The sequence below is a fragment of the Papaver somniferum genome, unplaced genomic scaffold (assembly GCF_003573695.1).
Source record: "Papaver somniferum cultivar HN1 unplaced genomic scaffold, ASM357369v1 unplaced-scaffold_125, whole genome shotgun sequence".
In the NCBI taxonomy this organism is placed as follows: domain Eukaryota; kingdom Viridiplantae; phylum Streptophyta; class Magnoliopsida; order Ranunculales; family Papaveraceae; genus Papaver; species Papaver somniferum.
In genome coordinates, this window is record NW_020621603.1 from 10,488,723 (window position 1) to 10,548,287 (window position 59,565).

The window sequence follows — 59,565 nt, forward strand, 5'->3', positions numbered from 1 at the left end:
CTTTCGTCTCAACATGAAAACCACTCCCCCTTACATAATGACCCGTAAAACACGTAAATCATATGTATTTGTAGTGTGAACTACATATTAATTCCCCCCTTTTTGTTAATAAAATTGGCAAAGGTACGAAAACGGGATCCTAATGAAATTTCCACGAAGACGCTTCAAGACCAAAGAAAAGTATACATCAACTTATTTAGATGCAATCATAAAGCCGAAGCTAAATGCATTCATCAAGGAGTTTATAAAGATACAAGATAACCCCTAAATAATTCCACAACCGCACTCCCCACAAAGATATGGAAATTAAGTACAAGTTCAAAAGAACTCTCTCCCATTTGAAGTCATTCCCGAGAGAACAACAAGAGCGACCTTACTTTTACAAGAAAAGAAGGATTTTATTGGAAAACTAAGATACTTAGAAGATACATCTACTAGAAACAAATGTGGAAAACAACTTTACACCTCAAGAAGTTCCAAACTAAATTGCCCAAAGGATCGAGATAAGCACAGGGGAAAGAGTTAAGGACGACAAATGAACCAGAACAACACCAATAGACTGCCGTAAGTTTTGAAACGTAACAGTATCTAATGGTTTAGTGAGAATATCAGCCAATTGTTGTCCCGAGGGCAGAAATTCCGTAGTAATGATACCATTCTCATAAAGATCTCGAATAAAATGATACCTTATGTCGATGTGCTTAGTTCTTGAGTGCTCAACTGGATTTTCTGTTATGCGAATTGCACTGGTATTGTTGCATAATATTCTCATTATTCCAGTGTTGATTCCATAATCATCAAGCATTTGTTTCATCCATAGAAGTTGAGTACAACATGAGCTTGCAGATATGTATTCTGCTTCACATGTTGAGAGGGATTGCGAATTTTGTTTCTTGCTATCCCAAGCTACAAGATTCATTCCTACATAGTAGAAACCCCCTGAAGTACTTTTTCTATCTTCCACACATCCTGCCCAATCTGCATCTGAATAGGCAGTAAGATCAGTGTTAGTATCAAAAGTATAATACAGACCATACCTTGCAGTGTGATTTATGTAGCGTATAATCCTTTTTGCAGCTGCAAGATGAAATTCCTTCGGATTTGCCTGAAACCTGGCACATCAACCAACACTGAAAGAAATATCAGGTCGAGTGGCTGTAAGATATAAAAGGATTCCAATGATAGATCGATAAAGTTTTTGATCCACACTTACACCTTTATCATCACGATGTAGTTTACCAGTGGTAGGCATAAGAGTTAGTTTAGGAGTGGACTTATCAAGGCCAAATCTTGAGACAAGATCTTTAGCATATATTTCTCTTGAGATAAGTAAATTTCATCCCTATGTTATTGAATTTGTAAACCCAAAAAGAATTTTAATTCACCAACATTGCTCATTTCAATCTCCTTTCCAAGAGATACTTGAAATTCTTGTGCAAGTTTCTCTAATGTTGATCCATAGATGATATACATAAACTTGAGCAATCACAACATCTTTCCCGCTCCACTTGGTAAACATTGTTTTATCAGCTCCCCCTCTCGAAAAACCTTTCCCAAGAAGATATGAGGTCAGTTTTTCGAACCAGGCACGAGGTGCTTGTTTCAACCCATATAGCGCCTTATTGAGTTTAAGGACGTGATCTGGGAAGTCAGGGTTTTCAAATCCCTTAGGTTGAGCTACATAGAGTTCTTCCTTTAAGGTTCCGTTTAAAAAAGCGGATTTGATGTCCATTTGAAATAGCTTTACCTTAATAAAACAAGCATGAGCTAATAACAATCTGATGGACTCAAGGCGTGCCACAGGAGCAAAGGTTTCTTCAAAGTAGATTCCTTCGGTTTGTGAGTATCCTTGAGCGACAAGTCTTGCTTTGTTTCTGACAATGGTGCAAAACTCATCAGACTTGTTTTTAAATATCCATTTGGTGCCCACAATATTGATATTTGGAGGACAAGGTACAAGTTTCCATACGTCCTGTCTTTGAACCTCATGCATTGCATTCACCCATAAGGGATCGCTAAGAGCTTCATAAATATTTCTTGGTTTTACTTGTGAGAGATAACAACTAAAATTTCACATATTTTGAAGTTGTCCTCTAGTCTTTGCAGTAGAATCTCTTCCTCCAATGATACTATTTGGATCATGGTTTCTTTGAACCCAGAGGTGTCGTGGAGGGACACGTTCTTGTTCAACAGGCACAACCTGATTAGTGTTTTTCTCCTCGTCACTCGAAGGATCCGGATCAGCAACAGTAGGTGTAACTTCAACTGAATCTGAAACTTCTTTGACTTTCTCATCTGTCTCGGTTGGAGGCAATTGTACAGTTCCATTGCTTATGCCTCTTGAACCACGCCGGATTCTAAGCACTTGATTCCCTTAGATGATCTCACCCACACCTAAGATTTTCTACGTCCCAAAGTCGAAGATAAACAAATTTGTATCAAACATAAAAGTCTATTGAATAGATAAATTTGTCTCCCACAGATATACCTACGAGTTTTGTTCCGTCTTTTGATAAATCAAGGTGAACATGAACCAATTGATAGACAGGATTTATATTCCCGAAGAACAGCCTAGAATTACCAATCACCTCACAATAATATTAATCGACTAGAAAAACAAGATATTGTGAAATCACAAACGATGAGACGAAGGTGTTTGTGACTACTTTTATATCTTTCCTATCGGAGAATAAATCTCGAGAAAATCTTAAAGAAGATAGTACTCAATCACAATAGAAAATAGTATGATCAGAACACGCAATTACAGAGAAATGATTGGGTCTGGCTTCACAATCCCAATGAAGTCTTTAAGTCGTTAACCTATTGGGTTTTGGAAAACCTAAGGTTAAAGGATAATCGACTCTAGTCACAACTAGTATCACACATAAGGTGTGGGGATTAGGTTTTGTAGTTGCTAGAGTTCTCCTTTATATAGTCTCCAAATCAGGATTTGCAATCAATGTTACCTTAGTAACAAAGCATTCAATATTCACCGTTATATGAAAAACTGATTAGATTCAAGCTAATATCTTTCAACTGTTAGATCGAACGTAGCTTGTTATACACAAAAGAAATGTACCAACATTTAGATAAAGGCAACCGTACCTAAACGTGTACACTTAGTTGGTTTAACAATAGTTAACCAATGGTTAGCCATATGAGCACTTTCATATCAACCTTATTCATCTTTATCACAACTAGTTCAAATGACTCAAATAAAATTAGTTAGAGAGTTGTTCAATTTTTTATATTCTGATAAAAGTATACAAGACACAATTGAAGCAAAATCGATTTTGATTCACTCGAATAATTTCACGAACATTATAGCCACGGTTTGCAAAAGATTGGATTCCTTATTATATAAATATATTAGTTCATGAACAAACCGATTTTAGAACATAACCTACTAAGTATGCAAACGGGTACACATACTAAGTAGTCGGACTGGGTTTGGTTTCGCCAGTACGCGTACGGGTACGCATACCATATTACACTTCCAAACTCCAGCAGAAATTCACGGAACTTGAACTTCCGCCAGTATGCGTACGGGTACGCATACTTAGTTCCCGGACTTCCAACAACCATCCAGTATGCGTACGAGTACGCTTACCATGGTTCCCGGTTGGACTTTACATAAATGTAAATACACACCATATTTATATCCAATCATGGTTACAATTTCTAAACCCTCACTTCAATCACTGAAACATTCTTGGAAGACGACAATAGCTGTCTCACACAAACTATTAGCTTCAAAGCAATTTTCAAGTGATCGAATGATTAATACGAAACATTCCCAGTCTACATCAAATGACTGTCTAACACAAATCATGTTAGATGTTACAAGGCGATTTTCACATGATCATCTTTTTACTTTCGTCAAGAATAAAAGATGAACTTGGTTAAAGCGAAAGCTTACCAACACATATTTCGAGAAATAGATAAGCGAGATAAACTCGGCTCGAAATATCAAATGTGTATAAATTGAAGTCTGTATAGCAATACGAATTTTGTCTCAAATAGAAGATAGAGTAGATAGAATTTTGAGTGATAGTTGAGTTCAAGTCTCCACATAACTTTTGTTGATGAAGTTCCACAAGTTCCCTTGAGTAGTTCTTCGTCTTCATTTGATGAACGCCGTGAAGTCTAAAGCTCAACTACACTTACTATCCTAATCCGAGACTTATCTATAAGTAGACTAGAAATCAAGACTTTTAGTTTTGGAAACTAAACTTGACAAACAACCTTGAGATAACAACGCTTGCGAGTTCGACCGATCAGTGCTCTAACAAACTTGTAGTAGGCTAGAGTCTGTAGCGGCTTAATATAGTGTGGTGTTCAAATATGGACTAGGTCCCGAGGTTTTTATGTATTTGCTTCCTCGTTAACAAAATTTCTGGTGTCTGTGTTATTTCTTTTCCGCATTATATTTTCTATATAATTGAAATATCACATGTTGTGCGTAGTTCAATCAATTGGTGAATCCAACCTTTGGTTGTTGATTGAAATTGATTGACGTTTGGATATTGGTCTTTGGTACCATCCAAGTTATTTCTCATATTAATCCGGCTCACAAATTTCTATCTGTTCGATTGCAGATTGATTTGAGAAATTGAGATATAACTCTTAGATGTATTTTCTTTGATTGACTCTGGCTGTCTAGTTGATTCTCTTGGAAATATATTGGAATTAGTCCATACAGATTGCCTAAACGAATATTGGGTGTGGTTGTTAGACCCTCGCATTTTCAATTGGTATCAGAGCAGGCAAACATGATAAACCTAATAAGTTTGTGTTTGATTGTTCCCAAAGACTGTCCCTATGGGAAATCTCCTTTAAAAAGTCGAGAGTACCCAAATATACCTCAATCTAAAACTTTTCCACCTATAAGTCCTTTCTCCGAAAGTGTTTGTCTATGGACCGAGTCGAGACAATACAACTAATCGGTTCACACTTCACGTGATCGTCTATGGATACGAGATCGAGACAATACGACAACAAGATAACTTGTGTGATTGACTATGGATACAAGATCGAGACAATACAACAATGAAGTATGATTACTTGATAATAGGTTCGGACTTAACCAAACATAATAGGATTGCTATCAAGTAATTATGAATTAACGTTTGTGTATTTTACTTCTAATTAAATTAAAATAGTTGAAGATTGCTATCATGTAATTAGGAATTAAGGTTAATAAAGTCAACTCTAAAATCAAGTAGGACACAAAGTGTCAGGGATTAATTTTTTCAGTTGATAAAGATGTTTTACTTATAGTTTTCAAAGACCAGGGTTAGCTTTGAATTCAGGCTAAAATAACTTGAGAATCAAGCAAAACACTTTAGGTCTTTGAAATACAATAGATGACTATACACATAGGTTCGGTTACGGAACCATGTATAATGACTGTTCGTTTTGGCAAGTTAGCTTAAGAACTGAAAGCTATTTGATGTTCATTTAAACACCAAAGAAATTAGTCGTGATACAAACGCATAAGTGTTTAAGTAATCAATGAAGTCTTAAAAGTGTTTAAGAGAGTTCTAGCAATGATAAACATATTAAAATAATAAAATCTTTAAGCGTCTGCTAAATATAATCGGGATAGTTGGTACAATAATTTTCTTACCGTAGTTCTTGTTCACATGTTGAATTACGTGAAAAACAGTAATTCAACATCTTAATGCGAAATCCATTTTATCTTTTTTTTTGTTTACATGTTGAATTACGTGAAAAATAGTTGAAGATTGTGTTTACTTGTTGCATAAAGTGGAAAGATGAGCTTTTTGATTTTAATCTATACAAACACTATGTGGATGATTTTTCTCTATATAGAGAAGATATTACAATTAACATAGAGATTAAAGTCCAAAAAATTTTAATTTAATTATAAAAATACCAATATGATATTGTACGAGGTGTCAAACTCGCAAAAGATATATTCCTTACTTCTCTTAACACTAGCTAGTAGTACATTGACAAGCAGGTTCATTCGAAAGAGAGTAGCAAGTTAAAGTTGTTAATATAAATTTATGAAAGAAAGTAATGTAAAGTTAAAAAATAAATACATGCAAAAAATCGAGATCAGAATTATCATGGACTCTTTATCGGCCACAGAAAGTGAATCTCATTGATATGTAACTATGTTCTCTAAAAAGAAAGTTTCCGAATAAAGATGGTAGGGTGATTTTAATAAAAAGATGTCTAGAAAGTATTTTTACGTACTTCTTATCTTTATACTACTTACCACTAGCTATCAAGAAGAAGCTTAATAGGATAATGAGAAGATTCTTATGGAGGGAGAATGAGAAGAATATGGAGATGAGTTGAGTTACGTGAAATACCATCAGTAAGCCAATTAGGAAGCGAGGATTCGGTAATCATAGTTTAAAGAAAATTAATAGATCGCTTTTGGCTAAGTGGCATGTACAATACTATAAAGAATCTACAGCTTGATGGAAAATGTTAACGTGTAAAAAAACTAAGTCAAATGACTTGTGTTTGGTCCCTATGCAGACAAAAAACACCATTGAAGAAATATGTGTTTTAAAATCTTGAAATCTAATGAATATTTTTTTGATACAGTATCTATACAAGTTAAGAATGAAAGATCGATACGGTTCTGGCATGATTGGTGGATCGAGAAGAAGTCTTTAAAGAAGAAATATCCGAGATTATACATGATTAGTAAACAAAAGCATGCAAATACATGGAATTTCTTGTTTACTAGGGTTTTAGATCCTTCTAAACCAATTGGCCTTTTGGAGATCAAACATGGCATTAGGAATGTGGGTTTAAATGATGCCCAAGAAGATGGGAAGGATTGAAGGTAACTATACTGTGAAGGATTTCTACCTTAAACTCACAGACTCGGAGCCGGATTAGGAGTACCGTATGATTTTATCAAACAAGCGTGTCCTTCCAAAGGTGGTGTTCCTGACGTGGGTTTTACTACACAACTCTGTTCTAACAAAAAGTATGTTACAACATAGGGAGTTCAAGTCCAGTCAAACCTTTGCCGGTTTTGCGTATTTTGTAATGCAGAAGTTGAAACTGTAGAGCACCTCTTTATACATTGCAGTTGGGCTGGTCACCTTTGGGACAAATTTATCTTTTCGTTACAGGTGTCGTGGGTTATGGTGAATAATATCATGGAGATCCTAGTGAGTTGGAGTGTTCACAATGTTCTAAGGCATAGGAAAATAGTGTGGCAGCTTCTTCCCTTCGCGATTTTCTGGACAATTTGTTTGGAGAGAAATAACAGGGTGCATGGAGGAAGACATAAATCCAATTATGAATTGGTGCATACAGTAATGTTGAACATTCGGTTGTGGAGGACGGACACGCTAATTTTTCGTGACTTCTCAATGGATCAAATCATTCATAACTGGGATGACGTTGTTGTTATGTAATTGGGTTTTTGTTTTCATTTCTTTTGGTTGATTTTTTATCAAGTTGTATATTTACCCGTAAATACTCATGTACTTCTTTTCTCTCTTTTCCAATTTATCCTTTTTTCTTAAAAAAACAACAACCCTAGAATAGTTAGTACGGTCAATTCTTCCAGAATCTTCTAAATTCTCTGAACACGAAAGTGTTCGATTACCGGATTCTATTCATTCGAGGTATCTAAAGTACGCTAGTAGATATAATTCAATCAAGTGATTTAAATTCCACGATATAGGTTAGTGACAAATACAAAAGTTCGATTCATCTACTAGCGCCAATATCTACGTATAAATGCCGTACTTGGATTTTTTAGACAATTATGGGTCAAAAAATTCTCAAATCTTATACTAATATAAAAAAAGGAGGTATTTTAGTTGATCACAAAAGCACAAAATAATTTGGTGTAACCCTGATATTACTAATATGACGTTTAATATCAATTATCACTTCACATATATCTAAGGGTAAAAACGTACATTAAATTAATACTTACATATTCAACCTTATATACTTCACAGAGATACCATTGTTTTAAAAATTCATCAATTTATTTAAAAACTTATAGTATCTTTCAAGATACACTACATATATTTGTTAAATTAATATATTTGGAAAGCTTTTTGAAGTATTACATAAAGAGTATAAATAAGAGTATTAAATTTTGCCGGTATCACTGTACCGTGATGATACCAGTGACCTGAGTTCGAAACTCTCCAACGTCAATTCTTTACGGATCAAAAGAATTTTTAATTTTATTTTACGATTAATTCATAGGCAAGAAATGAATAATACTAAAGAAATATTTTCGGAAAAGGTTCACCTATATAAAGTCTTCATTTTGAAATTAAAACATACTATATCAAGAGTCAAGAGAGATGTCTTCTTCTTTGAAAACTTTAACCAAACACCCAACAATATCTCTAGTGGATTCATGCACAAATCTTAAACTAATCAAACAAATTCACACCCAGCTCTTAGTTAATGGTATCCTTAGTGATTCTGTTTATCTAAGTCAATTTACTTCTTCCATAGCACTTAATCAGACTCAATCAGATGATACTCTTAACTATGCAAATGAAATCTTTAATCAAACCGAATATCCAACAATCTTCACTTTAAATTCCATGATTAGAGCTTATTCTAGAAGCCCTTTTCCTCGACGTAGTTTTCATTACTATAATCAAATTCTTCAATCTCAAACTCTTTCACCTGATAATTACACATTTAATTTCATGGTTAGAAGTTGTACCCAGATTTCTGAATCACCTGAGATTGGGTTTTCCATTCATAGTGCTATAGTCAAATATGGGTTTGAGTTAGACCCACATGTTCAAAGTGGATTAATTCATATGTATTCCGAATTTGGGATTCTGGGTTCTTGTTTAAGTATCTATTCAACGTTATTTGAACCGGATTTGGTTTCTCAAACTGCAATGGTGAGTGCTTGTGCAAAATCTGTTGAAGTGGATATTGCTCGAGAACTGTTTGATAAAATGCCCGTGAGGGATTCCATTGCTTGGACTGCAATGATTTCAGGGTACGCTCAATCGGGAAAGTCAAGAGAGGCGTTACGTTTGTTTCGTATAATGCTATCTGAAGATGTGAAAGTTAATGAAGGTACATTGGTGTCTGTTTTATCGGCTTGTTCTCACTTAGGAGCATTGGATCAAGGGAGATGGATTCATGTGTATATGGAAAGAAACAATGTCCGTATGTCAGTAACACTAGGGACTGCTCTAGTGGATATGTATTCAAAGTGCGGGAATATGTGTAAAGCAGTGGAAGTCTTTGAGAAGATGAGGGAGAAAAATGTGTATACTTGGAGTAGTTTCATGAATGGATTAGCCATAAATGGATTTGGAATTGAATGTATTGAAATGTTTGATCTCATGAAAAAAGAAGGGGTTCAACCTAATGATGTCACATTTGTATCGGTTTTACGTGGGTGTAGTGTAGCTGGTTTAGTTGAAGAAGGTATCAAGCATTTTGATTCGATGTCTAACTTTTATGGACTTGAGCCTCGGCAGGAGCATTATGGTTGTGTGGTTGATTTATATGGAAGAGCTGGATATTTAGAAGATGCCATAAATTTCATTCAGGGTATGCCGATAAAACCTCATGCGGCTGCTTGGGGTGCTCTGCTAAATGCCTGTAATATCCATGGGAACTCGAAGTTGAGTGAGTTAGCATCGAGAAAACTAGTTGAGTGTAAAAACGATGGTGCATATGTGAACTTATCAAATATATATGCAGAATCCAGTGAGTGGGTTAAAGTAAGTAATGTGAGGAAGTTAATGAAGAATGCTGGGGTGAAGAAAATTCCTGGTTGTAGTGTTATAGAAGTTAATGGTGAAGATCACGAGTTTTTGGTTGGGCATGAAACACACCCTAGATACGGTGAAATTAAAGTCATGATGGGTGAGATTGCAAGGCGATTAAGATTACCAGGTTATGTTGCTAATCCTAATCCTGTTTCATTTGACATGGAAGAATAGGAGAAGAATTATAATTTTTTGGTAAATGGACTTGATCAACCAAGAAACTACAAAGACTTCACATAAAGGGTAAAGCTTTCCCACTACTATGTTTTATGTAGAAGTTGAATGATTCTAGGGGGATCGGTTATCCATGTGGCTTATATAACTTTGTGGAGTTGACAGATATAGTTTTATGTAGAAGTTGAATGATGCTCAAAGTGGGTGGATTGACCGTTACACAGCTGGATACACGAATTAAAATCACTCCCAATGGAAGAACGAGTTGTGTTGCTGAGCGAGCAAAAGAGCTTCCTTGGCGTTCCAAAAAATTTACGTAATGATGTGACAGAATCCCATCCTCTTCATGAATGAGTGTTCCTACACCTGCAGATATTAGAGGACCCCATGAAATATGTTGGGTATGGTTAGCGTGAAAGGATTCAGCTGATTTGGCTACTGCTCTGTGAAGCACACAATTAAGTGGATCGTAAGGTTTATGGCGGTACAGCATGTCATCCAGAGATAACAAAATCTCCCACAAACAAAAAAAACCCTCTGCAATGCAATGTGAATTCGGGGTTTCAAGAGAAAATTATTGACATTTCATTCGAGAGGCAGTGTCACCATTGCGAGCGCAATTATTCTGTGTGGTAAGTTCCCCCATATGAGAAACAAACTCTTCGTGTAGTTGGCACAATAGACAATTTGGATCAATATCAAGACCCTGCTCCAGTTACGGTCTGATAAGGGACTTCCCATAAGCAACTGATGAAATTGTTACTATGTTGCAGAGCAGCGATGCCATAAATGTTTCAGTTAAAATTAGCACTGCCAACTTCTTGGTAGCATAGCATGTTGTAAGCAATTTTTTAAGTGGGTTGCCAGTTTTATTATACGAGAAATTATATCCGTCATTAATCAACTAATCCAACTATGTACTAGTGGAGATTCCATTGGAAAAAAATGATAACAAGTTGCTATAGGTTTTTTTTTTTTTTAGACTTCATTGAAACAAAACAGAGTTGCAAGTTTCCGTTCTGTTGGTGGCCCTTATTTCACTCAAAGTTGAAATCCCCCAACAGACACTGATCTTCCCCTGATAAGACCGGATACATTCAGAATTTAAAGACGTTCTAACAGAATTTAAAGACATTTTATCTACTAAAAGAATTGATAACATAAAGTTTGTTGTTGGAATTTTCAAGAACTAAATGGTCGGTAGAGATTGTCAACTTCGTTCATCATTTAGTGTATCTGTGAGAAAGTGCTATCAAACATGCTTGCTGCTGCATCCACCCAAGTTGCATTTTTCTTATGTTTCCATGGGCATAAACGTTGCTATAACCTCGGCCACCACATTTATACGGCAACAAGGAATCCAGCCTAATGCATATTTCTTTTGCACGTTTTACGTGGCATACCAAAAAAAAACGGCAAAACCTGAAATTTCAAAATTGGGCTTAGGTGAAACCCATACCATGGTGAAGTAGATTCTTCGGGATATAAGAGCCGCGTCATTATTAGGGTTTATAGTAAGTGTTGGGATACTAGCTCCTTGTGTCGAATCCTATCAGTAAGTGATGGACGGAGAAGTAGGAGCAGTAGTGAGGATACCTAAAGGTCACAATAATCAAATGGTAAATCAGGCTTCAAACAATCTCAAGGAAATTAACTGTGATACCAAATTCAAGAATGAATACCGTCCTGTCGAACGGGTGTCCATGTGTCAGTTGTCAAACATATTCTTTGTTCGTTTTTCTTTCTGCCTTTTAGCATTAACGCTTACAGTATTCTTGAAGAAGAATATGTTTCACCACTGACACATGGACATCCATCCAAAATCTGAATTACACGGGCACTTAAGAATGCGGGGATCTAACAACCACACCCCAACAATTCGTTTGGCAATCTGAGAGAACTTACTCCAATACATTTTCTAGAGAATCAACTAGACAGTCATACTCAATCTAGAATAAAGTGTATCAAAGAGTTTAATATCTCTAACTCTTAATTCAATCCGCAATCAACAAATAGAAATTTGCAAGCCCGATTGAATATAAGAGGAGTAACTTGAGCGGTACCAAAGACCAATGTTCAAGTGTCAATCAATGTAAATCAACAACCCAAGGTTGGATATTCTAATTGATTGATCTTAACGCACAACCTGTGATATTTCAATTATATAACAAAATATAATGCGGAAAAGAAATAACACAGATACCAGAATTTTGTTAACGAGGAAACCGCAAATGCAGAAAAACCTCGGGACCTAGTCCAGATTGAACACCACACTGTATTAAGTCGTTACAGACACTAGCCTACTACCAATTAACTTCGGACTGGACTGTAGTTGAACCTTAATCAATCTCACACTGATTCAAGGTACAGTTGCTCTCCTTACGTCTCTGATCCCAGCAGGATACTACACACTTGATTCCCTTAGTTGATCTCACCCACAACTAAGAGTTGTTACGACCCAAAGTCGAAGACTTGATATACAAATCTGTATCACACAGAAAAGTCTATGAGATTGAATAAATCTTTCTCCTATAGAAATACCCAAGAGTTTATGTTCTGTCTTTTGATAAATCAAGGTGAACATGAACCAATTGATAAACCAAAGTTATAGTCCCGAAGAACAGCCTATTATTATCAATCACCTCACAATAAACTTAATCGACTAGCGAAACAAGTTATTGTGGAATCACAAACAATGAGACGAAGGTGTTTGTGATTACTTTTCTATCTTGCCTATCAGAGATAAAAATCTCAACCCAATTTTACAATTGCACTCAATCACGATAGAAACAGCAAGATCAGATCATGCAACTACAAAGAGAATAGTTGGGTCTGGCTTCACAATCCCAATGAAGTCTTCAAGTCGTTAACCTACAGGGTATCGAGAAGAAACCTAAGGTTAAAGGAGAATCGACTCTAGTTATGCAACTAGTAGCACACATGAGGTGTGGGGATTAGGTTTCCCAGTTGCTAGAGTTCTCCTTTATATGGTTTTCAAATAAGGGTTTGCAATCCAAGTTACCTTGGTAACAAAGCACTCAATATTCACCGTTAGATGAAAAACCTGATTCAACCAAGCTAGTATCTTTCAACCGTTAGATCGAACTTAGCTTGTTACACACAAATTAAATGTACCCTCATTTAGTTTTATGTAACCGTACCCAAACGTGCACACTATGTTGGTTCACAAATAGTCAACCGAGGTTAGACATATGATTACTCTCATATCAACCTTATTCATCTTAACCATAACTAGTTCAAATGACTCAAATGAAACTAGTTAAAGAGTTGTTAAATTGCTATATTCTCATGGATTTATACAAAACATAATTGAGCAAAATCGGTTTGATTCACTCGAATCGATACATGAACATTATAGCCATTGTTTGCAAAGAATGCATTCCTTATTGATAAATGTTTTAGGTTCATGTACAACCGATCTTAGAAAGAAACCACTTAAGTATGCGTACGGGTATGCGTATTTAAGTAACCGGATTTGAGTTTGTTTTAGTTTTCAAACTCAGCAGAAATTCACGGACGTGAACTTCCCGCCAGTATGCGTACGGGTACGCGTACTTTAGGTAACCGGATGAGTTTGGTTTTGTTTTTCAAACTTAGAAGAAATTCACGGACGTGAAGCTCCGCCAGTATGGGTACGGGTACGCACACTTACCCAGTCTCCTAGAACCTTTTTGTATACACACAAGTATGCATACTTTAGGCTCCCGGTTTGGACTTATACACTAATGTGCGAACACACTATGCTTATATCCAAAGATTGTTACAAGATTCTAAACTCTATATTTCAACCATTGAAACATTCTTCTATAACGACAATATCCGTTTTCACACACAATTAGCATCAAAGCAATTTTCAAGATATTGAAATAATCATTACCGAAACATTCCAAGTCTTACACCAAATGATTGTATCACACAAACCATGTAAGATGTTACTGGGCAATTTTCTCATGATATAAGATGAACTTGGTCGAAGCGAAAGCTTTCCAACACATATTTCGAGAAATATGTAAGCGATATATAATCAGCTCGAAATCTCAAATGTGTATAGAGAAAGCTATATCGTAACACGACTTATGTATCAATATAGGATATATAGTAGAAATAGACTTTCCAAGTGATAGATGAGTTTAAGTCTCCACATACCTTTTGTCGATGAAGTTCCACAAGCTCTCCTTAGTAGTTCTTCGTCTTCAAGTGATAAGCGCCGTGAAGTCTAAGCTCAACTACACAAACTATGCCCTAGTCCGAAACATCTATAAATAGGCTAGAAATCTAGACTTATAGTTTTGATCACTAACATTGACAAACATGCTTGAGATAGCAACGCATGCGAGTTCGACCGAGCAGTGCTCTAGCAATCTCCCCCTTTTTCAATTTTAGCGACAAAACTATCAATACATATGGATTACAAAATAAATAAAAATTGTAGCTTCTCATCCAAATGCTTGATCTCCTTGACATCTTCAACGCGACTCGAAATCTTCGTCACTTCCAAGTACTCCATGATCCTAAAGGTTGTAAGTTCAGCATCATAGTTGTTGAAGATCCGTAGCGATAACAATGAGAAAACAAATGCTCTCAATCATTGTTATACAGTGTCATAGTATTATTACACATCATCAAAGTTCAATTGTATCAAAACTTTGACAACAATACTATGGTGATATGTAACACTCCCCCTTAGTCAATACTTCATCTCGAAATGAAAACCACTCCCCCTTACATAATGATCCGTAAACCATATGTATTTGTAGTATCACACTACACATTAATTCTCCCCCCTTTTTGTCAATATAAATTGGCAAAGGTATGAAACTAGTGGGATCCTCATGAAATTTTCATAGTGATACTTCATGACCAAAACAAAATACCATATCAACTTATTTAGATGCCATCATAAAGCCGAAGCTAAATGCATTCATCAAGGAGTTTATAAAGATACAAGATAACCCCTACAGTATTCCACAGCCGGATTCCCCACAAAGATTTGGCAATTAAGCACAAGTTCAAAAAGAACTCTCCCCCATAAAATGTCATTCCCGAAAGAACAACAAAGGCGACCTTACTTTCACAAGAAAAGAAAGGTTTCTTTGGACATAACCAAATCACATGAAAACATGAATTTGAATCCAAAGTATTCAATTGAATTATCCACAAAATAATTCATGATTAATTCAACCGAAATGCAGAACTAATTAACCACAAGAAAACCCATGATTAATTCAATTGGAATTACACAACTAAATTAACCACAAAAGTGATCAATTCAATTAGTCATGCTCGTCATAAGAGAACTTACGGAACAACAACTAAACTGACCACAAGAGAATGATCAATTCAATTAGTCATGCTCAAACATAAGAAAACTTATGGAACAACACATTATATGCATAAAAATGTGGATCGAGGATTGACCAATACTGCGGAATAGACAAGGATTCATTTTATTTTCCATCACTATTTGCACAATGACATAATAGATTTAATCCTTTCTTCCATCAAAACAATGACAGAAAAGGCTTTAACTTTTGTAATGTCAAAAGTTCATTATATCTTCTATCAATACTTTCATACCGACATAATAGAGATAACTTTTGAGCAAGTATGGGACAGTCACAGCTTAAAGGACGTAAACAACATATCCCATAACAATTTGCAATATATAAAATCATAAAGATTAAAAATTGCAAAAAAAATCATCTTCCAAATAACTTAGAATTTAAATAAATAAATCTAAAAACATTGAAGATGAAAATCGTTGGACATAGCTATGTGTACTCACAATAATGGCTATTCCAAAACCTAGTTATTCTTCTAAAAACATAAAAACGAAGATTTACTAGACATTGAGACCTCTGAAGAATTCTTTATCGATACCGAACTCCTTGTCGTCAACAACCATGGGAACATAAGGTTCATGTAGAAAGGAGTCAATTCCAATAAACCTTCTAGGCTGATGATGTCGAATCAGGGCATTCTGAATTTCGAGAGTTCTCATAACAAAAGCCTTTATTTGCTGATCTCCTTCCTTGCTTCCTTCAACTCTTCAAGAACATTAGAAAACTTCTGAGAATTTGAAGGAACAACTTTTGGCTTCCTCACATACCTTTTTTTCTCTTCAAAGTTGGAGGTAACGGAGATTTTTCTTTTTCCTTCATGGTTGATGGCTTAACAATCATATTAATATCTTTTTCATCAGAACACATGATGCTTGGAGTCTCCATACTTGTATGGGTTTGTGAGAGGAAATCACAATTTAAACTCCACAGTCAGTCTTAAGATGAAAAGAGTTTTAGAGAAGGAAAAAAGATGTACGGTCACGTAACCTTAAACAACACAGGTTCACACACGCACAATTCACAACCCTAGAGAGAGTAGAATTATCGAGAATAACCCTCTTTTATTGAATATACATGGAAGTATCTTCCAAAATCAATTGACAAGGACGAATTCCAAATTTTCAAACCAAAGCAAAAACAAACTAAAAAGAAAAACTACTTTTCTTTTCTTAAAGCCCGAGGTATGCACAATCTTGTCTCTTTTTGATCAGGCACATGATACGAGATGCACGAAACCAACACAATCAAGTTGTGCTGCAGTGAACAACAATTTGTCTACCATCCCCTTTTTGAAAGGAATTCATAGAACCCTGTCTATCAAATTGTTTATACCATACTCTTTTCTCTAGTGGTCTTGACCTATCTTTGGAAACCAACTTCTTTGAAGAGGATAAAACCTTACATACCTCAGCGGTTTTTTGAAAAAGTTTGAGCTTGTTTGCTAGGAGATTTGCTCTTCTTTGAAGTATCTTGACATGTCTCATCTTGTGTTTGTACTTGAAACACTTTGAAAGTTCATGACCCTTGAGTGAACAATAAAAACATGTCACTAGATAAGATGATTTAGACGCCCGATATGTGCAAGCTGTTAGACACATAGTGGAACCTGGAAAATCAAACATAGGGTTTCCAACAAAAAGGTTAATTTCATCTTCCAGATTGGTTGAGTCTTCTTCTGAAAGGATATCAAGATTGATGTATGTGTTGCTACAATTATCAAAATCAATATCTTCACAGAGGAGTGCAACACTTGATTTTTCATCTTCGTTGGAATCATAGTGATCAAACATTTCATCAAGTGTTGCAGCAAGACCTTTGTTTCCAGTGTATTTTCAATTGTTCGAATACTCATTCGCAAAATAACCAAAACCTTTACACTTAAAGCATTGTGGCATATCCTCGTCATCAGCCTTGTCAGTATCCCTGTTTTTAGGAGGAATGCGATTGTGAGGTTTAACTGACGACCTAGGTTTATCTCTGGAAAACCGTTTACTTATCTTCAATAGAAGATCCCTAAACTGTCTTGTGATCATGGAGACTGATTTGTCAAGATCTTCACCTTATGAATCAGTCTCAGAAAGATCATCCTCAGAGACATAAACACTTTTAATTCATGTGATGACTTTGTGAACTCAAAGAGAAAATAGAATTCAGAATTTTTACAGGTTCGAGAACTCAAACACAAATGAAGTTATAGGAAACATTCAAGCCTTTAAGTTCGCGAACTCAAATGCTCAAAAACTCGCAGGATTTTTTTTTCTTGTACTAGGTTAGCGAACTCACCCTTTTAGGTTCACAAACTCAAATCGCGTTAAGCCTCAGGAGAAATTTCTTAAACTTTTAGGTTCGAAAAATCAAATGTCGAAAAGGTCTCATAAGAAATTTCTACATTAGGTTCGTGAATTTACTTATTTAGGTTTGCGTATAGAATTGACTTATTGACTTTAGTTTTTGAGTTTTACAAGCTGTAGATTCAAAAACTTAAACTTTTGAGTTTGTGAACTCAAGTGAGTGAAAATTACTAGTAGTAAACTACCAAAAACAAAACTTTACAAACTCAATAATGAATTTGAAAGTCTTTAGATTTACATTAAAACACTTGTGCTTTTTCTCAAGCTAAATTTCGAGTTATCGACAAAAAAATAGCTTTGGAAGTTGAAACATACTAAACATAACAAAAGATAATATGTGGTATGATGTTATTTGAATATGATCACTTTTTAAAGTCCTCAACTTTTGTTATGGAAAACACACACACACATACACACACATATATATATATATATATATATATATATAACAGAAAAGAAAAGAGCCAGAAAGAAAAACCAGTCTTCGTTTCTTACCTCGATGAAGTTTCTTCGAGTCTGCATGCGATCTTCAAGATTTCATTCTTTTTGAGTAACTTGGAAAATCTTAAGACTTTATTACCAATTTTATTCCACTGAAGCATAATTTATTAGTATAAATCAAAAAAATAGTTTGGCATCCAAACTTGACAACATACTTGACGGTATGTGGGTTCAAACAAGCATGCACTCTAACACACCTCCTTAAAACGATATTGTAAATATATGTTAATATTTACGCTTGGGTCGATGAATTCGGGTATTGTTTGATTACTTATTCCCAGTTTTTTATTTTATTCGTATACAAAAAGAATTTGAGGTAATAGGTGTTTACCGATATTAAAAATTGTAAATTCTTATTTACATATTAAAATTCTTTTAATTAGCATTTCCATAAAATCTGAAGTGATTTTCAATTTAGGATCCGCAAAACCCAAAATTTAATATATACGAATTGCGCCACTTTCAAATTGTTGAAGAAAAATGTTATTTTTAAAACAAAAATAAATTAGTTTACACATGCGAAATTTATAGAAAGATTTACTCTATTGCATTTGATTATTTGCATATGGATAGTTTTTTGCATATAAAATTTCATTCAAGTATATAAATACATTTACAATTTGCAGTACAATTAATTTAATTGTCAAAATGTGTCTCACATGTGAAAAATACAATGTGCCATTATACAAACTTTCGTTTTATTGATGAATATCTTTTTACATAGTATATTTTTTTTCCAGTGCAGTATGATTTATTTTCTTTTCGTATAAATATTTTTTCGCATATAAGATCATTATGAATTTGGACATTTTGTAAACACTTTTAAGATATAAATTCCTTAATTCATATAAAAAATAAATATCGGTTTAGAATGCTAATTATTTTCTCTAAAACTAAAAAATGGAAATCTCAAAATATATATTTTTATATTAGATATAAGTTAATATTCATAACCTTCTATATGCAAATGGAACTCCAGATACGCCGGCTGCATCGTCATAAAGCAGATCTAATAGTTCTTCATCCAAACATTGTTGGGTTACATTGATCCACCCCTGATATTTTCCATGTCTTGCTAAATAACGGGCGGGCTTATTGCTGATTTTTTCACGGTAAGTGATATGGTATGTAAAGAAGTGCTCAAGAATCTCTTGAATTAAATTAAATATGCCTGGTTTTGTAACCACTTCACATAGATGAGAATTCACTCCATTTGCAACCCATTTTCTAGTGCAGGAAATCCTAATGTGTTTGATGCCAAGCTTTTTTCCCATATCGAAAGCTTTGTATACCGTCAATTTCTAGATCATATGTTGTTTTATCACCATTAGAAGAACTATGAAAAACATATATAGATATAACATTGCAGTGACGAGAAATGACAGCAAACCCAACAACTCCATTTTCACCAACATACACAACAACATGCATTAATAAGATTTTGTTCTTAGCTCTCTTGATTAGAGCTCTTGGTTTGGTTTTAGAATCTTTAGACTTCAAAGAATCAATCCATTTGGTTTTCTAGCTCTTCAAATAATAAATGCAACTGCTAGGTTCTTCTCAAACTTGGAAGAAAAATACTTGTCACATTGCTGATATTTGTTCCCAACTTTTAACCGGTAAATAACAGTTCTTTCTGCAACAAGTGTTGAACAAGGTGATTAAAAAAAATTGGAATTGATTCACAAAATAGTAAGATTATAAATCTAGTGATCTTATTAGGCTTCATATAAGGTGGAAGGAGAAGCAAAAAAAAAATCAATGGATTCCAATAAATTCATATCTCCCTCATCGTAATAATCAATCAGTCAATGATTCTGCAGAGAAATTGAAGATATGAAATAAATAAATATAATAATAAGAACAATATTAAAAAAAACACACAAAAAGGTTTACATATAACGTTTTTAACAGAATGAGATATTATTTGGCATAAAAACAAGGCCACTATCAGAACTCAAGTTGGTGAGATATTCATCCTCAGATTTAGTTGCAAAATTGTTGCCAGAATCCATCCCAGTTAAACACTAGATATAAATCTTTTTACAGAAAAAGCGAAACAAAATTGCTCACCAAAATTATCAGAATTCTATGATAACATTAAAAAATAAAATAATAACCTAGTCAAAACTAGGGCCAAAGGTACTCTTGCCGTATATCTAACATTTCCATTGTACGTCATTGAAATTTGCATCTATACCAACATATATTTTTTTATTTTTAGTTTACAGTGTAAATTGAAAATGAAAATGCTCAATATGCGATTCTATTTTTAAAAAATGGAAACGATTCATGTCGCGATTCACTTTTTCACAACCTTGTTAATAATTATCTAAATATAATCAAATATAAATCTAATATAATGAAAATAAAAAAAAAAATCAGAACCAAACTAGGTAACAACGGAAATTTTTGGTTTCAAATTTTTTTCTTCTTCTCTTTTCATAATTATTCCTCGTTGTTGATTAATCGTCAATTCATAAAATTTTCATCCTCGATCTTTTATAAACAATGCGTAGAAAGCAAATACCAAGGGATGCGGTGGTGAATAATACACCACAATCTTTTCGATATCAACCTATATGAAAGATACCTTGCGTGATCTAATATATACAAAGATTGTCAAGAAGATAGAAACCAAAAGGTATAAACTTGGTATATAAAATACATATTGAAACCGAACCTAAATATAGGGATCATCCCAAGTGTTTTTATTAACGTAAAACTTTAATTATAAAGACAAGGTAAATAATGGGGAAGTAAAGTAAATAACACAACACGAGATTTTGTTAACGAGGAAACCGCAAATGCAGAAAAACCCTGGGACCTAGTCCAGTTTTGAATACTTTAAGAATTAAGTACAAAGAATACTACCAACTTCGTATAGTTGAGACAAACTAAACTAACCCTAGTTACCTAGTTTCCTTAGTTCCCCTGCGCTTACAACCAATCTGTCCAACACACGTGAAACTAACATTGACAACAAGATTGAGATAACAAAACTTGCGAGTTTGAACGAGCAGTGCTGTAACAATCTCCCCGTTTGTCAATTTTAGTGAGAAAACTATTCAATACATATGGATTTAAAATAAAATAATCTTTCAGCTCAAAATCCATCTTGCTTGATTTCCTTGATTCTTCAATATTGTCTTGAATTCTTCGTACTTCAAGTTCTGTTATGGTTCTACATGAGTTTGTTCAGCACTTTTGTTACTGAATATCCCTAACGATAACAACTTACGAGAATAATCAAAAAGAGTTTTATTAGAATTAAAAATCAATATAATCAATGGTTCTTATACAAAATATTAATATTGTGACCTTCCTCAAAATTCAATTATACCACAATTTTGAAGTAATACTACGGTGATATGTTCTCCCCCTTAGTCAATACTTACTTCTTTTATAAAATAGGTAAAACCTATAGTTCATGATCCACTCCCTCTTAAATAATTCTCCAAAAAGCCATATGTTGTAGTAATATACTAATTAATAATTATCCCCTTTTTTTCAACAAAAATGGCATAAGGTTTTCTGAACTACTCTATGTGCTAACTTAAGTGCTACCTATCTTACGATAAACTCAATTTTCCATTGTTGCACAAAACACTTAGAAATTAATTATCATTTTGTTCTTGAGAGGGTTAAAAATGGTAAGCTTGATTTCCGCCTTGTCTCTTCCAAAGATCAGGTTGAAAATGCGTTTACAAAGTCTACTCTAGAGTTTCCTTTGTTATAAACTTGTGTTGTGCAAATAATATCTTTGTAATGTTACTGTATATCTTATATCCCTTGTATCCCAAGGAAATTATTGTAACTTGTATTCTATGAATACAACAAGTTTCTTTTGTGTTTTTCATCCATTAAGAACACGTCAATCCTAAGTTTCAATTCTCTCAAAGTATTTCTCCAATTCATGATATAAATTCGCATATATACTATTCAAAATTTAAGAATAAAATGATTAATTAAAGGTTACGAAAACAGCGGTTCCAATTCATGATGTAAATTCGCATATGTACTATTGAAAATTTTATAATAAGATGATTAACCAAGGGTTACGAAAACAACGGTAATAGAAAAGGATAAATGTGCATTCCCGGTTAAAAGGTGAACTAGATATATCACTTTCTTTCTCTAGCGAATCCATATTAAATTTCATTCAGAATAACAGACATGATTCAAACACACAAACACAAAACTAAACATTCAAAAATTTCTTGTAAACCAACCGAACATGATATTACTCGATTACATAACCGGTCTATTTTTACTATTCAAGTAAATACACAACTGAAAACTATAAAAACAATTATCATATCTAAATCGGGAACAACACATAAAGAGATGAAACCAAAATCTCACCTCCATGAAAGAGATCGATGAAATCTTCCTGCTCTTCTAATGGAGAAATTGAGAAAACAAATTTTAGTAGCTACGGAAGCGAACGAGAGGAGGTGATAGAAAAAAAAGTTTTTGAATCGGGGAAAAAAGTTAAAAATTTTAAATTTGTTTGAGAGTACAGTAGATATTTCCGGATTTAATAAAGGTTTGACCAAAGGATACCACGTAACTGGTGCTATTGCGATAAAAAATACCTTTTCCATCCTATTAATCTCGTGTCAAATTTTTCCAAAAGGAAATCATAAGTATCGACTATACTAATTTTGTTTAGAATCTTGATACCCAAGTTTTTTTTTTTTATTAAGCTTCATTCTTTTAATTCCCAGACGATTAACAATGTCTATTTGTCTCTCTTCCTATACCGCTTTGCTGAAGTAAATTGAAGACTTATTGATAGTAACTTGTTGACCAGACCATGAAGAGTAGTCAACAAGAATCCTGGAGATGGCAGCAATAGTTTTTTTTATTCATAATTTCAAACATTAGTACATCATCGACAAACATAAGATGTGTCACAGATGGATCACATTTATTTAGTCTGTAACCTGAATAAAGACCATCCAACTACATTCTCATCATGATGTTCGAGAGACTTTGAGAACAAAAAAAAAAATAGATATGGGGATAATGGGAACCCTTGTCTAATACCCTTATTTCCTCTGAAGATACCCTCCGATTGACCATTACGAAGAACCGAAAAGAAAAAGAAGTAGTTTGCATAAAATTCATGATAAGAGAATGAATAAAGGCTGATAAAAGATGTGACAAATCCGTACTAAAAAACTACCATTTAACTCTGTCGTAAGCTTTGCTCATGTCTAACTTGAGTGGAAAAGAGCCTAATTTAGAGGTGGATTGTCTCATGGTGTGGACAAGATCCTTAGCCGCCACAATATTATCAATTATCTGTCTTCCAGGGATGAATAAAGATTGGTTCTTGTCAACCAATTCATCAAGAAATGGGTTGAGTCAATTCATCAAAAAATGGATGAGTCTTTTGGTGATCACTTTGTAGATAACATACAAACCACGGTTGATCTATAATCAGAGAGAATATATGGTTTCTTTTACCTAGGGAACTAAATCCAAGTAGGTGTGATTCAAGCCTGGAGGAAGCATACAGTATCTGAAACAGTCTAGTATGAGACTGAAAACCTCCCCACCAACAATGTGCCAACACTTCTTGTAAAACAATGCCGGGAAACCGTCGGGGTCCGGAGCCTTGAGAGTTTGTGGATTTCACTGGAGAGGGTACCATTGCAAGAGACCTGCGTTCTTCCTCAGATAAAGTATTAGCATTATCCATAGAAAATAGATTGGGAGAGACACGATTGTCCACCACAAATGCCTGATGGAAATATGAAATTAACAACTCTTTGATCTGGACATGGTCAGAGATCCAATCTCAGTCTATATTCTTTAAGGTGATAATCCTATTTTTGGATCTTCTATGAAAAACGGATAAACGGAAAAAGTGTGTGTTCTTATCATTGCAAGGAACCCAATTGGATTTGTTTCTTTGTTCCCAGAACATTTTCTCTCTCTTTTCAAGAACACGAATGTTTTGAATAAGAACTTTATCTTCTTCTCAAATATCTGCCTAGTGAGCTCTAGACTGCAACTCAACCAGGTTTTGTCTTTCCTTTTCGAGTTCTATGTGATTATGGCTGAAGGTATCATGACTCCATTTTCAGAGATGTTTGCCTAACAGTTCAAACTTATTTATAGTACTGCCATCAGAATAACTCCAACTTTTTTCAATTTCCTCAAGGAACTGGGAGTGATCAGTCTAATGAAATTCAAGTTTGTATTATTTTTTCCTGTTGGGGCCTTTTCTTAGGGTGTTGAGGAGGATTGGGCATGGTCGCCGCCAATCCTATGCATGTGTAACACTGCAGCATTATCAAATATTATCCTCCAAGAAAAATTGGACAAGACTTTGTCGAGTCTTTCCATAGAAGGATCAACATTCTTTGCATATCTCCACCACGTAAAAGCAGGTCCGGAAAAGCCCAAGCCGATCACATCACGATCATGCAGAAGTTGTTTGAACTCTCCACAAACAGTCTTTCGTCTTGTACCGCCACCATATTTTTCAGACTGTTTAGCAATGACGTTGAGGTCACCAAGTAAACACCACGGAAAGATGATAGAAACCACCATTTTAGAAATTTCAGACCAAAATCCATTTCTATTATTCTGCTTGGACGGGCCATAGACACAAAGCATTACTGTTGAGGAGTTCTATTATTCTGCTCGGCGGGCCAGTAACACAAAGCATTTCCCATCGAGGAGAGGAGAGATGCTGATGAATGAGACATCTGATCAAGTTTGGAAATGAGGAGGAAATAACTAGGTCAATAATGTCGCCATTCCGCCACTTTTTTCAATTGAAGGGACAAAGAAAGAATGACGAAAGGGGTTGGAGCTCTGCGAGACTTCGAACCAATTTTTTGAAAGGACCCGATACTGATGATATGTAATTTATTAAATTGAAGTAGTAAAAAAGAAGAAGAAAAAAAAGAATTCTCCCTGTTGAGTGTAGTTTTAGAAAAAAAGAAAGAATAGTAGATTCACAAGCACGGAAGAATGAACTCATGCTATTCCACGTACCACGGCAGTTCCACTTACATGACCATTACGACTATCCGAGGATAGTCGCCACGAGTACGGTGTATTTATTTTCCAAAAAGGTTCACCTATATAAAGTCCTCATTTTGAAATTAAAAGTTTAAACATAGTATTATATCAACAGAGATGCGTTCTTGTTTGAAAACTTTTAACCAAACACCCGAGGATATCTCTAACTGATTCATGCAGAAATCTTAAACTAATCAAACAAATCCACACCCACCTCTTAATTAATGGTATTCCTGATGATTCTATTTATCTAAGTCAATTTACTTCTTCCTTAGCATTGAATCATACTCAATCAGATGTTAATCTTAATTATGCAAATGAAATCGTTAACCAAACTGAATATCCAACAATCTTCACTTTAAATTCCATGATGAGAGCTCATTCTAGAAGCCCTTTTCCTCGTCGTAGTTTTGTATTACCATAATCAAATTCTTCAATCTCAAACTCTTTCACCTGATAATTACACATTTAATTTCATGGTTAGAAGTTGTACTCAGATTTCTGAATCACCTGAGATTGGGTTTCTTATCCATGGTGCTATAATCAAATATGGATTTTAACTAGACCCACATGTTCAAAGTGGATTAATTCATATGTATTCTGAATTTGGATTTCTGGTTTCTTGTTTAAGTATCTATTCAACATTATTTGAACCGGGTCTGGTTTTTCAGACTGCAATGGTGAGTGCTTGTGCCAAATATGGTAACGTGAATATTGCCCGAACTGTTTGATAAAATGTCGGTGAGGGATTCCGTTGCTTGGACTGCAATGATTTCAGGGTATGCTCAATCGGGAAGGTCAAGAGGGTGTTACGCTTGTTTCATTTAATGTTATCTGAAGATGTGATAGTTAATGAAGGTATATGGAAAGAAACAATGTCCGTATGACAGTAACACTAGGGACTGCTCTAGTGGATATGTATTCAAAGTGCGGGAATATGTGTAAAGCAGTGGAAGTCTTTGAGAAGATGAGGGAGAAAAATGTGTATACTTGGAATAGTTTCATGAATGGATTAGCCATAAATGGATTTGGAATTGAATGTATTGAAATGTTTGATCTCATGAAAAAAGAAGGGGTTCAACCTAATGATGTCACATTTGTATCGGTTTTACGTGGGTGTAGTGTAGCTGGTTTAGTTGAAGAAGGTATCAAGCATTTTGATTCGATGTCTTAACTTTTATGGACTTGAGCCTCGGCAGGAGCATTATGGTTGTGTGGTTGATTTATATGGAAGAGCTGGATATTTAGAAGATGCCATAAATTTCATTCAGGGTATGCCGATAAAACCTCATGCGGCTGCTTGGGGTGCTCTGCTAAATGCCTGTAATATCCATGGGAACTCGAAGTTGAGTGAGTTAGCATCGAGAAAACTAGTTGAGTTAGAGTGTAAAAACGATGGTGCATATGTGAACTTATCAAATATATATGCAGAATCCAGTGAGTGGGTTAAAGTAAGTAATGTGAGGAAGTTAATGAAGAATGCTGGGGTGAAGAAAATTCCTGGTTGTAGTGTTATAGAAGTTAATGGTGAAGATCACGAGTTTTTGGTTGGGCATGAAACACACCCTAGATACGGTGAAATTAAAGTCATGATGGGTGAGATTGCAAGGCGATTAAGATTACCAGGTTATGTTGCTAATACTAATCCCCGTTTCATTTGACATGGAAGAACAGGAGAACAATTATAATTTGTTGGTAAATGGACTTGACCGACCAAGAAACTACAAAGGCTTCACATAAAGGGTAAAGCTTTCCACTACTACGTTTTAGAACGATTTTTTAGGGACCATGATTTTTTTGAGGGGATCATGGTTTTATTAGGCCACCTTCCCTATAATTATAAGGATGTCTTAAAACATTGAAATGACTGAGTTATCCTTAACCTAATTTAATTTAAAACCAACCCAATAACCATCTATATATATATAACCACCACCTCCCACCATCGCCGATTACCACCACCACCACCTCCGATTATCACCACCGATTACCACCACCACCACCGCCCACCACCGCCGATTACCACCACCACCTCCTCCGATTATCACCACCACCAACCACCGATTACCACCACCTCCCACCATCGCCGATTACCACCACCACCACCTCCGATTATCACCACCACCAACCACCGATTACCACCACCACCGCCGATTACCATCACCACCTCGTCCGATTATCATCACCACCAACCACTGATTACCACCACCACCACCACTATATATATATATAGCTTAATTTAAAACATTAACAAAGATATTCTCACAAACCCATTACTTGTCATTCGTTTTTGGTTGAATAAATGAGAAGTAATCATTAAAATGAGTTGAAAATGGAAGTTGCAGAGAGGTTTAATGGAGGTTTGTTTTTTTTTTCCAGAGAAAAGTTATGTTATCACGAATTAATTTTTTCTTCGTGATAACAACCGAACTCTGAGTTCGGTTGATTCGCAAAAAAATACTTTTAACCGAACTCCTTGTATTAGAACAACACAAGTCCATAAGTTCGGTTCCTTCGCAAAATAAGGATATCACCGAACTTTAGTTTACGAAAATAATGAGAAGTCCACAAATTTGGTTCGTTCGCAAAAATATTAAGTTTTCTTTGTAATCGAACTCTACCTTTGAAACTTCGTAACCGAACTCTACCTAATTCGCCAAGAAATAAATTTCGTAGTAACCGAACGTTTGTCTAATTGCATATATGCATATATAAGCCCAGTTCGGTTGATTCGCAAAATATGTTGAAGTTTGCGAACCAACCGAACTTCTAACACTAGGTTACTTTTAACCTGCAGTTCGGTTGGGAACTTGGTTGGGTTGAAGTTTGCGAACTAACCGAACACACAAGATGTACCCAAATAAATTGTTAAGTTCAAAGTTCGGTTACCTACCATTTTATCCTAGGTAACCGAACATTACACTGTACGACCAAAACCTCCATTAACGAGCGAGTTCGGTAACGTGCGTGTTTGGAAAACGTAACCGAACTACACTTTCAGGTGTGTTCAGTTACATGTTCTTGACATATGGTAACCGAACTGGCCCAAATCTACATAAAAAATTTCATTTTTTTTTTGAAAGTTTGGAGCAATTCAACCAACATTATCTAAGTTTGAAGCACACATGGGTACCCGAATACCCTTCCTCCGGTTGTGGTTGGTAAAATCCATCGTTTTTCATGTTTTCCTTCTTCATCTTCTCTAACTTTACTCTACTTTAAAAAAAACCATCTGATTTTTTAATCTCGCTAATTATCTTTAATTTAATCCTCTCACTAATCATTACACTAACTATTATTAACACCAACTAATCATCACCCAAAATTAATCAGGAGGGTAATTTAGGTATTAATATAAATATCTTGATAAAAGGTGACCTAGATTTACTTCTAATGTCTTTATCCAAAATAAAACTATGGTCCCAAAAAAATCATGGTCCCAAAAAATCGTTCATATTTTATGTAGAAGTTGAATGATTCGAGGGGGTTGGTTATCCATGTGGCTTATATAACTTTGTGGAGGAAGCAAGCTTGGACAGAACCAGCAATTTTCTTAGCTTGGCAGCATTGATGTGAAAAAATAATGTGGTCACAGCCGGCTGCTAAGCTGTTGATGTCTTTAAGAAGATACTCAAAGTGGGTGGATTGACTGTCACATAGCTGGATGCACAAATTAGAATCACTCCCAATCGAAGGACGAGTTGAGTTGCTGAGCGAGCAAAAGAGCTTCCTTGGTGTTCCAAAAAACAAAAAATTCATTTAATGAATTCGAGTTGGGTACAGAAATTTACATAATGCTGTGACAGAATCCCATCCTCTTCACGAACGACTGTTCCTACACCTGCAGACATCGGAGGACCCCATGAAATATGTAGCGTATGGTTAGCGTGAAAGGATTCAGCTAATTTGGCTACTACTCTGCAAAGCACACGATTAAGTGAATCGAAAGGCTATGGCGGTACAGCATGTCATTCAGAGATAGCAAAATCTCCCACAAACAAAAAACTGTTAAAGCTCCGCAATGTGAATTTGGGGTTCAAGAGAAAATTATTGACATTTCATGCGAGAGGCAGAGTGTCACCATTGCGAGCGCAATTATTCTGTGTAACAAGTTCCCCCATACGAGTAACAAACTCCTCGTGCAGTTGGCACAATAGACAATTTGGAATCTTGGATCAATATCAAGACCCTGCTCAAGTTACAGTCTGATGAAGGACTTCCCATAAGCAAGCAACTGATGAAATTGTTAATATGTTGCAGAGCGGAGATGCCATAAAAGTTTCAGTTAAGATTAGCACTGCCAACTTCTTGGTAGCATAGCATGTTGTAAGCAATATATATAGTGGGTTGCCAGTTTTATTATACGAGAAATTATATCTGTCACGATCAACTGATCCAACTGTGTACAGTGGAGATTCCATTGAAATAAAGTGAAAAAAAGTTTCTATCGCTCTTGAAGTGGCCAGTTTGAAGGAATGGCTGTTGGAATTTTCAAGAACTAAATGGTCCGTAGAGATTGTCAACTTCGTTCATCATTTAGTGTATCTGTGAGAAAGTGCTATCAAACATGCTTGCTGCTACATCCAGCCAAGTTGCATTTTTCTTATGTTTCCATGGGCATATATGTTGCTATAACCTCAGCCACCACATCACAAGTTGTAGGCACATTTATACGGCAACAACGAATTCAGCCTAATGCATTTCTTTCGCACTTTTTATGTGGCATACAAAAAATGGCAAAACCTGAATTTTCAAAACTGGGCTCATGATGATTTTACTTTTCTTCGGATGAGGCTCGCGCTTAAGTTAAAACCAACTGGCATTAGCCCAGTTGGCCAGGGGTTGGGCTCCCAACCTATAGGTTGTCGGTACAATTCCCGCGATGATCGTGTCAAAAGAAAAAAGAAAAAAGTGAAAAACAAATGTACTTGATAGTACTAAAGCAAGCCCTATGGGAGTTATAAGGTTGCAATTATTGAAGTACAAATTTGATACGGAAGTTATAAGGTTGCAATCATTGAAGTACAAATCTGACTAACAAGTTGATCTTAGACAGTGATACAAAAGATAAGGTAACAATGAAAACAAAAGAAACAGGGTTATTATCATCAATTAATTGCAAGGGTTGGGTTTACCTTTTTAGTCCGATGACGGGAGAGTTGCATTTGTTAACTGTAGGAGCTTCGCAGAAACGATGGAGGAAAAGCCACGTAAAGACCTTTTACCCTTGTCTGGGCCAAAGACATCAACTAAACCATCAGAACCAAAATCATACGAGCAATTAGTTCCATTCTCTTTTCGCTTCTCATAGACAGCTTTGACTTGCTCCTGTGTAATGTGTTACCTAATAACAGTTAGGAAAGTTTAAGTAAAAGTTTGACATGCTTTTAATTCTTGATATACCTACATATTTTTCAACTGCTGATGGATGAACAGTCCCATCGCGTTTTTCATGACCCTTCATCCAAGGATATTCACGATCCTCTGTAAGCATCCCATCCTCTTCTGCCTGCTCATTTGAATCCATATTGGTTGTATAACCATAACAAAATATAATTTCAAAATAACTAGTAGAATTGAGGAGTGTATAAAACATACAAGGAGATGACATTTGTTCGCATAGGTACGCCTCCCAAGAGTATGGAGCAGCATTGTGCATTTCTTTTTGTTCTCTGACTTCTTTTCATGGCTTTCTCTTACTCCTTCTTTGAACTCATTCTCGGCGAAAGCGGTCCAATTACTAGGAGTAACCCCCACCGGTACCTCTGCTAGAATTTGCTCCTTGCTTTTCCACGCATTTGGATCCAAACCAGCTTGAATAGCTGCTTCAATTTGTTCGTTACCTTTGTCTATCCTGAAATAATTCTGTCGAAGCTGGTATTTGAATGATCTGAACTTCTGTGAAAAGGCTACTTCGAGGTTCGGGCGTACCAAGTATGAAGGAGCATTAAACTCAAACTCGCTCTAAGTAACAAATGTAATGGTTAGGGTCATGATTCAACAAGAAAATCTAATGTATGATAAAAATATGGGTAGACATAACCCTATACATAGTACCTTTTGTAAAGTCTAACATACACCAAAATGAAACTCAATACTCAAGAGTCAAGAATAAATGTATCTAAAAAACTTGTTGACCTAAAACAGAAGGGTATACATACCATTAAGCCATTCCATACATTCTCCTTGAAGTTTTCCGGGACAATCCTCCAATCTTCATAACGTATTGGACAATGCGCTCGTATAAGTTCCCCTACACGAGAAGCAAGTTTTTCTGCCTTTTTTATATTGGTCTACAAGATGCATCAACTTCAACAAAAAGTTTCAAACTATTCCCAACAGATGCACTATTCTGCGATGATTGAGTGGTTGTAGTTTGTACACCATCACTGCCATGTTGATTTGTATCCATGCTACACAGTAAAAGATGAGTTAGTAGACAATATATAAAAAGAAACGCACATAATGGATCAATCCTTTAATCAAGAAAGAAACCATCGTATGAAATAAGTTAGTAATAACAAACTGAGAAAAGGATCTGTAATAACAAGTTGTGGGTGAACTTAGACAAAAAAAAACAATTTAAAAGACATTTGCAAAAACATTTCATGGTAAAAACGAGCCTCCTGAACTGGTTATACTAATGGGTTCATGGATATTTCAGTTATGGACTGGCCTGTTAGTGAACAATTTGGTATGCTACTGTATGTAAGGAGAAGTGACAAAATACTGATCAAAATCATGTTTCTTTGGACAAATGTTGTTCTCAAGAAAATCTTTGGTATCCACACTCCAAACATTCTCTACAAAATTAACCAGTATATACAGATCATATTCATGACAGACACCATATACGCATTCACATATACATTTGATCTCTGAATAGAGTTTTAAATGATACCTAGTGAACTGTATAGAGTATGCAGTACTTGTTGACAACCAGAAAGACACTGGGCAGCTAGTAAATATTGTGTATGACATCCTAACAAGTACATTTTGCTGCATAATGCAATGGTCTTTCAAGCTTATGCTATCTTGTCACAAGCTTTCAACAAATCACCCAACAACAATGATCCCCCTTCCTATAGAAGTGTTGCAATAGGAGATTCTTGCTCAGCCCAGTCGAACTTGTAAAAATTCTCCTCCAATTACAATCAAACAAACCCAAAACAAATATCACAGAGAATCAAGAAGGACCAAGACGCATCATTAAAAACATCCTAAAGAAGGAAGGACTAATGGGATTATATCGAGGCCTAACCGTCACAGTGCTAAGAGATGCACCTGGTCATAGTGTATACTTTTGGATCTACGAATACACCAGAGAGAAGCTACACCCGGGTTGCAGAAAAAAAGAACAAGAAACACTAAAAACAATGTTAGTTGCAGGAGGTCTGGCAGGAGTAGATAGCTGGATTGCTTGCTATCCCCTGGATGTGGTGAAATCTAGACTCCAAGCACAAACACAAACTAGGTTGGATAAATGACCACCTAAATATCTAGGTATTGTTGATTGTTTTCGCAAAAGTGTACGAGAAGAAGGTTATAGCGTTCTATGGAGAGGACTAGGTGCTTCAATTGCAAGGGCTTTCATGGTTAACGGTGCCATCTTCACTGCCTACGAGGTTAGCTTGCGAATATTTTTCAGTAACAACCAAACAGAGGAGAACGGATTACAGAGTAAGATGATGTTCTGCCTCCTAGTATGGGAAAGTTACGAAATGGAATTCTGCAAGATAGTTCTGTCGTGCTCATTTGGAAATCAACCATTAAGCCCCATTCATATTGGGGAACACGTTATAGATGAAGGTTAGTGTTGCTGTCACAACTACTGGAATTTAAAGAATTTTACACCTATGTAAAACATCCATGTTAACACAATTCTCGCAACATCACATTATGTGCGACCGAACGCAATTTAATATCAAAATGAAATAAATTGATGTTCTATCATATTTGTTGTAGATTCAAAGAAATGCTCAACTGCATCCATCTGTGAATCAAACTTTCATTAGGATGCCTAATAATAACAATAACTAGATGTTCATATCTATTTTATTTCGTTGCTTAGAATAACAGTGCAATTACTGAACCGGCATCAGCATTCAAGTAAATATCGGTCTGCAAGTTTTCCTTTAGACTGAATCTGACTTATGATAGTTTCTATTTCATATACATATAAATATATTTCTTTCATGCAATTTATCAAGCAACTTGAGCATAAACAACTTAAATTAGTCTGTATCATATAAATCAACACCAAAAAGTGTATGAAACTAACGGGAAACTAAGTTGTATGACTCGTATTGCTATCTGAAACTCACCGGATCGATGTGATACCAAAATCCTTGAGGCTGTACCAAATTTTATTAACCTGGAATGAAAAATTACAGAAATTAGGGCATGAATAAGTAAAATTACAAAGGCAAAAGAATAATAAAGGATCTCAATCATACGATTAGGGAAGAAGAGTAATTATAATTACACAATATCAATCTATAGAAAACCTAATTAACAAAATTTTCATCTGCAATAAACCAAAACCCAATCGACAAATTATCTGATAAATTAGTATCAGCGAAGAAATAAGGACAGTACAAATTCTATTTTTGAAGGAATTTTTTTTCTGAATCAGAAGCTTTTAGATGCAGAACGACGAATTTTTTTTCTTTTGTTTTGAAAACGACGGAGGTTACCAAGAGAACAAGACCATGGAAGAAAGAGTGATAGACAAACCTCGATCCAAGAGAAATAATAGTATTTTATTACTTTCTGATTTCGATCCGTGAGGATTCTTCCGATTTTTGTAAGGGGAACTTAGGCGCAGGCCCAAAAAATATATTCTTACCGCCAGGTCCATGATTAATTTCTGATACAGTCGCATCCATAATTATTTAAAAACATTTAAAACGTAATGAAAGACTCTATTACCCTTCATCGTTTTTGGGCATAATTTTTTTTCTTCTCCACCGGTTTCTTTCCCTATTCCTCCATTAATCTCTGTAACGGATCAGCAAAGATTTTTTCTCCATCTTTAAAGAAATAAATCATTTAAAATCGATGATTCAAAGAAGTAAATCATTTTTGACTAAACCCTAGAATACATTTCAACAAAAATGGATGAAACAGACGAAGAAGAAAAAATCAAGTAGAAGAAACAGAAAAAAAGTTATGCAGCTAAATTTTCGCTTATATTGTCTTATGCACTAAACAAAATGATGCAGAAGACATTATGCACGTGCATAAAAATCCATAAATCAGAAAAGTGAAAAAAGTAATGCATAAGACAATATGCAGCTAAAAAAAAATAATGCATAATGTCTTATGCATCTAAAAAAACTGATGCATAACCAGAAAAAGTGAGAAAAGTAATGCATAAGACATTATGCAGCTAAAACAAAATAATGCATAATGTCTTATGCATCTAAACAAAACTGATGCATAACCAGAAAAATGAAAAAAGTAATGCATAAGACATTATGCAGCTAAAACAAAAATAATGCATAATGTTTTGTGCAGAAATAATAATGGCATAATGTCTTATGCACTAAACAAAATGATGCAGAAGACATTATGCACGTGCATAAAAATTCATAAATCAGAAAAGTGAAAAAAGTAATGTATAAGACAATATGCAGCTAAAACAAAATAATGCATAATGTCTTATGCATCTACAAAAAAAACTGATGCATAACCAGAAAAGTGAGAAAAGTAATGCATAAGACATTATGCAGCTAAAAAAAAATAATGCATAATGTCTTATGCATCTAAAAAAAAACTGATGCATAACCAGAAAAGTGAAAAAAAGTAATGCATAAGACATTATGCAGCTAAAACAAAAATAATGCATAATGTATTATGCATCTAAAAAACTGATGCATAACCATAAAAGTGAAAAAGTAATGCATAAGACATTATGCAGCTAAAACAAAATAATGCTTAAAGTCTTATGCATCTAAACAAAACTGATGCATAACCAGAAAAGTGAAAAAGTAATGCATAAGACATTATGCAGCTAAAACGAAATAATGCATAATGTCTTATGCATCTAAACAAAACTGATGCATAACCAGAAAAATGAAAAAAGTAATGCATAAGACATTATGCAGCTAAAAAAATAATATTGCATAATGTTTTATGCAAAAATAATAATGGCATAATGTCTTATGCACTAAACAAAATGATGCAGAAGACATTATGCACGTGCATAAAAATTCATAAATCAGAAAAGTGAAAAAAGTAATGCATAAGACAATATGCAGCTAAAACAAAATAATGCATAATGTCTTATGCATCTAAAAAAAACTGATGCATAACCAGAAAAGTGAGAAAAGTAATGCATAAGACATTATGCAGCTAAAACAAACTTATGCATCTAAAAAAAAAACTGATGCATAACCAGAAAAGTGAAAAAAAGTAATGCATAAGACATTATGCAGCTAAAACAAAAATAATGCATAATGTATTATGCATCTAAAAAAAACTGATGCATAACCAGAAAAGTGAAAAAGTAATGCATAAGACATTATGCAGCTAAAACAAAATAATGCATAATGTCTTATGCATCTAAACAAAATTGATGCATAACCAGAAAAGTGAAAAAGTAATGCATAAGACATTATGCAGCTAAAACAAAATAATGCATAATGTCTTATGCATCTAAACAAAACTGATGTTATGCATAAGACATTATGCATAACATCTTTAATTCAAATCTAATCATAAATTTCCGATTGAGATCAAAAACATGGAGACAAATAAGGTATGAAAATTTCCAATTCAGTTGATATCGAAATACTGCAACACACTTCTTACCCTTTTCAACTTCAATTTTAATTTCTTTTTACTTCTCGAATAATCAAAGACAACAGAAACCCAAAATCCCCAGATTTTGAAACAGAAACCCTAGTTTTATTGAGAAGATTATTCAGAAAAGGTTTGGGAAAAGATTTGACAAAGGAAAAAATCCAAATGTTAAAAACGAAGAATCGGAGTTCACCATTGTTTTCTTCTGGCTTCTCTCTGTTCGTCGCTCGAAGAAAAGGGTAGTTTGGCCTTTTAAAAACTGAGAAGCAGAATTTCATAAATTATGGGTCTGCTACGAATTTTTGACGGGAAAATGGGTGCGCGCCTGAACTTTTCTGTCCGTGGGTTTGATAGTGGAAAAATCTGGGAGAATGGGTCTCCCTGTAGTTTTCACTTTTTGTAATACAATAATACGATAACCGAGTATAAAGACGTGGTTTACTGGTGATCTAAAATTGTGGAGAAATATACGCAAGGGAGGGAAAATTTGAGATTCCTCCAATATTTTGGCGGTATTTTATTTGGCTAGTGCGGGAAAATAATCTTTACTTATTTATTTTTCATTTATATATTTTTTTTGTTTCTTTTATTGGGGCATAATTGTGACACTATTTTGTGTCGTAAGCTTAATTTAAAATAAAATATAATTAGGTAGAGATATATTGTTACAGTTTTTAATGATGTCACACATATTTGTGTAACTAATTTTGTCACACCAATAAGTGTAACAATCCAGTGTTACAAATTACTCAATTTGGTGTAGCTAAAAACGGGCGACCTAAAATCACCGGTATCTGGTTTTCTGGGTCAGGGACAGGTTGGGTATCAGGATAATAAAGTCCACTGCATAAATAAAATTATCGACCTCAATAAGAACATCCTCGATCACACCACGAGGAATTTTGACGGACCTATCAGCTAATTGAAGTGTCATCTGGGTAGGTTTCATCTCTCCAAGTCCTAGCTTAAGGTACATATGGTATGAGAGTAGGTTCACACTGGCTCCTAAGTCAAGCAACGCTTTCTCAACACGGTATTTACCTGTTGTGCAAGAAATGGTAGTGGACCTTGGGTCTTTATACTTAGGAATAATGGTATTATGAATAATAGAACTCACGTGGCTAGCTAGAAAGGCTTTCTTGTGGACAGTAAGCTTTCTCTTTCGCATACACATATCCTTAAAAAACTTGGCATAAGCGGGAATCTGCTTAATTGCATCTAATAATGGAAGGTTGATACTTACCTGCTTAAAAACCTCTAATATATCATTAAAGTTGGACTCCCTCTTAGTTGGAACTAGAAGATGTGGGAATGGGTCTCTGGGAACAAAGTCAGACTCATATGGACCCTCATTGGTCTCTTTAGAGACTCTATCAGTCTCCTCATTTTCTGGCTCATAAGGGTGAACTACAACATGTTCACTTTCAGGCATGGCGACCTTATTGTCAACTTTCTTTCCACTCCTAAGGGTTGTAATAGAATTCACATGATTGTACGATTTCTCTCCTTTGGGATTAGGATCAGTATGACTAGGGAACCTGCTGTTATCTCTCTCACTTAGAGTCTTAGCTATTTGACCCACTTGAAGTTCTAACTTAGCAAGAGTCTGGGCATTAGTTTGAAAATTATGCTTGGTTTCATGTTGAAAACTAACCTGGCTCTTTATTAACATTTCCTGTCTCTGTGTTAACATATCCTGGATCTTTCTTAATATACTAAGAGATTCCTCTAAGCTAGTCATTCTATTCTCAGAAGGGTTCTGGAACTGGGCTTGACCTGAAGAATTCTTATTATAACCAAAACCTGGGGGAGGCTGAGAATTACTAGGTTGACCTTGATTATGGCCTTTAAGACAAAGAGAAATTAGGATGGTTTCTCCAACCAGGGTTGTAGGTCTCTGAGTATGGGTCAAACTTCTGACGGTTTTCAAACCTAGAGTTGTTATAGATAGCATGGGCTTGCTCTTCATTAGTCATCCATAACTCTTGCCCCTGCTCTTATCTAGATCCTTTGGGCAATTGAGTTTGAAACTTCTTGAGGTGTAAGGTTATTTTCCACATTTATTTCTAAGTATATGTATCCTCTAAGTATCTTAGTGCCATCTTGAAATCCTTCTTTTATCGTTAAAGTAAGGTCGCTCTTGTTGTACTTAGGGAATGACATCAAATGGGGGAGAGTTCTTTGAACTTGCGCTTAATTTCCATATCTTTGTGGGGAGTGCGACCGTGGAATATTTGAGGAGTTATCTTGTATCTTTATAAACTCCGTGATGAATGCATTTAGCTTCGGCTTTATGATTGCATCTAAACAAAGTTTATATGTACTTTTCTTTGGTCTTGAAGCGTCTCCATGAAAATTTAATTACGATCCCGTTTTCGTACCTTTGCCAATTTTATTGACAAAAAGGGGGAGAATTAATATGTAGTTCACACTACAAATACATATGGTTTTCGTATCATTATGTAAGGGGGAGTGGTTTTCATGTTGAGATGAAAGTATTGACCAGTGATACATATCACCATAGTACTGTTGTCAAAGTTGTGATACAATTGAACTTTGATATTGTGTAATAATACTATGGCACTGTATAACAATGATCGAGAGCTTTCGTTTTCTCATTGTTATGGCTACGGATCTTCAACAACTATGATGTTGAACTGAACATCTATGGAATCATAGGAGTACTTGGAAAAGACGAAGTTTTCGAGTAATGTTGAAGTACTAAGGAGATCAAGCATGTGGACGAGAAGCTACAAAGTTTTATCTATTTTATATTCCATATGTATTGATAGTTTTGTCACTAAAATTGACAAAGGGGGAGATTGTTAGAGCATCGCTCGGTCGAACTCGCAAGCGTTGCTATCTGAAGCTTGTTTTTCAAATTTAGTTGTCAAAACTATGTGTCTTGATTTCTAGTCTACTTATAGCTAAGTCTCGGACTAGGATAGTTAAGTGTAGTTGAGCTCCAGACTCCCTGGCGATCATCTTATGAAGACAAAGAACTACTCAAGGAACCAGTGGAACTTCATCCGACTAAAAGGTATGTGGAGACTTGAACTTATCTATCACTCAAAAGTCTATCTACTCCATCTCCTACTCTTGAGACAAAAGTCATATAAGTATGATAGTTTTCATACATACACATTTGCTATTTCGAGCCGAGTTTACTCGCCTATCTTTTTCTCGAAATATGTGTTGGTAAGCTTTCGCTTTAACCATTTTCATCTTTACCCGTGACGAAAGTCATGATGACGTTTCAATCTTGATAATGGCTTTGATGACGATAGTTGTGAATAACGACTAGTATAACATTATAGAAGAATGTTTCAATGATTGAAATGTAGAGTTGAGATTACCATATAGGATATAAGCATATATAGTGTGTTCGCACATTAGTGTATAAATCCATGTACCGGAAACCAAGTGTGTGCATTGATAGACACATTTATGTGTTTATTTTGGTCTCAATTATGTGTATTGATAGTGCTCGATTTTGTATTAATTTGATTATTTTATGTTTTTGTAGGTATTTTTGGAGATATAAGCTTTTGCGGAGAAAATTGCTCGAAAAGTGGTATTTGGCTCGCCGGAGAAAAGTGCTAAATGGATCCAAGATTTGGATAAGGGGCATCTCATTTGCTAAGGGGTAGCCCAACTGCTATTTACACCCCATTAGAGGATAAGGGGCATCCCATTCAAGGCAACTACTATTGGCAGACCGGAACTGGTTATGGGGAGGTCATCTTCCAAATTCAAATTAAGTTTTGGCGGGAAATTTTCACGGCAGAATTAGGGCTGGAGTTCTGAACGAGTTTGGAGAGATTCAATCGCTCTATTATATTGGGCTAGGCTTGAACGGACAAAACAAGGCCTGTATAGGTGTTCGCTTCAACTAACTTGGACCAGAACATTGGGGATTTGAAGAAAGAGAGTCTCGGGTTTGATTGAGTTCATCGGCGTGATTTTAAGAGAGTTTATCTCGGATTTCTTCACAGATATGGACTGATATGGGCTGGGTTCGTCTAAACAGGCTGGGTAGATGGATTTCCTACGTAAAAAAAAGGATTCTTAAAACAGAGAGAGAGAGTCGGGGTTTTTTTTGGTGGTATTTCTGGTAGTTACGTGGGAATGGTAAGAAAAAATATCCTCTATTAGCCGTAACTCCATCTTAGGAAAGATATTTGATAGCACAGGAAGCTGCGTATGAAGATAAAAAAGGAAATAATAACCAAACTTTTCGGGAAGGAAAAGAAGAGAATTTCGCGAGATTTTATAGCCCCAGAGGTTGTTGTTGTATATAAATAGAGAGGTTCGAGCTCAAGAGAATGAATCGAGAGTTGGGGGTACGCTGCAGAGCTAAGAATCAGGCTGTAGGAGATATTGCAGCAGCAGCAGGAAGAAGACTAAGCTGAAGAACATAAGGTTGTAAAGGACAGTCGTTTCTTAGGGTCTTAAATTCAGAATCCTGTAACAGTCCATTAATAACAATTATCTTCAGTCTGCAACAATTTCTATAACAGTTGACTCTGTAACAATTATATCTGTTACAGATTCATTGTAATACTATTTTTCTTCAATAAAACACCTTTTGAGCCATGTTTATATCTTTGGAGCGTGTTTTCACCATGAAGAGCTAAACCCCAACGCTGGGATGACGGAGGAAGCCTAAAATCATACGTGGGTAATTATATTTAATTCTTATATGACTTTTGCACTAATTAAAATTGATTTATGATTTTTATTAATTAGTTGTCATCTCATCTGATGGGTCATGCTTGCTTAGATGTTTTGATGTCCCATGCTTAGGAATTACAACTAATATTTTGAGAATCTGCCTTGGCAAAAATAAGAGTCCATGTCTTTATCTATTGAGCTATAATTGTTAAAAAAAATTAATGTTTTAACCTTATGTTATGAGTTTGGTGGAATCCTGAGTCTCAGTACTTCTCGATATTTGTGACAATCCTTGAATATATTTTCTTTTATTAAGTCTAAAATAGATCTCTACAAGTCTTTGAACGAACTTTTACTACCACTTTGCAACATTAATTTAAAATTACATCAAATTTTGGCGCCGCTTTCGCTTTAACCATTTTTCATCTTTACCCGTGACGAAAGTCATGATGACGTTTCAATCTTGATAATGGCTTTGATGACGATAGTTGTGAATAACGACTTGTATAACATTATAGAAGAATGTTTCAATGATTGAAATGTAGAGTTGAGATTACCAGCTAGGATATAAGCATATATAGTGTGTTCGCACATTAGTGTATAAATCCATGTACCGGAAAGCAAGTGTGTGCATATGTGTTCATACGGTATTGGTGAAGGAGACAGGTTCGGTACGCGTACTGGCGGAACTTTTCCTCCTGGAAAATTCTGCTGAGTTTGGAGTTTACGAACTCATAAACCAGTCACCTTATGTACAAGGTAGTTAATATCATGTATCGGTATCGTATCGGTCGGGTCCTATACACCTATACAAATGATAATATCTGTTTTTATAGGCGATACATCATTAGGATTTTTTTAATATTTATTATTTATCAAATAAAAAAATATATTGATATAACCATAATAAAAAATAATAATTGTAGCAAACATACTTGAACCTTACAAAATAAGAGTTGGTTGGTTAGATCCTTATACCATAAACAACAAAACGAAACATTGAATGTTTGTTATCCCATCAACATCATATTATAGTAATTACATCCACCATAATCATATATGAAGTTACCAAAATTAGTGGAGTTACTTTCTTGAACTAAAAGTTTAAGAAATTATAATCAAAAGACAAAATACATTAGTGATATATCAGTGTACAAGTGAAACCTATATTATCGGTGTACAAGTGAAACCGATATATCGGTCTGTACAGGACGATCCACGCGTTTTTATCGTTTCTCCTTCGTATCGCCGATATTTTCAATATCGTAAAGATTTTTTCCGATATCTTATAAAAACCTTCAATATCGGCATATACAACCGATATTGACTACCTTGCTTAGGTACGTGTACCCGTACGTGTATTGGCAGAACTTTTCTACCTGAAAAATTCTGCTGAGTTTGGAAACCAAAAACCAACTCAAATCCGGTAGCTAAGGTACGCATACCCGTACGCGTACCCAAGCTGGTTATTTCTCAAATCGGTAGTTCATGAACTTAAAATAATAAATTATAAGGGATGCAATCTTTGTAAACCGTGGCTATATTGTTCCAATTGTGTCTATGAATAAAAACCTAAGCAATTGAACAACTCTTCAACTAGTTCTTATGAGTCATTTGAACTAGTTATGAGAAAGATGAATACGGTTGATATGGAAGTGCTCATATGGCTAACCATTGGTTAACCATTTGTGAACCAACTAAGTATACACGTTTAGGTACGGTTACTCAAACCTAAATGAAATACATTTCATTTGTGTGTGACAAGCTAAGTTTCGATCTAACGGTTGAAAGATATTAGCTTGTATCTAATCAGGTTTTCATCTGACGGTGAATATTGAATGCTTTGTTACTAAGCTAACATAGATTGCAAACCCTGATTTGAAAACTATATAAGGGAAAATTCTAGCAACTGGAAAAACTAATCCCCACACCTCCTGTGTGATACTAGTTGGTTTTTCTAAAGTCGATTCTCCTTTAACCTTAGGTTTCTTCTCGAGACCCTTGAGGATAACGACTTAAAGACTTCATTGGGATTGTGAAGCCAGACGAAACTACTTCTATTGTAGTTGAGCAATCTGATCTTGCCATTTTCTATCGTACGAGTTCAATTAAATAATTGACTTGAAATTATATCTCCAATAGCGCAAGATAAAAAGAAATCACAAGCATCTTCGTCTCATCGTTTGTGATTCCACAATATCTTGTTTCGCTACCATACGATTAAGATTATTGTGAGGTGATTGATAATTCTAGGTTGTTTATAAGTCTGGGTTATCAATTAGTTCCTGTTCACCTTGATTTCTATCAAAAGACGGAACAAACTCTTAGGTTTATCTGTGGGAGACAAATTAATCTATTATCATAGACTTTTCTGTGTGATATACATATTTATTTATTCAAGTCTTCGACTTTGGGTCGTAGCAACTCTTAGTTGTGGGTGAGATCAGCTAAGGGAATCAAGTGCGTAGTATCCTGCGGGGATCAGAGACGTAAGGAGCGCAACTGTACCCTGAATCAGTGTGAGATTGATTAGGGTTCAACTACAGTCCGGACCGAAGTTAGTTTGTAGTAGGCTAGTGTCTGTAGCGGCTTAATACAGTGTGGTGTTCAATATGGACTAGGTCCCGCGGTTTTTCTGCATTTGCGGTTTCCTCGTTAACAAAACTTCTGGTGTCTGTGTTATTTCTATTCCGCATTATATTTTATTATATAATTGAAATATCACAGGTTGTGCGCTGTATCGATAAATTGTGAAATCCAACCTTTGGTTGTTGATTGCAAAATTGATTGATCCTTGGATATTGGTCTTTGGAGTACCATCCAAGTTTATATCTCTTGTATTTGATAAAGACTCACAGATTTCTATTTGTTTGAGTATATATCAAATCAAGAGATAGAGATATTAACTCCTTGATATACTTTTTTATTAAGATTGAGTCTGACTGTCTAGTTGATTCTCTTAAAAGTATATTAGAGTTAGTCCATACATATTTCTAATCGAAGTATTGGGTGAGGTTGTTAGACCCCCGCATTTTCACATGGATTATTCCATTTGATTCACATAATTTCTCCAATTCTTTATCTTTATATTCACCCCCTCTATCAGAACGGAGAACTTTAATTTTACGGTTTAACTGATTTTCAACTTCTGCCTTGAATATTCGAAACTTGCTTGTTGCTTCATCGTTACTTTTCATTAAGTATACATAAGCATATTTCGTATAATCATCAATGAATGTTACAAAGTATTTGTTTCCTCCACGCGAAACTTTACTATGCAAATCATCTACGTCTGTATGAACAAGACCAAGAAGTTCTCCTGATGATTTAGTTACTGACTTATGTGACTTACAAGTAATCTTTCCTTGCTCACATATTTCACATTTATCAGTATTTTCAATGTTGCACTTAGGGATGAGTCCTAGTTTATGCATATTTCTAATAGCATTGTAATTAACATGTCCTAATCTACCATGCCATAAAGGAATAGGCTCAACAATATAAGCAGAATCAAATTTTATTAAATTCATACGGAACATGCCGTTATAGTAGTATCCCTTTCCAATTAATACATTATTCTTGGACATTATAAGATTGTCCGACTCAATAAATAACTTAACCCCTTCCTTATTAAGACGACCTCCAGAAATTAGGTTTTTCACCATATCCGGAACATGAAAAACATTGGACAAAGTGAGAAATTTTCCTGAAGTGAACTTCAAATCAACATTTCCGGTTCCAGCGACTTTGGAACGAACATCGTTGCCCATTCTAACTTCTATTGGTGTTGTGCACTCTTTGTAAGTCTGAAATTGAGACTTATCATTGCATATATGAACGGTAGCGCCAGAGTCATACCACCATCCATCCTCAACTCTAACTGAATTGGCTTCCTCCACAACAACAATCAGTTTGGGTTCACTTTCAGATTCAGTTACTGTATTGATTTGATTCTTCTTGTCTTTCTCGTCCTTAATACAAGCCCTGCACTCTCGTGCATAATGACCAGGGTTCTTACAGTAATAGCAATCACCTTTGGGTTTCTTAGATTTCCCAGTCTTGTTCCCATGGGGATTTGACTTTCTTTTCTTCCCATTCTTGTGATTCTGGGAGGATTCCCCTTGAACCACATTTGCTTTCTCTGTATCATGGTCATTCTTCTTGTCTCTCTTACGAGATTCTTCCTCAATACGTAGATGACGTATAAGGGATTCCAGGGTATGGGTTTTCTCTTCGTGCTTCAATTTCTTCTCGTAGTTATTCCAACTGTTAGGTAATTTCGCAATTACAACACCAACTTGGAATGTTTCAGGAAGATCAATTTTAGCATCATTGAGTTTACAGACAAGGAGACCTAACTCATGTGCTTGGGTAACAACAGAATCTGAATCATTCATCTTATCATCAATGTAATTGCTAATTAAAAACTTTTGGTTACTTGCCTCTTCAATGCGGTACTTCTTGTCCAGTGCATCCCACAATGCCTTTACTCCTCCTTCAATGGTTCGATGTGCACTATATACGCTATCAGCAAGTCGATTCAAGATATGCCCTCTGCATAAGAAGTCATCAGTATTTTGCTTTTTCCTTTGTTTTTCCAGTTCCTTTTTCTTTGCCTCATTGTGGATGGGGAAAAATGGTTTGCTGGTTTTTTAGGAAAGTGAAGAATCGAGCGTGTGGACAAGACTCCTCAACCGAGCAAACTGCTGAACCTCACACAGATGCACTGCAAAGGGAGTGCTTAGATTCGAGAGATCAATTTATAGGACTCCGTCCTAAACCAAGACAATGGTCGTTCCAGAGTCAATTCGGTCACAAAGAGGGAGATGGGTTGATCTGTAGGAGGGAAGCTGAGAATTGTGTGGGATCAATGATGATCAAGGATTGTGGATGTGTTGAAGGTGTCTGCAAATTTGATGAACTGCTGAAGTTGAGTTCTATGAATAAGTATTTATCGAGTTGTTGACCAATGATGATCCTGATCGGTTGTCCTCAATTTGGACTTATTTATATATTGCAAGAATGATGAACACCCTAATCCCTGTAAGTATGACGATTTCTTGAGTGAAAGAGTGGGAAAGTGGAAGATCGTGGTGAAACCAGTTCCAGGTCGTGCTGAGACTTGGTTAACCGTCCACCCACTACTTTGCTAACTCCTTAAACCGTTGAACGACTTACTCACATTCTCATCGTGGATGAATCCACGTGTCGTAGGCCGCTAGACCAAAACCATAATTGATATCCCCCATGTGACGTGATTTATGTCTCACGAATCTTGGAGTCTGCATGACAGACGTGTATTTGATTAGTCACGTTGACTGATTAGACAATGAGTCTAGGTTTTGTTGAATTGAGCATGAATGACGAATTGCTCAGTAGAACATTCGAGTAACTGAGCAAGTATTGCTCGTACAGGATATCGATGGTTGGATCAATATTCGAGCAATTGAGCAAGTATTGCGAATTACTGAATATTGATAGTTGGGCGATTGAGCAAGTATTGCTCAATTCGACGAATTACTGAATATTGATAGTTGGATCAATATTCGAGCAATTGAGCAAGTATTGCTCGACTCGACGAATTACTGATAAATTACTAAATATCGATAGTGAATCAATATTCGAGTAACTGAGCAAGTATTGCTCAATTCGACGAATTATTTATCTATTGGTGATGTGACCCAATAAAATATTAATTAAAATATTGGTAGATTATCGAATATTATATAATTAATCCGTGTATTGCTTGATAGATCAACATAAATTTATTTAGTGTTTGAACTTACTCAGAATAATGATTTATTGAGCGTTTGTTCGAAAACCCTAATTTTTGATCAATTGCTCATTAGTCGACGAATTGCTGAAAATAGGTCATGGGCGAAGGAGGGACCGACCACATGAGACTAAGGACGTTCATGTGATGCCCAATTGCTCGAGTGAGTGTACACCAGGGTCCTGAGTTGGCCAGTTGGTGAAGGAATGACGATTAAATACCGGTTTCCTCATTTATTGAAATAGTGTTGGATTGAGCATTAGGTGATAAAACCTAATTATAGAAAAGTGAGGGACCGACCAAGGTGGCATGAGACCGGCCCTTGGTGGTCGTGGGACCGCTGATGGGATTTTGCACAAACTCTGAGTTAGTTGTGAAGAGTTTGGACCCAATATGAGCGATTGCGCAAATTAGGTCAAAAGTGTGAAAACGTGTGGGACCGGATTTGTGCAAGCCCTAGGGATGACTTGGTCGGTCAAGAAGGCATGCACGTGTTACCATGATGTCTGTGTTTCCTTACTGAGAGTTTCAGTATTTTCTGATGTGCGTTCGAGCAATATTTTGGATTTTCAGAAGAGTTCGATCTTTGACTGAAATCCTCGATTTTGCTCGAATGAGCAAATATGCTCGTTTGATCAATATTTTGTGAATATTGAAATAATAATATTTTAATATATTTTCGTGAGTGACCTAGTCGGTCGTGTGACCATGTTGACTTTTGGCTTTTTCATGGTTTGCGCAATATTTGAGAAAATATGGAGAAACCATGATTTTAGCTGAAACAGGGAAGTTTCACAAGATGAGAAAAATAACAATTTATGAAAGATTAGGGATTGCAAGGTGTGGGACCGTCCATTACTAGGATATGTCCATCCGGCTAAGTTGCGCGGTCCCGCAACACCTTTCCCTATTTTATATTATTATTTTTCATGAAACCACGAAAATATGGAGAAACCATGAGTTTTGCTCAAACAAGGAAAGTTGTTAGAATGGAGGAGTCTTCATGAGTTCATGAAAGCAACAAAAATAAGAAAAAATAATGGAGGAAGCATGGGACCGGACATGGCTAAGGCACGGCCGGCCGGCCGGTGGGCCCGACCCATGAGCGCTTATCCATTATTTTAATGTTATTATTTTCTCTCTCTTATTTTATGCAGGATTCCTCATTTTTCCATGTTTTCGCATGTTCATTTGTGCATTTGGGTGTTCGTTCGTGCATCGTTGTCGAGTACACTTGCACCATTTTATGGGGCTTACTCAGTGGTAGTCCAGAAGCCCAATTATTGAGTATTTATTACTAATTTATGAAATTCAGTGGAGAATGATTCATGAATCTGAGTAATAAAAGTGAATAGTTTTTTATTATCAATCAATAGGATCAGCCTTGGATTCGACCATGAATTTAGAATAATAAAATTACCTATTACCATTCCATGAGATCAGCCGTGGATTCGATCATGAAATCGGAGTAACGAGATAATATAATAGTTGTTTATTGCCATCCCATGAGATCAAGCCGTGGATTCTATCATGAAATCAGAGCAAAAGATAATTGTTTAGTGCCATTCCATGGGATCAGGCCGTGGATTCGACCGTTGAATAAGAGCAAAAATAGATCATTCTGGGAATTCAGTGGTGAATGTCACGGCAGAATTAATCTATTGAAGAAAGGATATTAACGTCACATCCATCCTGAACGGAAAATGGGTCATTTGTCCAAATATTTTTAAAACATGGTTCAAATGGACGAGTAAAAATTAGTATGGGGACACCAAAAAAATAGCAAGGATGAAACTGGATTCATCCTGACTTAAACTTAAAAAATAGCAAGGATGAAACTAGATGCATCCTGATGTAAATTAAAAATAAAAAAAGTATTTGAAAATGGGTAGGATGAAACTGTTTACATCGTGGCTATTTTTACATTTTTTTCCATTTAAACAGTATCAAAATCGAAATGTCCTTTTCACCCAGGAATTGTTGATTTTGGTCTTTTAAACCAATTTTGTGCATAGTCAGGGAGTCACGGGTGTTCGCTTACGACCTGAAGGTGTTATTGCTTTCAATATTACGGATAACAGCCTGGATCTATACACGGTCTCTCTACATAGTCAGGGAACAATGAGCGTCACCGACGTCCTGTAGGCGTTATTGCTCTCAATCTTACGGAGAACCTCCCAACCGTTCTTCTATGTAGAGGGGGGTCTCTATCATGTAGTCAGGGAATAGTGAGTATCACCTACGTCCTGAAGGCATTATTGCTCTCAATCTTACGGAGAACCGCCCAATTACGTTATTCTACATAGTGGGCACAATGAAATGCCAGGGATAGAACGCTCAGCTAGTGGAGGCTTTTCGAAAGACATATTCATCATGGCTTCGTAAAATATGAATCATCACATGCCTGAAAGCCGTGTCAGAAGCATGCAGTATCGTGATTTTACGGTTTTGTCCTTTGTTGAAAATCCACCATCTACATTAAGTCCCCTGCTTAGTGGAGAACAGTCATGTTCTGTAGTAAGCATTAAATGTTGATTTTCAGTCGACGAGATCAGTGGTTGAACTCGGTCTACAAGGGAATTTTCAGAATCCTCGATTTGTTCCGATGGTGTCATGTACGAGCAAATATTCGGGTGAGGACCCTGATAGTGTGATAGAGTGTGATTCCGTGAGCACGGAGAGATGAAACATCGCTGATTTGGTCGATCGGGCATCCTGTTTTGGTCGGTTTAATGTTTGTGGGCCCGAGACCAAAAAGAAATCCTTGTTTTATGAACAGACGTTCGTTCGTTCTTTAGTTAAGAAACAAACAAAATATAGTGATAAAAATTTTGTCTATGCGCTTTCAGGAAAGCCAAAATTTTATTTTTTAAATATGTGAGATTTCAAAAAAGGGAATAAACTCTCGTTTCAAAGGTGGATGCTCGTAAGAGAGAAAAGTTTTTTTTTTTTTTGAATAGACTTGCGTCTGTTAGCAATAAATTTTTTGTATATGAGCTTTCATGAAAAATTTTATTTTCGATATGTGAGTCTTCATAAAGTTTTTGAAGATATGCTCTCGTTTTAAAGACGGATGCTCGCGAGAGGGAGCAAAAATATATACACATATATTTTCAAAGTTACGTGAGTTTCACATTAAAATATATATTTTTTGCAAAATCAATGTTTTGATTTTGAACAACTGTTGAAAGTAGACAATTATTCACGGTGAAATAATGTTTGTATGTGAGTTTTCACAATTGTAGAATGGACGTCTGTCCAATTTTTGAAAAACCAGTGAATATTCACACAGTGAAAATTTATGTGAAATCAAATTTTGATTTTTAGCAATTTCTAGAAGTAAACAATTTTTAATAAAATATTGTTTGTATGGATTTTGTGATCTGATAGTGTATGCACAAAAACCAATGAGTGTTCACTCGGTGAAAATTTTGTGGATTGCTCACATGAAAATCAAGTTATGATTTGAAGAAAAAAAAATTGCTCGTATTTGCAGGTTCGAGGAGATGAGCAAATTTTGAAGTATTAACTCTTGTATCACAATCACTACTGTTAGTGGAATCGTAAACAAGTAAGAGTTGAAAGTTACCATTTTTGTAGACGTTGTTGTGAGCACATTTATTCCATGATTCACTGTTTTGTTGAATCCTGCGTTTTATATGAACGATGTGCTGAAGTAAAAATATTGTGCATCTGTCACAGCCACTTTGCAAGAATGACTGACTCCCATGATGACACTTCAAAAGATGATGTTTCCAGAGATGACATCTCTACTGCAACTTAAAGAAATGGTACTTCTGGGACCTCTGAGTGATGGTGAGAGATCATTCATACTGAGTTGTACTTCTGGTTATTTCATTAGTTTTATCACATGATGATCGTATAGTGAGATCCCGGATCAATGTAGACTCCACAGAAATGGAAGAAAGTTTACAGGACTGAGAACCCAGAAGGAAGGACTACATGATGTTAACAAATGACGTGCAGTACCCAGCCGTTTCTTTGGTGGGTTGTTAGCGCTCCTTGTGTCATGACTTTTACTGCCCGTGCAATTAGGATCACGAGACCAAGATTTGTTATTTCTTTTCAGACTTTTGATCCATCGACGGTATTCAACTTGTTCCCGGGCAAACTATTCAGGAATCCAGCACTAATGAAGAAGTCGATATCTCTTTCATGCAGGAGGTGATCGTGGTATCTCCTTGAATGAAATAATAATTGTTGTTGATGAATCCAGGAAGAAATTATTGTGGATGAACAAGGTATTGATGCTGCTCATTCATCCTTGGACCACGGTGAGACGGAGAATTCCCAAGACCCGAAACCGCATGAAAGTAATAATGCTTCTAATGATGACTCCGACAATATTGGTTCTTTGAACGGCTTTGAGACCACTCAAGTAAGTACCCATATTATATTTTCTTCATAGAAGTATAGGATATATGATTCATGAATGAATGAATGAAGACCCATATGAATGAATGAAAAAATTTACCGAAATACATCACCAGAAAATTCAGAACTTAGCGTTTTAGCAAAAACGCCCTAAAATCTTCATCCGATGTCATATTTTCGTGATCTACCCATGTATCCTTATGCCCAGGAAATTTCCAAGCTTTACAAAAGGAATATTTTTAAGTTTTGAGCACGTTTAGGGGTCAAAATCGATGAAAAAGTAAACTTCCAGGAAGTTTTCAGGAAAAATTTCAGCTGGTGCATAGTCCAACATTTTGGCCACATCGTTTTGCTCGTTTCTCCAATTGCTGTGAATTTTGGATATGTTGTAGAGGAAATCCATACAAAGAGAATGGTATATGACCCATCCATAGATTCTTCACCAATTTGTTTCCAGATTGCTTCTTTGTTCGTGACAGTGTAAAATCATCTCAGGTGAGCTTGTTGTAAAACACTCATGTTGTGTCTTTAGACCACTCGCTTGCGTTTGGAACGGTTGGTGAAGGATTTTAATGTCATCGATTCATTTGAGATCATGACCCCTTGATTGATACATGGGCATGGTGCTTGCAGTGCTATCTTGTTTCCGTCAGTCGTAGAAACATCACTTCTGAAACCCTGGTCATGGGACCATAACTGAGGTTGCTCTCAAGAGGGGGTGATGTAATCACCATGATTGCATGTACCGGTGATATAATTCATTTTACGATGAATATTAGCACTGGAGATCCCGGCGCCACGAGTCTTGGACTTGTGAAATTGATCGTCATGATCAGCGGACCATCAGTCCCCAGTATTTTGTTAAATCTCTCCCTTTCGTTTTCCCTTCTTCTGGCAAGACCTAGATAGGGGACCGGGTAGAAAAATTGATGTAAATACCTAGGTGGTCGAAGTTGGAGATACCTTGATGAAGGACTCAGTAGAAAGACCTGGTGGACACCGACCGACTGTGGAAGTTATGAATCCCGTCTGAGAATTGCTGCTTGTATGTTGTATGCTCTTGAAGTTGTAGGAGCCTCACGTCGGAATTTGACGCTTGGCCCCAACTTTTGAAGCTAAGAGACTGAGTTATCACATGAGCAAAGAATTACTCAATTTGGAGTTGCAGAGATCAGCCAACGAAGCATGCACATTTGTAATTTGTAATCCCGTATAAAATTTCCAGATTTCGTAGACCTGACGGTAAAGGCCATATCTTCAGATCGTATGTCCCATTGATGCGCCCTTTTGGTACGTTGTATAAGAGATATAGACGAACATATTTCGTTCAGGAAGCATTGTCCCATTCCTCACCCATTGACGTTTTTGTAAATTCATGGCCTGAAGTGTGTTGTATCTCATTTGTAGAGGTGATGAGAACATCTTGTAGAAGACTTGGGATTGTTCCCGCCAGTCGTGTAAGCTTTGGGAAGACTTTCATGCGAACATGTTATCATGTATACACATCTTGATATGAATCATTAGTTCTTGGAGAAGTCCGCTTCATGTGTAACACTTCATAGAATGGTTAGTTGATGAAGCCTTGTCATGAGGATGTTGTTCCTGAGACCGTTGTTGATGCTGAGATCACAATTGAATTTTCTCCAGATGTTCTTGTTGATGCTGAGACTATGAATGGAGTTCCTCCACGTATACTTGTTTATGCCGATACTATGGTTGGAGTTGCTCCAAAGACTGAAAAGGCTAGATTATCGACAGAGTCTTTGCTCCTCCTTTATATGCACGAACTGATTGGTGAGTTGAGAATTCCTAAGATGAAGGTGTACTAGGATTTCAACCCAAATTCTCCACAGTGGCTTTGTCAGAGATTCGATGTTGTTGTGGCAGATAGCAGCGACAGTCTCCATTCTGGATGTGAGGAGAAAAATTTCCTTGGTCGTGCAAGGTTCGTGATGTAGAGAAGTTCCGTTGATTGACGTTTCATGGAATTACATCAGTCTATAATAACTTGTTATGTGGATAACATTTATTGAAATAGATTTGAATTGATTTCTCCAATAAGATCAAGTCCCCAGTATATGTTGGAAGAGTTTGTGTCATCCATGGATGAATGATGTTGCATCTTCTTCAGAAGTCTTATCATGGGATAGTGAAGACTTATCGATTGTAGTTCAGTTATACTTCGATCGTGCTGGTGTTGAATCAGTGTCGAGATATTTATGTTGAAGCCAGAGGCGCCGTTATCGAAGGTGTACTCTTTGATTGGGAGTACAAGTTGAAGGCTTCTTAGATGCTTGAGCATTGAAGCGTCATGTCCCTTAAGTGTTGAATGTCTTAGGCTTGATCTTCTCGACTCTGAGTATCTTCTATTGATCCAGCATTCCTTTTGCAGTGGGATTCCACACTTGTGCAAACGTTAAAGCTTTATGATTTTGTGGCACACATGGACACTCCTGCAAGGCTATGGAGAAAAGCCCAGAGTGTTCCTTGCCATGCTTGGATATCATCTCAGTAATGAATGTCTCAGTGAGATGCTCAATTCGGAGAGGTGGTGGAGCTATCCATTCATAACGTCTTGTAATAGCAGAGTTTCCAGCAGAATTGAGTCCCCATGCTAGGATAACATGTGAGGGAATAAATGACATAGACACGTGAGGAGAGACTTGCCTGAGTGTAGAACCTATTGATGAATTTTAATGCATGCATGTTCTTTGTTTCAACCTCGTCGAAGTTCAAAGTTCTTCCAAGTGCTCTGATGATGGAACGTCCACCAAATCTTCTAGATCAGAAATTTCTTCGTTGGAGAGATGTGCAACCAAAAGTGATCTGTCAGTACTACATTTTCAATGTGGATCCACGCTCGTTTGAAGAACATGTCATATCCTGGATCTTCCTGATTATGTGAAACTTGGTTTCTGTCTAGGTTGAACTTATGTTCACTTTGAGAGTGATGTATCCATAAGTATTTCCGAGCGTTCCTTCAAGGTCCCTGATTGAGATGGGATCACGAGTAGCTTCTTGTCGAGTGATGCCTGCGACTTTGAGGGTTTTCAGTGGAATGATGTTGATAGCGGTGTCAGCACCGATCAACGTTCTTCCAAATTCATTTCCTATGAGATGGGACTTTGGTAAGCAGTCCCCAGTCGTGCATCTCCTTGTCTGTGGATGAAGGTTCGAGGAGTATATCCGGGATGGACATACTCGGACAAAATGTAATTCGGTGATGTGAACATATGTTTCCTTTGTGTCTTAGACAGATAGATAAATTTCACAGATATGCTCAATCAACGATTGAACTGCTTCTTTGACTGGTTGTTCATAGAGTGTAAAGGTTCTGATTGGGAGATGATTCTTGTGCACTCCTTCAGTCCCCAGTTGAAGCTATTGTGGATCAACCTTATTTTGAAGATGTGCTTCAAAATATTGCAGTTACTTGTTGGATGATCGATGAACCTATGAAGGCGACAATATCTTGGATTCTCCATTTTTTATTCAGTCGGCTCTCTCTGATGAACATCAATTTGATTGCATCATCTTGAACCCATACTTCCAGTAACTCGATCACTTCTTCAGTGGGAAGAGGGAAGTTTGAGTCCCCGTTTGATCATTTCCCCTTTCGTTGATGCCGGGTTTGTGCAAGATTGGTTATCCTTTATTTGCGCCTTTAGAGGAGCCTGGGATGTTGGAGAAGTGCTATGATGTTGTGTCTCGGCTTTCCTTTCATTCCTTTCAGCAATAATGTTTTTTGAAGGCTGTAGATTGTACTGATTGTTGACTAGGCGTCGGCTGCTTCAAGGTTCCTCCACCTTGCATTCTTTGCTCTTTCCAGTAAAGCATGTGCAGTAGTCAATGATTGTTTGGCTGCTTCTTGAAGTTCTGAAAATATTTAGAATCGGAGATTTTCCATCAAAGCTCTGGATCATCACGTTGATGCATAAGTCCACCAATTGTTGTTCGGTGACATTATGGTCGTGACAATCCAAAGCTTGGGTTCTGAACCTCTTCACATATTCATTCGGATGTTCAGTGTTCTTCTGAGCCAATCTTCCCAAGTCGGAGAGAGTAATCTGCTCAGATACGAAGAAGTTTTTCCTATAAAAGGAACTAACCATTTTTCCCCAACTAGCGATGTTCCCAGGTGCGATGTTACTATACCTGGTGTATGCTCGGCCTGTCAGAGATTTCGAGAATTCCTTCAGACAAACGACATGGTTGTGTTTGTGCTCTCCTAGTGCCTTCAGGAATCGAGAGACATGTTCTCGAGCGTTCCCCCGTTCCGTTGTACAGTGCGAACGTTGGAGAGGTGTAACCCTTCTGGAGAGGAATTTTTTGCGTAGCAGCATGATACAAAGGTTGGTGGCGGTGAACAAATGTTGTTTTGTCTTTTCCTCGATCCTCCATAAAGCGTTCCAGGTCCTCACGAGTGATGAAGCCTGTAGGTTCCTTTGTTGGTGGGTTATCTGCAGCCTTGTGGATTTCATCATCGTCTATTAGATGGATTGGAATGACTTCAGGATCAACAGTCGAAGATATTTCTTTGGCTTTTCCTTTCTCTTGAGTTTTCTCTGACATCTTGTGGGTAAGAGTTTTTACATAATTGCATAACTCTTTCTGTGTTGCAGCCATGGCAATATGATTTTTGGCGAGAGTCTCTTGCACCTTCATAAGATCAACTATGGTAGGAAGATTTTCTCTGATTTCCTCGGGAGACCGGCCCAAGAGCAGATTGTTGCCGATGTTGGTTTGCGGAGGAGTGGTATCAACCGGTGTTGGAAGCAGGAGTAGTTTCTGGATTACCACCGTTGTTTCTAGTGCTAGCGTTGTTTGTGTTAGGATTTGTAACTGAACCTGACCTAAGATCAACCATTTTGTAAAAGTTGAGATTGCAACCGAGAGATTAATCTCCCACTGTGGTCGCCAATTTGTGGATGGGAAAAAACGGTTTGCTGGTTTTTTAGGAAAGTGAAGAATCGAGCGTGTGGACAAGACTCCTCAACCGAGCAAACTGCTTAACCTCACACAGATGCACTGCAAAGGGAGTGCTTAGATTCGAGAGATCAATCTGTAGGACTCTGGCCTAAACCAAGACAATGGCAGTTCCAGAGTTAATTCGGTCACAAAGAGGGAGATGGGTTGATCTGTAGGAGGGAAGCTGAAAATTATGTGGGATCAATGATGATCAAGTATTGTGGATGTGTTGAAGGTGTCTGCAAATTTGATGAACTACTGAAGTTGAGTTCTATGAATAAGTCTTTATCGAGTTGTTGACCAATGATGATCCTGATCGGTTGTCCTCGATTTGGACTTATTTATATATTGCAAGAATGATGAACACCCTAACCCCTTTAAGTGTGACGGTTTCTTGAGTGAAAGAGTGGGAAAGTGGAAGATCGTGGTGAAACCAGTTCCAGGTCGTGCTGATACTTGGTTAACCGTCCACCCACTACTTTGCTAATTCCTTCAACCGTTGTACGACTTACTCACATTCTCATCGTGGATGAATCCACATGTCGTAGGCCGCCAGACCAAAACCCTAATTGATATCTCCCATGTGACGTGATTGATGTCTCACGAATCGTGGAGTCTGCATGACAGACGTGTATTTGATTAGTCACGTTGACTGATTAGACAATGAGTCTAGGTTTTGTTGAATTGAGTATGAATGACGAATTGCTCAATAGAACATTCGAGTAACTGAGCAAGTATTGCTCGTACTGGATATCGATGGTTGGATCAATATTCGAGCAATTGAGCAAGTATTGTGAATTACTGAATATTGATAGTTGGGCGATTGAGCAAGTATTGCTCAATTCGACGAATTACTGAATGTTGATAGTTGGATCAATATTCGAGCAATTGAGCAAGTATTGCTCGATTGGACGAATTATTGAATATTGATAGTTGGATCAATATTCAAACAATTGAGCAAGTATTGCTCGACTCGACGAATTACTGATAAATTACTAAATATCGATAGTGAATCAATATTCGAGTAACTGAGCAAGTATTGCTCAATTCGACGAATTATTTATTTATTGGTGATGTGACCCAATAAAATATTCATTAAAATATTGGTAGATTACCGAATATTATATAATTAATCCGCGTATTGCTTGATGGATCAACATAAATTTATTTAGTGTTTGAACTTGCTCAGAATAATGATTTGTTGAGCGTTTGTTCGAAAACCCTAATTTTTGATCAATTGCTCATTAGTCGACGAATTGCTGAAAATAGGTCATGAGCGAAGGAGAGACCGACCACATGAGACTATGGACGTGCATGTGATGCCCAATTGATCGAGTGAGCGTACACCAGGGTCCTGAGTTGGCCAGTCGGTGAAGGAATGACGATTAAATTCCGGTTTCATCATTTATTGAAATAGTGCTGGATTGAGCATTAGGTGATAAAACCTAATTATAGAAAAATGAGGGACCGACCAAGGTGGCATGATACCGGCCCTTGGTGGTCGTGGGACCGCTGATGGGCGTTTTCACAAACTCTGAGTTAGTTGTGAAGAGTTTGGACCCAATATGAGTGATTGCGCAAATTAGGTCAAAAGTGTGAAAACGTGTGGGACCGGCTTTGTGCAAGCCCTAGGGATGACCTTGGTCGGTCAAGAAGGCGTGCACGTGTTACCATGATGTCCGTGTTTCCGTGCTGAGAGTTTCAGTATTTTCTGATGTGCGTTCGAGCAATATTTTGGATTTTCAGAAGAGTTCGATCTTTGACTGAAATCCTCGATTTTGCTCGATGAGCAAATATGCTCGTTTGATCAATATTTTAATATATTTTCGTGAGTGACCTAGTCGGTCGTGTGACCATGTTGACTTTTGGCTTTTTCATGGTTTGCGCAATATTTGAGAAAATATGGAGAAACCATGATTTTTGCTGAATCTAGGAAGTTTCACAAGATGAGAAAAATAATAATTTATGAAAGATTAGGGATTGCAAGGTGTGGGATCGGCCACGGCTAGGTTATGGCCGGCCAGCCAAGTTGCGCGGTCCCTCAACACCTTTCCCTATTTTATATTATTATTTTTCATGAAACCACGAAATTATGGAGAAACCATGAGTTTTGCTCAAACAAGGAAAGTTGTTAGAATGGAGGAGTCTTCATGAGTTCATGAAAGCAACAAAAATAAGGAAAAATAACGGGGGAAGCATGGGACCGGCCACGGCTAAGGAACGACGGGCCGGCCGGTGGGCCCGACCCATGGGCGCTTCTTCATTATTTTAATGTTATTATTTTCTCTCTCTTATTTTATGTAGGATTCCTTATTTTTCCATGTTTTCGCATGTTCATTCGTGCATTTGGGTGTTCGTTCGTGCATCATTATCGAGTACACTTGCACCATTTTATGGGACTTACTCAGTGGTAGTCCAGATGCCCGATTATTGAGTATTTATTACTAATTTATGAAATTCAGTGGAGAATGATTCATGAATCTGAGTAATAAAAGTGAATAGTTTTTTATTATCAATTCATCGGATCAGCAGTGGATTCGACCATGAATTCGGAGTAACTAGATAATATAATATAATTACCTATTACCATTCCATGAGATCAGCCGTGGATTCGATTATGAAATCGGAGTAACTAGATAATATAATATAATTGTTTATTGCCATCCCATGAGATCAAGCCGTGGATTCGATCATGAAATTGGAGCAAAAGATAATTGTTTATTGCCATTCCATGGGATCAGGTTGTGGATTCGACCGTGGAATAGGAGCAAAAATAGATCATTCTGGGAATTCAGTGGTGAATGTCACGATAGAACTAATGTATTGCAGAAAGGATATTAGCGTCACATCCATTCTGAATGGTGCATAGTCAGGGATTCACAGGTGTTCGCTTACGACCTGAAGGCGTTATTGCTCTCAATCTTACGGAGAACCGCCTAGATCTATACACGGTCTCTCTACATAGTCAGGGAACAGTGAGTGTCGCCGACGTCCTGAAGGCATTATTGCTCTCAATCTTACGAAGAACCGCTCAATCGTTCTTCTATGTAGAGGGGGGTCTCTCTCATGTAGTCAGGGAACAGTGAATATCACCGACGTCCTGAAGGCGTTATTGCTCTCAATCTTACGGAGAACCGCCCAATTACGTTATTCTACATAGATGGCACAATGAAATGTCAGGGATCAAACGCTCAGCTAGTGGAGGCTTTTCGAAAGACATACGCATCATGGCTTCGTAAAATATGAATCATCACATGCCTGAAAACCGTGTCAGAAGCATGCAGTATCGTGATTTTACGGTTTTGTCCTTTGTTGAAAATCCACCATCTACACTCATCATCACCTTCTTTGTCTTCAGGGATTGGTTTAAGGTCATCGCTGATGATGTAACTCAGATTGAATCCACAGCACCAAGAGACGCTTTCCTGACAGGACACAAAGCCCTCTGGCTTGATCCTTTCTTTGCAGCAACAACAACAACACACGGTAATGTAGTCCTACTATATATTTTGAGAAAATCCTCCAACAGTTTTGGCAAGTATACTGAGGGAAAAGTTTAAACCGCTCATTGGTATGGTTATCGGTCTCTCTCGTAGATGAGTCCTGGTGATCTTACTTTATTTTGATTAGTTCAGTAACAACTACAGGTACCTGAAAATTGACAAAACGAATCTCCACGAATGACAACTTTGTGCTGGCATACTGTAATATAAGCAAGTGCATTCGAATAGGTAAAGAAAATTTGC

At 36.4% G+C, this 59,565-nt stretch overlaps 2 protein-coding genes and 2 pseudogenes across 6 annotated transcripts; 3 read left to right on the plus strand and 1 right to left on the minus strand.

Annotated features, from left to right (window-relative positions):
* The first annotated feature begins 8,332 nt into the window (after positions 1 to 8,332).
* On the plus strand, positions 8,333 to 10,830 carry LOC113331549 (putative pentatricopeptide repeat-containing protein At5g40405). The gene has a single exon (XM_026578250.1). It carries the CDS (start codon positions 8,574 to 8,576, stop codon positions 9,942 to 9,944), a length of 1,371 nt encoding a protein of 456 aa, XP_026434035.1. The 5' UTR covers positions 8,333 to 8,573; the 3' UTR covers positions 9,945 to 10,830.
* A 14,142-nt stretch (positions 10,831 to 24,972) lies between these two features.
* Positions 24,973 to 26,943, plus strand: LOC113331303 (annotated as a pseudogene).
* A 1,698-nt stretch (positions 26,944 to 28,641) lies between these two features.
* LOC113331633 lies at positions 28,642 to 33,991 on the minus strand. Of its 5 annotated transcripts, none has more exons than XM_026578334.1 (6): positions 33,528 to 33,923; positions 31,365 to 31,616; positions 30,802 to 31,167; positions 30,611 to 30,712; positions 30,339 to 30,531; positions 28,642 to 29,044 (listed from the first exon to the last, which is right to left on the minus strand). In XM_026578334.1, the coding sequence occupies exons 2-5, from the start codon at positions 31,365 to 31,367 to the stop codon at positions 30,343 to 30,345; spliced, it is 660 nt and encodes a 219-aa protein (XP_026434119.1). In that variant the 5' UTR covers positions 31,368 to 31,616; positions 33,528 to 33,923; the 3' UTR covers positions 28,642 to 29,044; positions 30,339 to 30,342. The 5 variants fall into 5 exon arrangements, with proteins under 5 accessions (XP_026434119.1, XP_026434120.1, XP_026434121.1 ...); XM_026578335.1 differs by lacking the exon at positions 28,642 to 29,044 and adding an exon at positions 29,071 to 30,058; XM_026578336.1 differs by lacking the exon at positions 28,642 to 29,044 and adding an exon at positions 33,940 to 33,991 and having other exon boundaries at positions 30,132 to 30,531; positions 33,528 to 33,577.
* Positions 32,182 to 33,517, plus strand: LOC113331304 (annotated as a pseudogene).
* Positions 33,992 to 59,565: the final 25,574 nt, after the last annotated feature.

Coding starts and splice junctions, on each gene's coding strand:
- LOC113331549 (XM_026578250.1), top strand. CDS start 8,574: ATGATTAGAGCTTATTCTAGAAGCCCTTTTCCTCGACGTAGTTTTCAT.
- LOC113331633 (XM_026578334.1), bottom strand. Junction 30,713..30,801: donor CGAACAAATGTCATCTCCTT/GTATGTTTTATA, acceptor TCAAATGAGCAG/GCAGAAGAGGATGGGATGCT. Junction 30,532..30,610: donor CATCAGCAGTTGAAAAATAT/GTAGGTATATCA, acceptor CACATTACACAG/GAGCAAGTCAAAGCTGTCTA.